The sequence below is a fragment of the Arctopsyche grandis genome, chromosome 13 (genome assembly GCF_051622035.1).
Source record: "Arctopsyche grandis isolate Sample6627 chromosome 13, ASM5162203v2, whole genome shotgun sequence".
In the NCBI taxonomy this organism is placed as follows: Eukaryota; Metazoa; Arthropoda; class Insecta; order Trichoptera; family Hydropsychidae; genus Arctopsyche; species Arctopsyche grandis.
In genome coordinates, this window is record NC_135367.1 from 13,580,873 (window position 1) to 13,641,820 (window position 60,948).

At 34.5% G+C, this 60,948-nt stretch overlaps 6 protein-coding genes across 8 annotated transcripts; 3 read left to right on the plus strand and 3 right to left on the minus strand.

The window, feature by feature from the left end:
• The first annotated feature begins 14,510 nt into the window (after positions 1-14,510).
• LOC143921609 (uncharacterized) lies at positions 14,511-14,951 on the plus strand. The gene has a single exon (XM_077444960.1). It carries the CDS (start codon positions 14,511-14,513, stop codon positions 14,949-14,951), a length of 441 nt encoding a protein of 146 aa, XP_077301086.1.
• Positions 14,952-17,170: 2,219 nt separating this feature from the next.
• Positions 17,171-26,011, plus strand: LOC143920794 (uncharacterized). Of its 3 annotated transcripts, none has more exons than XM_077443754.1 (4): positions 17,219-17,527; positions 17,695-17,938; positions 19,605-19,965; positions 22,505-23,743. In XM_077443754.1, exons 3-4 carry the CDS (start codon positions 19,627-19,629, stop codon positions 23,060-23,062), a joined length of 897 nt encoding a protein of 298 aa, XP_077299880.1. In that variant the 5' UTR covers positions 17,219-17,527; positions 17,695-17,938; positions 19,605-19,626; the 3' UTR covers positions 23,063-23,743. The 3 variants fall into 3 exon arrangements, with proteins under 3 accessions (XP_077299879.1, XP_077299880.1, XP_077299878.1); XM_077443752.1 differs by lacking the exon at positions 17,695-17,938 and adding an exon at positions 25,802-26,011 and having other exon boundaries at positions 17,233-17,352; positions 22,505-23,024; XM_077443753.1 differs by having other exon boundaries at positions 17,171-17,527; positions 17,695-19,965; positions 22,505-23,744.
• LOC143920793 (uncharacterized) lies at positions 19,962-26,741 on the minus strand. Its single transcript, XM_077443751.1, has 3 exons — positions 26,628-26,741; positions 24,904-25,353; positions 19,962-21,978 (listed from the first exon to the last, which is right to left on the minus strand). Exons 2-3 carry the CDS (start codon positions 25,336-25,338, stop codon positions 21,181-21,183), a joined length of 1,233 nt encoding a protein of 410 aa, XP_077299877.1. The 5' UTR covers positions 25,339-25,353; positions 26,628-26,741; the 3' UTR covers positions 19,962-21,180.
• A 1,179-nt stretch (positions 26,742-27,920) lies between these two features.
• Positions 27,921-33,548, plus strand: LOC143921555 (uncharacterized). Its single transcript, XM_077444902.1, has 3 exons — positions 27,921-28,107; positions 28,420-28,614; positions 28,750-33,548. Exons 1-3 carry the CDS (start codon positions 28,003-28,005, stop codon positions 32,701-32,703), a joined length of 4,254 nt encoding a protein of 1,417 aa, XP_077301028.1. The 5' UTR covers positions 27,921-28,002; the 3' UTR covers positions 32,704-33,548.
• Positions 33,549-37,940: 4,392 nt separating this feature from the next.
• LOC143921556 (uncharacterized) lies at positions 37,941-41,620 on the minus strand. The gene is made up of 3 exons (XM_077444903.1): positions 41,418-41,620; positions 39,462-40,502; positions 37,941-38,830 (listed from the first exon to the last, which is right to left on the minus strand). The coding sequence occupies exons 1-3, from the start codon at positions 41,482-41,484 to the stop codon at positions 38,613-38,615; spliced, it is 1,326 nt and encodes a 441-aa protein (XP_077301029.1). The 5' UTR covers positions 41,485-41,620; the 3' UTR covers positions 37,941-38,612.
• A 3,736-nt stretch (positions 41,621-45,356) lies between these two features.
• On the minus strand, positions 45,357-50,818 carry LOC143921195 (uncharacterized). Its single transcript, XM_077444386.1, has 4 exons — positions 50,680-50,818; positions 48,264-48,349; positions 46,747-46,903; positions 45,357-46,677 (listed from the first exon to the last, which is right to left on the minus strand). Exons 1-4 carry the CDS (start codon positions 50,729-50,731, stop codon positions 46,445-46,447), a joined length of 528 nt encoding a protein of 175 aa, XP_077300512.1. The 5' UTR covers positions 50,732-50,818; the 3' UTR covers positions 45,357-46,444.
• Positions 50,819-60,948: the final 10,130 nt, after the last annotated feature.

A 60,948-nucleotide genomic window follows, 5' to 3' on the forward strand; every position in this document is an offset into this window, starting at 1 on the left:
ATGGTTAGGTTAAGTTGGGCTAGGATTGGTGAGGTTTGCGAGTTTTGTGGATACTATGGCAATGTCGATTTCTTTAAATCCGGTGATGGTTAGGTTAGGTTTGTTTTTTTGGTGAGGTTTGCGAGTTTTGTGGATATTATTGCATTGTCGAATTCTTTAAATTCGGTGATGGTAAGGATAGGTTGGGTTAGGATAGCGAGTTTTGTTTATATTATTGCAATGTCAAATTCGTTAAATCCGGTGATGGTTAGGTTAGGTTGGTTTGTTTGGTGAGGTTTGCGAGTTTTGTGGATATTATTGCATTGTCGACTTCCTTAAATTCGGTGATGGTAAGGTTAGGTTGGGGTAGGATTGGTTAGGTTTGCGAGTTTTGTGGATATTATTGCAATGTCGAATTCTTTAAATCCGGTGATGGTTAGGTTAGGTGAGTTTACGTTTGGTGAGGTTTGCGAGTTCTGTGGATATTATAGCAATTTGGAATTCTTTAAATCAGGTGATGGTTAGGTTAGGTTGGGTTAGGTTAGCGAGTTTTGTGTATATTATTGAAATGTCGAATTCTTAAAATCCGGTGATGGTTAGGTTAAGTTGGGCTAGGATTGGTGAGGTTTGCGAGTTTTGTGGATACTATGGCAATGTCGATTTCTTTAAATCCGGTGATGGTTAGGTTAGGTTTGTTTTTTTGGTGAGGTTTGCGAGTTTTGTGGATATTATTGCATTGTCGAATTCTTTAAATTCGGTGATGGTAAGGATAGGTTGGGTTAGGATAGCGAGTTTTGTTTATATTATTGCAATGTCGAATTCTTTAAATCCGGTGATGGTTAGGTTAGGTTGGGCTACGTTTGGTGAGGTTTGCGAGTTTTGTGGATATTATTGCACTGTCGAATTCTTTTTATCCGGTGATGGTTAGGTTAGGTTGGGTAAGGTTAGCGAGTTTTGTGTATATTATTGAAATGTCGAATTCTTTAAATCCGGTGATGGTTAGGTTAGGTTGGGTTAGGTTAGCGAGTTTTGTGTATATTTTTGCAATGTTGAATTCTTAAAATCTGGTGGTGGTTAGGTTAGATTGGGATAGGTTTGGTGAGGTTAGCGAGTTTTGTGTATATTATTGCACTGTTGAATTCTTTAAATCCGGTGATGGTTAGGTTAGGTTGGGTTAGGTTTGGTGAGGTTAGCGATTTTTATGTATATTATTGCAATGTCGAATTCTTTGAATCCGGAGATGGTTAGGTTAGGTTGGGTTAGGTTAGCGAGATTTGTGTATATTATTGCAATGTCAAATTCGTTCAATCCGGTGATGGTTAGGTTAGGTTGGGTTAGGTAAGCGAGTTTTGTGTATATTTTTGCAATGTCGAATTCTTAAAATCCGGTGGTGGTTAGGTTAAGATGGTAAGGTTAGGTTGGGTAACGTTTGGTGAGGTAAGCGAGATTTGTGCATATTTTTGCAATGTCGAATTCCTTAAATCCGATGATGGATAGGTTAGGTTGGGTTACGTTTGGTGAGGTAAGCGAGTTTTGTGTATATTATTGCACTGTTGAATTCTTTAAATCTTGTGATGGTTAGGTTAGGTTGGGTTACGTTTGGTGAGGTATGCGAGTTTTGTGTATATTACTGCAATTTCGAATTCGTTAAATCAGGTGATGGTTAGGTTAGGTTAGGTTAGGATAGCGAGTTTTGTGTATATTATTGCAATGTCGAATTCTTTAAATTCGGTAATGGTTAAGTTAGGTTGGGTTACATTTGGTGAGGTTTGCGTGTTTTGTGTATATTTTTGTAATGCCAAATTATTTAAATCCGGTAATGGTTAGGTTAGGTTGGGTTACGTTTAGTGAAGTAAGCGAGTTTTGTATATATTATTTCACTGTTGAATTCTTTAAATCTGGTGATTGTTAGGTTAGGTTGCGTTACGTTTGGTGAGGTAAGCGTGTTTTGTGGATATTATTGCAATGTCGAATTCATTAAATCCGGTGATGGTTACGTTAGGTTGGGTTAGGTAAGCGAGTTTTGTGTATATTATTGCAATGTCGAATTCTTTAAATCCGGTGATGGTTAGGTTAGGTTGGGTTACGTTTGGTGAGGTAAGCGAGTTTTGTGTATATTAATGCACTGTTGAATTCTTTAAATCCGGTGATGGTTAGGTTTGGTTGGGTTACGTTTGGTGAGGTATGCGAGTTTTGTGTATATTATTGCACTGTCGAATTCTTTAAATCCAGTGATGGTTAGGTTAGGTTGGGTTACGTTTGGTGAGGTAAGCGAGTTTTGTGTATATTATTGCAATAATAAATTCCTTTAATCCGGTGATGGTTAGGTTAGGTTGGGTTACGTTTGGTGAGGTTTGCGAGATTTGTGCATATTTTTGCAATGTCGAATTCCTTAAATCCGGTAATGGATAGGTTAGGTTGGGTTACGTTTGGTGAGGTAAGCGAGTTTTGTGTATATTATTGCACTGTTGAATTCTTTAAATCTTGTGATGGTTAGGTTAGGTTGGGTTACGTTTGGTGAGGTATGCGAGTTTTGTGTATATTATTGCAATTTCGAATTCTTTAAATCAGGTGATGGTTAGGTTAGGTTGGGTTAGGTTAGCGAGTTTTGTGTTTATTATTGAAATGTCGAATTCTTAAAATCCGGTGTTGGTTAGGTTAGGTTGGGTTAGGATTGGTGAGGTTTGCAAGTTTTGTGGATACTATTGCAATGTCGAATTCTTTAAAACCGGTGATGGTTAGGTTAGGTTGGGTTACGTTTGGTGAGGTTTGCGAGTTTTGTGGATATTTTTGCACTGTGTAATTCTTTTCATCCGGTGATGGTTAGGTTAGGTTGGGTAAGGTTAACGAGTTTTGTGTATATTATTGAAATGTCGAATTCTTTAAATCCGGTGATGGTTAGGTTAGGTTGGGTTAGGTTAGCGAGTTTTGTGTATATTTTTGCAATGTCGAATTCTTAAAATCCGGTGGTGGTTAGGTTAGATTGGTATAGGTTTGGTGAGGTTTGCTAGTTTTTGGATATTATTGCAATGTCGAATTCTTTAAATCCGGTGATGGTTAGGTTAGGTTGGGTTAGGTTTGGTGAGGTAAGCGATTTTTATGTATATAATTGCAATGTCGAATTCTTTGAATCCGGAGATGGTTAGGTTAGGTTGGGTTAAGTAAGCGAGTTTTGTGTATATTATTGCAATGTCGAATTCTTAAAATCCGGTGATGGTAAGGTTAGATTGGGATAGGTTTGGTGAGGTTTGCTAGTTTTGTGGATATTATTGCAATGTCGAATTTTTTAAATCCGGTGATGGTTAGGTTAGGTTGGGTTAAGTTTGGTGAGGTTTGCGAGTTTTGTGGATATTATAGCAATTTGGAATTCTTTAAATCAGGTGATGGTTAGGTTAGGTTGGGTTAGGTTAGCGAGTTTTGTGTATATTATTGAAATGTCGAATTCTTAAAATCCGGTGATGGTTAGGTTAAGTTGGGTTAGGATTGGTGACGTTTGCGAGTTTTGTGGATACTATTGCATTGTCGAATTCTTTAAATTCGGTGATGGTAAGGTTAGGTTGGGTTACGTTTGGTGAGGTTTGCGAGTTTTGTGGATATTATTGCAATGTCAAATTTTGTTTATATTATTGCAATGTCGAATTCTTTAAATCCGGTGATGGTTAGGTTAGGTTGGGTTACGTTTGGTGAGGTTTGCGAGTTTTGTGGATATTATTGCCCTGTCGAATTCTTTTAATCCGGTGATGGTTAGGTTAGGTTGGGTAAGGTGAGCGAGTTTTGTGTATATTATTGAAATGTCGAATTCTTTAAATCCGGTGATGGTTAGGTTAGGTTGGGTTAGGTTAGCGAGTTTTGTGTATATTTTTGCAATGTTGAATTCTTAAAATTTGGTGCTGGTTAGGTAAGATTGGGATGGGTTTGGTGAGGTTAGCGAGTTTTGTGTATATTATTGCACTGTTGAATTCTTTAAATCCGGTGATGGTTAGGTTAGGTTGGGTTAGGTTTGGTGAGGTTAGCGATTTTTATGTATATTATTGCAATGTCGAATTCTTTGAATCCGGAGATGGTTAGGTTAGGTTGGGTTAGGTTAGCGAGTTTTGTGTATATTATTGCAATGTCAAATTCGTTCAATCCGGTGATGGTTAAGTTAGGTTGGGTTAGGTTAGCGAGTTTTGTGTATATTATTGCAATGTCAAATTCGTTAAATCCGGTGATGGTTAGGTTAGGTTGGGTTAGGTTAGCGAGTTTTGTGTATATTATTGCAATGTCGAATTCTTAAAATCCGGTGATGGTTAGGTTAGATTGGCATAGGTTTGGTGAGGTTTGTTAGTTTCGTAGATATTATTGCAATGTCGAATTCTTTAAATCCGGTGATGGTTAGGTTAGGTTGGGTTAGGTAAGCGAGTTTTGTGTATATTATTGCAATGACGAATTCTTTTAATCCGGTGATGGTTAGGTTAGGTTGGGTTACGTTTGGAGAGGTTTGCGAGTTTTGTGGATATTATAGCAATTTCGAATTCTTTAAATCAGGTGATGGTTAGGTTTGGTTGGGTTAGGTTAGCGAGTTTTGTGTATATTATTGAAATGTCGAATTCTTAAAATCCGGTGATGGTTAGGTTAGGTTGGGTTAGGATTGGTGAGGTTTGCGAGTTTTGTGGATACTATTGCAATGTCGAATTCTTTAAATCCGGTGATGATTAGGTTAGGTTTGTTTGTTTGGTGAGGTTTGCGAGTTTTATGGACATTATTGCATTGTCGAATTCTTTAAATTCGGTGATGGTAAGGTTAGGTTGGGTTAGGATAACGAGTTTTGTTTATATTATTGCAATGTCGAATTCTTTAAATCCGGTGATGGTAAGGTTAGGTTGGGTTACGTTTGGTGAGGTTTGCGAGTTTTGTGGATATTATTGCACTGTCGAATTATTTTAATCCGGTGATGGTTAGGTTAGGTTGGGTTACGTTTGGTGAGGTTTGCGAGTTTTGTGGATATTATTGCAATGTCGAATTCTTTAAATCCGGTGATGGTTAGGTTAGGTTAGGTTACGTTTGGTGAGGTTTGCGAGTTCTGTGGATATTAAAGCAATTTGGAATTCTTTAAATCAGGTGATGGTTAGGTTAGGTTGGGTTAGGTTAGCGAGTTTTGTGTATATTATTGAAATGTCGAATTCTTAAAATCCGGTGATGGTTAGGTTAAGTTGGGCTAGGATTGGTGAGGTTTGCGAGTTTTGTGGATACTATGGCAATGTCGATTTCTTTAAATCTGGTGATGGTTAGGTTAGGTTTGTTTTTTTGGTGAGGTTTGCGAGTTTTGTGGATATTATTGCAATGTCGAATTCATTAAATCCGGTGATGGTTAGGTTAGGTTGGGTTAGGTTAGCGAGTTTTGTGTATATTATTGCAATGTCGAATTCTTAAAATCCGGTGATGGTTAGGTTAGATTGGCATAGGTTTGGTGAGGTTTGTTAGTTTTGTGTATATTATTGAAATGTCGAATTCTTTAAATTCGGTGATGGTAAGGTTAGGTTGGGTTAGGATAGCGAGTTTTGTTTATATTATTGCAATGTCGAATTCTTTAAATCCGGTGATGGTTAGGTTAGGTTGGGTTACGTTTGGTGAGGTTTGCGAGTTTTGTGGATATTATTGCACTGTCGAATTCTTTTTATCCGGTGATGGTTAGGTTAGGTTGGGTAAGGTTAGCGAGTTTTGTGTATATTATTGAAATGTCGAATTCTTTAAATCCGGTGATGGTTAGGTTAGGTTGGGTTAGGTTAGCGAGTTTTGTGTATATTATTGAAATGTCGAATTCTTTAAATCCGGTGATGGTTAGGTTAGGTTGGGTTAGGATTGGCGAGGTTTGCGAGTTTTGTGGATACTATTGCAATTTCGAATTCTTTAAATCAGGTGATAGTTAGGTTAGGTTGGGTTAGGTTAGCGAGTTTTGTGTATATTATTGAAATGTCGAATTCTTAAAATCCAGTGATGGTTAGGTTAAGTTGGGTTAGGATTGGTGAGGTTTGCGAGTTTTGTGGATACTATTGCAATGTCGATTTCTTTAAATCCGGTGATGGTTAGGTTAGGTTGGTTTGTTTGGTTAGGTTTGCGAGTTTTGTGGATATTATAGCAATTTGGAATTCTTTAAATCAGGTGATGGTTAGGTTAGGTTGGGTAAGGTTAGCGAGTTTTGTGTATATTATTGAAATGTCGAAATCTTTAAATCCGGTGATTGTTAGGTTAGGTTGGGTTAGGTTAGCGAGTTTTGTGTATATTATTGAAATGTCGAATTCTTTAAATCCGGTGATGGTTAGGTAAGGTTGGGTTAGGATTGGTGAGGTTTGCGAGTTTTGTGGATACTATTGCAATGTCGAATTCTTCAAATCCGGTGATGGTTAGGTTAGGTTTGTTTGTTTGGTGAGGTTTGCGAGTTTTGTGGATATTATTGCGTTGTCGAATTCTTTAAATTCGGTGATGGTTAGGTTAGATTGGGTTAGGATAGCGAGTTTTGTTTATATTATTGCAATGTCGAATTCTTTAAATCCGGTGATGGTTAGGTTAGGTTGGGTTAGGTAAGCGAGTTTTGTGTATATTATTGCAATGACGAATTCTTTTAATCCGGTGATGGTTAGGTTAGGTTGGGTTACGTTTGGAGAGGTTTGCGAGTTTTGTGGATATTATAGCAATTTCGAATTCTTTAAATCAGGTGATGGTTAGGTTTGGTTGGGTTAGGTTAGCGAGTTTTGTGTATATTATTGAAATGTCGAATTCTTAAAATCCGGTGATGGTTAGGTTAGGTTGGGTTAGGATTGGTGTGGTTTGCGAGTTTTGTGGATACTATTGCAATGTCGAATTCTTTAAATCCGGTGATGATTAGGTTAGGTTTGTTTGTTTGGTGAGGTTTGCGAGTTTTATGGACATTATTGCATTGTCGAATTCTTTAACTTCGGTGATGGTAAGGTTAGGTTGGGTTAGGATAACGAGTTTTGTTTATATTATTGCAATGTCGAATTCTTTAAATCCGGTGATGGTAAGGTTAGGTTGGGTTACGTTTGGTGAGGTTTGCGAGTTTTGTGGATATTATTGCACTGTCGAATTATTTTAATCCGGTGATGGTTAGGTTAGGTTGGGTAACGTTTGGTGAGGTTTGCGAGTTTTGTGGATATTATTGCACTGTCGAATTCTTTTAATCCGGTGATGGTTAGGTTAGGTTGGGTTACGTTTAGTGACGTTTGCGAGTTTTGTGGATATTATAGCAATTTCGAATTCTTTAAATCAGGTGATGGTTAGGTTAGGTTGGGTTAGGTTTGCGAGTTTTGTGTATATTATTGATATGTCGAATTCTTAAAATCCGGTGATGGTTAGGTTAGGTTGGGTTAGGATTGGTGAGGTTTGCGAGTTTTGTGGATACTATTGCAATGTCGAATTCTTTAAATCCGGTGATGGTTAGGTTAGGTTAGGTTACGTTTGGTGAGGTTTGCGAGTTCTGTGGATATTATAGCAATTCGGAATTCTTTAAATCAGGTGATGGTTAGGTTAGGTTGGGTTAGGTTAGCGAGTTTTGTGTATATTATTGAAATGTCGAATTCTTAAAATCCGGTGATGGTTAGGTTAAGTTGGGCTAGGATTGGTGAGGTTTGCGAGTTTTGTGGATACTATGGCAATGTCGATTTCTTTAAATCCGGTGATGGTTAGGTTAGGTTGGGTTACGTTTGGTGAGGTTTGCGAGTTTTGTGGATATTATTGCACTGTTGAATTCTTTTAATCCGGTGATGGTTAGGTTAGGTTGGGTTAGGTTAGCGAGTTTTGTGTATATTTTTGCAATGTCGAATTCTTAAATTCCGGTGGTGGTTAGGTTAGGTTGGGTTACGTTTGGTGAGGTTTGCGAGTTTTGTGGATATTATTGCACTGTCGAATTCTTTTTATCCGGTGATGGTTAGGTTAGGTTGGGTAAGGTTAGCGAGTTTTGTGTATATTTTTGCAATGTTGAATTCTTAAAATCTGGTGGTGGTTAGGTTAGATTGGGATAGGTTTGGTGAGGTTAGCGAGTTTTGTGTATATTATTGCACTGTTGAATTCTTTAAATCCGGTGATGGTTAGGTTAGGTTGGGTTACATTTGGGGAGGTTTGCGAGTTTTGTGGATATTATAGCAATTTGGAATTCTTTAAATCAGGGGATGGTTAGGTTAGGTTGGGTTAGGTTAGCGAGTTTTGTGGATACTATTGCAATGTCGAATTCTTTAAATCCGGTGATGGTTAGGTAAGGTTGGGTTAGGTTTGGTGAGGTTTGCTAGTTTTGTGGATATTATTGCAATGTCGAATTCTTTAAATCCGGTGATGGTTAGGTTAGGTTGGGTTAGGTTAGCGAGTTTTGTGTATATTATTGAAATGTCGAATTCTTTAAATCCGGTGGTGGTTAGGTTAGGTTGGGTTACGTTTGGTGATGTTTGCGAGTTTTGGGGATATTATTGCACTGTCGAATTCTTTAAATCCGGTGATGGTTAGGTTTGCGAGTTTTGTTTATATTATTGCAATGTCGAATTCTTTAAATCCGGTGATGGTTAGGTTAGGTTTGGTTACGTTTGGTGATGTTTGCGAGTTTTGTGGATATTATTGCACTGTCGAATTCATTAAATCCGGTGATGGTTAGGTTAGGTTGGGTTAGGTTTGCGAGTTTTGTTTATATTATTGCAATGTCGAATTCTTTAAATCCGGTGAAGGTTAGGTTAGCGAGTTGTGTGTATATTATTGCAATGTCGAATTCTTTAAATCCGGTGATGGTTAGGTAAGGTTGGGTTAGGTTTGGTGAGGTTTGCTAGTTTTGTGGATATTATTGCAATGTCGAATTCTTTAAATCCGGTGATGGTTAGGTTAGGTTGGGTTAGGTTAGCGAGTTTTGTGTATATTATTGAAATGTCGAATTCTTTAAATCCGGTGGTGGTTAGGTTAGGTTGGGTTAGGATTGGTTAGGTTTGCGAGTTTAGTGGATATTATTGCAATGTCGAATTCTTTAAATCCGGTGATGGTTAGGTTAGGTTGGTTTGTTTGGTGAGGTTTGCGAGTTTTGTGGATATTATTGCAGTGTCTTATTCTTTTATTTCGGTGATGGTTTGGTTAGGTTGGGTTTGGATAGCGAGTTTTGTGGATATTATTGCATTGTCGAATTCTTTAAATTCGGTGATGGTAAGGTTAGGTTGGGTTAGGATAGCGAGTTTTGTTTATATTATTGCAATGTCGAATTCTTTAAATCCGGTGATGGTTAGGTTAGGTTGGGTTACGTTTGGTGATGTTTGCGAGTTTTGGGGATATTATTGCACTGTCGAATTCTTTAAATCCGGTGATGGTTAGGTTTGCGAGTTTTGTTTATATTATTGCAATGTCGAATTCTTTAAATCCGGTGATGGTTAGGTTAGGTTGGGTTACGTTTGGTGAGGTTTGCGAGTTTTGTGGATATTATTGCACTGTCGAATTCTTTTTATCCGGTGATGGTTAGGTTAGGTTGGGTAAGGTTAGCGAGTTTTGTGTATATTATTGAAATGTCGAATTCTTTAAATCCGGTGATGGTTAGGTTAGCGAGTTTTGTGTATATTATTGCAATTTCAAATTCGTTAAATCCGGTGATGGTTAGGTTAGGTTGGGTTAGGTTAGCGAGTTTTGTGTATATTTTGCAATGTCGAATTCTTAAAATCCGGTGGTGGTTAGGTTTAGATTGGGATAGGTTTGGTGAGGTTAGCGAGTTTTGTGTATATAATTGCACTGTGAATTCTTTAAATCCGGTGATGGTTAGGTAAGGTTGGGTTAGGTTTGGTGAGGTTAGCGATTTTAATGAATATTATTGCAATGTCGAATTCTTTGAATCCGGAGATGGTTAGGTTAGGTTGGGTTAGGTTAGCGAGTTTTGTGTATATTATTGCAATGTCAAATTCGTTAAATCCGGTGATGGTTAGGTTAGGTTGGGTTAGGTTAGCGAGTTTTGTGTATATTATTGCAATGTCGAATTCTTAAAATCCGGTGATGGTTAGGTTAGGTTGGTTTGTTTGGTGAGGTTTGCGAGTTTTGTGGATATTATTGCATTGTCGACTTCCTTAAATTCGGTGATGGTTAGGTTAGGTTTGGTTACGTTTGGTGATGTTTGCGAGTTTTGTGGATATTATTGCACTGTCGAATTCATTAAATCCGGTGATGGTTAGGTTAGGTTGGGTTAGGTTTGCGAGTTTTGTTTATATTATTGCAATGTCGAATTCTTTAAATCCGGTGATGGTTAGGTTAGGTTTGGTTACGTTTGGTGATGTTTGCGAGTTTTGTGGATATTATTGCACTGTCGAATTCATTAAATCCGGTGATGGTTAGGTTAGGTTGGGTTAGGTTTGCGAGTTTTGTTTATATTATTGCAATGTCGAATTCTTTAAATCCGGTGATGGTTAGGTTAGCGAGTTGTGTGTATATTATTGCAATGTCGAATTCTTTAAATCCGGTGATGGTTAGGTAAGGTTGGGTTAGGTTTGGTGAGGTTTGCTAGTTTTGTGGATATTATTGCAATGTCGAATTCTTTAAATCCGGTGATGGTTAGGTTAGGTTGGGTTAGGTTAGCGAGTTTTGTGTATATTATTGAAATGTCGAATTCTTTAAATCCGGTGGTGGTTAGGTTAGGTTGGGTTAGGATTGGTTAGGTTTGCGAGTTTAGTGGATATTATTGCAATGTCGAATTCTTTAAATCCGGTGATGGTTAGGTTAGGTTGGTTTGTTTGGTGAGGTTTGCGAGTTTTGTGGATATTATTGTAGTGTCTTATTCTTTTATTTCGGTGATGGTTTGGTTAGGTTGGGTTAGGAGAGCGAGTTTTGTTTATATTATTGCAATGTCGAATTCTTCAAATCCGGAGATGGTTAGGTTAGGTTGTGTTACGTTTGGTGAGGTAAGCGAGTTTTGTGTATATTATTGCAATGTCGTATTCTTTAAATCCGGTGATGGATAGGTTAGGTTGGGTTAGGTTAGCGAGTTTTGTGTATATTGTGTTTTGTGGATATTATTGCAATGTCGAATTCTTTAAATCCGGTGATGGTAAGGTAAGGTTGGGTTAGGAGAGCGAGTTTTGTTTATATTATTGCAATGTCGAATTCTTTAAATCCGGTGATGGTTAGGTTAGGTTGGGTTACGTTTGGTGAGGTTTGCGAGTTTTGTGGATATTATTGCACTGTTGAATTCTTTTAATCCGGTGATGGTTAGGTTAGGTTGGGTTAGGTTAGCGAGTTTTGTGTATATTTTTGCAATGTCGAATTCTTAAATTCCGGTGGTGGTTAGGTTAGATTGGGATAGGTTTGGTGAGGTTAGCGAGTTTTGTGTATATTATTGCACTGTTGAATTCTTTAAATCCGGTGATGGTAAAGTTAGGTTGGGTTAGGTTTGGTGAGGTTAGCGAGTTTTATGTATATTATTGCAATGTCGAATTCTTTAAATCCGGTGATGGTTAGGTTAGGTTGGGTTAGGTTAGCGAGTTTTGTGTATATTATTGCAATTTCAAATTCGTTAAATCCGGTGATGGTTAGGTTAGGTTGGGTTAGGTTAGCGAGTTTTGTGTATATTTTTGCAATGTCGAATTCTCAAAATCCGGTGGTGGTTAGGTTAGATTGGGATAGGTTTGGTTAGGTTAGCGATTTTTATGTATATTATTGCAATGTCGAATTCTTTAAATCCGGTGATGGTTAGGTTAGGTTGGGTTACGTTTGGTGAGGTTTGCGAATTTTGTGGATATTATAGCAATTTCGAATTCTTTAAATCAGGTGATGGTTAGGTTAGGTTGGGTTAGGTTAGCGAGTTTTGTGTATATTATTGAAATGTCGAATTCTTTAAATCCGGTGATGGTTAGGTTAGGTTGGGTTAGGATTGGTGAGGTTTGCGAGTTTTGTGGATACTATTGCAATGTCGAATTCTTTAAATCCGGTGATGGTTAGGTTAGGTTGGGTTACGTTTGGTGAGGTTTGCGAGTTTTGTGGATATTATTGCATTGTCGAATTCTTTAAATTCGGTGATGGTAAGGTTAGGTTGGGTTATGATAGCGAGTTTTGTTTATATTATTGCAATGTCGAATTCTTTAATTCCGGTGATGGTTAGGTTAGGTTGGGTTACGTTTGGTGAGGTTTGCGAGTTTTGTGGATATTATTGCACTGTCGAATTCTTTAAATCCGATGATGGTTAGGTTAGGTTGGGTTAGGTTAGCGAGTTGTGTGTATAATATTGCAATGTCGAATTCTTTAAATCCGGTGATGGTTAGGTAATGTTGGGTTAGGTTTCGTGAGGTTTGCTAGTTTTGTGGATATTATTGCAATGTCGAATTCTTTAAATCCGGTGATGGTTAGGTTAGGTTGGGTAAGGTTTGGTGAGGTTTGCGAGTTTTGTGGATATTATAGCAATTTCGAATTCTTTAAATCAGGTGATGGTTAGGTTAGGTTGGGTTAGGTTAGCGAGTTTTGTGTATATTATTGAAATGTCGAATTCTTTTAATCCGGTGGTGGTTAGGTTAGGTTGGGTTAGGATTGGTTAGGTTTGCGAGTTTTGTGGATATTATTGCAATGTCGAATTCTTTAAATCCGGTGATGGTTAGGTTAGGTTGGTTTGTTTGGTGAGGTTTGCGAGTTTTGTGGATATTATTGCAGTGTCTTATTCTTTTATTTCGGTGATGGTTTGGTTAGGTTGGGTTAGGATAGCGAGTTTTGTGGATATTATTGCATTGTCGAATTCTTTAAATTCGGTGATGGTAAGGTTAGGTTGGGTTAGGATAGCGAGTTTTGTTTATATTATTGCAATGTCGAATTCTTTAAATCCGGTGATGGTTAGGTTTGCGAGTTTTGTTTATATTATTGCAATGTCGAATTCTTTAAATCCGGTGATGGTTAGGTTAGGTTGGGTTACGTTTGGTGAGGTTTGCGAGTTTTGTGGATATTATTGCACTGTCGAATTCTTTAAATCCGGTGATGGTTAGGTTAGGTTGGGTTAGGTTAGCGAGTTATGTGTATATTATTGCAATGTCGAATTCTTTAAATCCGGTGATGGTTAGGTTAGGTTGGGTTACGTTTGGTGAGGTTTGCGAGTTTTGTGGATATTATTGCACTGTCGAATTCTTTAAATCCGGTGATGGTTAGGTTAGGTTGGGTTAGGTTAGCGAGTTATGTGTATATTATTGCAATGTCGAATTCTTTAAATCCGGTGATGGTTAGGTTAGCGAGTTTTGTGTATATTATTGCAATTTCAAATTCGTTAAATCCGGTGATGGTTAGGTTAGGTTGGGTTAGGTTAGCGAGTTTTGTGTATATTTTTGCAATGTCGAATTCTTAAAATCCGGTGGTGGTTAGGTTAGATTGGGATAGGTTTGGTGAGGTTAGCGATTTTTATGTATATTATTGCAATGTCGAATTCTTTAAATCCGGTGATGGTTAGGTTAGGTTGGGTTACGTTTGGTGAGGTTTGCGAGTTTTGTTGATATTATAGCAATTTGGAATTCTTTAAATCAGGTGATGGTTAGGTTAGGTTGGGTTAGGTTAGCGAGTTTTGTGTATATTATTGAAATGTCGAATTCTTTAAATCCGGTGATGGTTAGGTTAGGTTGGGTTAGGATTGGTGAGGTTTGCGAGTTTTGTGGATACTATTGCAATGTCGAATTCTTTAAATCCGGTGATGGTTAGGTTAGGTTGGGTTACGTTTGGTGAGGTTTGCGAGTTTTGTGGATATTATAGCAATTTGGAATTCTTTAAATCAGGTGATGGTTAGGTTAGGTTGGGTTAGGCTAGCGAGTTTTGTGTATATTATTGAAATGTCGAATTCTTTAAATCCGGTGATGGTTAGGTTAGGTTGGGTTAGGATTGGTGAGGTTTGCGAGTTTTGTGGATATTATTGCATTGTCGAATTCTTTAAATTCGGTGATGGTTAGGTTAGGTTGGGTTAGGATAGCGAGTTTTGTTTATATTATTGCAATGTCGAATTCTTTAAATCCGGTGATGGTTAGGCTAGGTTGGGTTACGTTTGGTGAGGTTTGCGAGTTTTGTGTATATTATTGCTATGTCGAATTCTTTAAATCCGGTGATGGTTAGGTTAGGTTGGGTTACGTTTGGTGAGGTATGCGAGTTTTGTGTATATTATTTCAACTTCGAATTCGTTAAATCCGATGATGGTTAGGTGAGGTTGGGTTAGGTTTTGTGAGGTTAGCGAGTTTTGTGTATATTATTGCAATGTCGAATTCTTTATATCCGGTGATGGTTAGGTTAGCTTGGGTTAGGTTAGCGAGTTTTGTGTATATTATTGCAATGTCGAATTCTTTAAATCCGGTGATGGTTATGTTAGGTTGGGTTACGTTTGGTGAGGTTAGCGAGTTTTGTGTATATTATTGCAATGTCGAATTCTTTAATTCCAATGATGGTTAGGTTAGGTTGGGTGAGGTTCGGTGAGGTTAGCACGTTTTGTGTATATCTTGCAATGTCGAATTCGTTAAATCCGGTTATGGTTAGGTTAGGTTGGGTTAGGTTGGGTGAGGTTCGAAGCGAGGGATGCCACCATGATACAGTGGCGGCAGCGGTGGGAGTCAGCTACTGGGGGGAGGTGGACGCAAAGGCTTGTCGATGACCTGAAGCAATGGTGCGGAAGGACACACGGCGACCTGAGCTATCACCTCACCCAGTTGTTGACAGGACACGGTTGCTTCGGAACCTATCTGCACAAGATAGGGAAAGAAGCAACACCAAGCTGCCACCACTGTGAGGCAGCTGATGATGACGCGGAGCATACATTGCTTCACTGTCCTGCGTGGGATGCCCCGAGAGAGGCCCTCAAAGCCGCGATCGGGGAGGAAACGCTATGGACGGGGATGGTGATGGGTTCCATGCTCCGCGACAGAGGGAGCTGGTCGGCTTGGGAGGCCTTTGCTGCCTCCGTGATCGGGGAGAAGTTGCAGTCCGAAAGGGAAAGGAGACGCCAGGAGCCTGCTTCTGAGTCGTAGGACTCGATAAGAGCACCGCGACCTGAGGTGGGCCTCTGCCGTCTTCTGTGTGAGCGCATTGTGCAAGGCCAGCTGCTGCCTGGTAATGCTTAAGTGCGGGTCCGGCAGCAGCTGAAAGAGAGAGAGGGGTTTTTAGTGAGTAAGAATCTCTCACTCCCTATGGAATTCGGGCCGGGGGGGCCTATGCAAGGTTTTCCCCTCTCACGGGAAAAAAAAAAAGGTTTGGTGAGGTTAGCGAGTTTTGTGTATATTATTGCAATGCCGAATTCTTTAAATCCGGTGATGGTTAGGTTAGGTTGGGTTAGGTTAGCGAGTTTTGTGTAGATTATTGCAATATTGAATTCTTTAAATCCGGTGATGGTTAGGTTAGGTTGGGTTACGTTTGGTGAGGTTAGCGAGTTTTGTGTATATTATTGCAATGTCGAATTCTTTAAATCCGGTGATGGTTAGGTTAGGTTGGGTGAGGTTTGGTGAGGTTAGCACGTATTGTGTATATCTAGCAATTTCGAATTCTTTAAATCCGGTCATGGTTAGGTTAGCAATTTAAGTGTATATCTTGTATAGTTGAATACTTTGTTTCCGAGGATAGTTAGGTTAGGTTGGGTTAGGTTAGGTAACTATTACGTTGGGTATGTATGGTACGGTGGGGTTTACCTCACGGGCCCGAATGTGAAACGCCCGAAAACGCAAATATCGGAAGGCAAAGATCGAAAATCGAAAGATCTTAAGTCGAAAGATAAAAAAAGGGTGCATGGTACACGGTACATACTCACTTACTTTGCGCGAGCTGGATACAACAGGAACAAGAGGAACAGGCTTTTCCTCCCGTATTCTGCCCGCGCACATTAAACAATGACAAAAAGAGAGATAATTTCACCGCATGCCACTCATAGAAATATAAAGGATTTCAAAAATATGCGCTACCAAAAGAAATATTAAATTATTTCAACTCAATTGTTTTATAAAGAAAACTGTTGCAGAACCTTTGAATAAGTTTACAAACAAATTATCATGTCGTAAGCGAAAACAACGGGTGAGTAAAAAATATTTTGTAGAGTACTTGTAATGACCAGGGAAAATATTACAGTTTTTGACTACACGAGTAGGTTGAATATATGCGGGATAATAAGATGCCAGAAATTCCCAGGGCCCAGCTCCATTTAAGGATCTGTTTCAAAATGGTGAGTGATGTGAGCGAAGCCTGCAAATTCCATCTGCCCAGCAGTAGCGAATTCGTCGACAAAATTCGCCATATATGTACAGTCAAGTACTTATATACTTATTACTAGTCACCGAACCCAGAAGGTGCCGCGTATTGTTCAAAGGTTGTAAATGCATTGTTAAAGGTTTTCCGAACCTTTTTTACAAAGAATTTACAACAATGGAACAATGGATAGCACTGTGACTATCCTACCTCTACTTATTACCAGAGCTTTTTCTGAAAAATAAAGGTGCCGGAAATAATTTATTTTTTATTAGAAAATATTATATTCAAATTATACTATATAGAATATTCGTTTGAAACATAGAAAATGCTGAAACAAAAAGGTGGCGGAACGCCGTTCCACCGCGTTAAATGGTAAAAAAAACCCTGCTAATTACTAATATGTACATATTACTCGCAATTTTTATTTTTACGCTTTTTTGTCACTGAATTAAATTTTTCCAATGAATACATTACATAAATAACAGAGTGAAGCTAATTTTATTTTAATTTATTTTACATAGAAAGAAGGTCTAACAGGTAAACCCAATGCGCCTTCCTAGACAATTAATTACAAACATTACAGCATTTTTTATTTCATAAATCGGTGTATTTCGGGAGGCTGAAGTACTCGAAATTAACAATTAATTAATTAATCCATAGAGACATCTATGGATTTAGTATTACATTGTTTTTGCCAATTTGATGGACGTTCGGAGGAAACGATGGACTTGGAGTCACAAATATTAAAGTCTGACCAGCAGTATTTAGATTAGCACGGGATCAAACCTGGTAACCTCTCGATGCTTAATACAAACGCAACCACCGAGCCATACTATTGGCTAATACAAAATGTATAAAAATACAAAAAGCTTGTAAAAATGTATTTGAGGAGGTTCTTTCCGAGTTGGAATTTGTACAATATTTTGTTAGATATTTCATAAACGCGCTTTTTGTGGCAACGTTTGTTGTGCGCGCGATCGCAATGTGCGAAATAATCCATTTACCATTATATACGTTTTGCTAGTGTTGCCAGCGCAAATCCTACGCGTACATAGTCGTTCTTATGAGAAGTGTCACTAGTGTGTTTACTTAGTGCAGATTCCTCAAGGGCGTAGCCTTGAGAGTGTTATATTTTAGCAATATATATAAATGAATTTTAACGTGAAAAAGTGAGCCGTTGGTATCGATGTTCCGGTTGGTATATTTTATTCATGGAATAATATTTTAGTATCAGAGAAAGCTATCATTTCCATCAAGCGAGATGGAGTGTCGACTTTGCCTCTTCTATACACCGGCAGAGTCGTTAATCTTCATGTATGACGATCCTCATCCGCTGGAACAACGCGTCCGGAATTACTGTCGGCTCAAAGTTGGTTCACCTAATACACGGGTTCTTAACTTATTGTCCACTTTTGTTTGAGTTTTGCTGTTTAAAACTTTGATCTAAATCTATGTATAATGGAGAACCAATGTTAAGAACCCTTGCCTGTTGTAATTTCATTGAAAATTTTCTCTTATGTTGTGTTTCCTTCACAGGTGAAGCGGGATGATGGATTGCCAGATACCGTATTTCTGTAAAATATCTGCTTAGCAAAGTGATGAGTTACAGAGGCTGAAATTAACCGAGAGTTTTAATATCATAACGGAGGAAGTTTTACTGGATGATTTAAATTGGGATAACATGATTGAAACTAGTTCATCAACACATACTAATGATTATGACGATAGCGACTCAAGTCGAATTGGTGTGAAGGAAAATAATTCTGACGATAATTCACCGGTAAAAGTATCTATTATAAATCGAATGACGTTAAAATTTAACACCTCTACAGTGAGGAATTTTTGAAAGATCATATTTGAACTTATATTCACAGTAAAATGCTTTTTGTTGCTGCAAATCGAAATTCAGTGATTTACTCAGGCGACGAGTTTCAATTTTAACTTACATATATAGTATACACATAGAAAATAAGTCATTGTTACATTTTTGTGAAAGATTTTCGCTATTAGTGTTAACCAATTGTACGACACTGAATCCACTTTAAGCAGTAAACTTAAAATGGAAAGTAGCAAAAGTTGAAATTTGACCAAGCTCTAGTTTTGAAATATCATTACAAACAGATTGGTACCATATTGACAAACCAAACAATTAAACTATTCAACGCTTTGTGTCAGCAAAATGTTTTTGATTTTTCATTATATCTTGAAAATTGTTAGTGCCGCTTCATCTGTGATGCGCTTGAAGGAATGAAATGTTTACATATGTACATATAATGGTACATCTATAATTCCATATGTGGACAAGATTTTTCCGTTTTTCCATTTTCCTTTGAGCTTCATTATGAGCCATATTCTAAAAAAAAAAGATTTACATGAGGAATTGCACAATGGCGCTTTCACTCACAACTAAAGCAGTATTTAATTAAATTACAAAGAAATTGAATTAAACTGGCCAATTATTGATAAGATTTATTGAAAGAATATTAGTGTTTAACCGTTTGCCCGCGGCTGTCTTTCATAGTATTTCTGAACTTTGCACGGGATTTTGAGCCTTATATGCGTCTATTTCAACTGTTTTAAGGTTCAAAATTGGTTGAATATATTACTGAGAGTTGAATGCCATCTATTCAATTTGCTTAAAATGAATATATACCAGGCAAAATTAGTTTTTTGTGGAACCATACTGAAACATCGTTTATGTGACGTCACGTCTGTTGAACAATGGCGACGATACGTCTCAATTGTATGAAGAATGATTATTTGACAATTAAGCCAAAACTACGAGATATATTATGTATTTAATTGTTTAAAATAATACTTTATGTGTTAATTAACATATCTGGTTACTTGAATAAATATTAAAATCTGTATTTAAGGTCGAAAACTCGATTACCAAATTTGCGAAAAAGTTGCCGCGTACAGGGCTTGTTCGCTATATTTATTGCCGCGGGCAAAGGGTTAAAGAACACCACTTATAGTTATACTCTTTTTGAAGTCTTCACAAATTAGTAAACGAGACAATACGTCTAGATGGAATAAGAATGCTACTGGCATGCAGTAAGTATGTACTTAACAACTAGTTTTATGTTTCTTGATACTAGTATACATACGAGACAACTTTATTGTCAGTCCACGTTTGGTGTTTGTAGTATGTATGTAATAACAGATAGGAAAAACTTAATCAACAGTCAGACTGAAGATAAAACGAATTGTGCAGCATTGTGGAAGCTAAGCAAGATGTGATTAATAAATTCCTTTCAAAAAAGCTTTAGTCGGTAGTGGCAGGAGTACTAGTAATAACAGTACTTTGGAGAAGATTTAAATCGTCATCTTTCAAGCAGTTTCTTTGAGTTAGCCAATACTCTGACGAAACAGTGTGTGTGACATTTTTCATTTGTTTATTTGTGTCGTATAGTTCTGATTCTTTCTTGTGTTGTCTAATCTAGGCCTGTGTTCATAAATTTGACTATGGATCATTGGACGAATGATAAAATAATTAGAATGTTGAAGTTATACAAAGAGGCGGAGTGTTTATGGGATGTTAAAAACGACCAGCATAAATGTAGGAATTCTGTGCGCGAGGCTTGGAAAGAAATTTCCTTGGCTATTGGGAGTAATATACCGGAAGTTAAACGTAAAGTAAAAAATTTATGCTCACAATTCTATAGAGAGCGAAGGAAGTACCAACAAATCCAAGCTGGGGGCGGAGGGAGATTTATGTCAAAATGGTTCGCGTACGACCATATGATGTTCCTTAAAGATAAACACAGAGGCGAATCTTTCGAAGAAATTGAACAACAAAGTGAGGTAAGACTTGGTATAATTAAAAATACGTAATTCGTACTTCATACATAATTTTTTTCATATATGTATTAATGAATATAAAGACATTTTTAATAATTATCATTCTTTCGCACCTAGTATAATATACAAGTATAAGTTTTAATTTAGATAACATAAAGTATTAAACTCACTACGGGCTGTAAACACATACACTGTGTTTTTAATGAGACTTCATTCAAAGGCCGTCAACACAGCATATGTTATTTAATCCTCCAAACTGTATACAAAAATAAAAAGTATTATTTAAAAAAATTATTTTCAAACTTCCATTTATAGATATCATACCAGCATATCTTTATCCAAAATATCGAAAAACAAATTTAAAAAAAGTTATTTCTATGATTTAAAGCTTGACTTTTTTTCCAAGGAATTGATCGACAATATTCAGAGAAGATTTTAAATCCCGAGATATTGAAATCGATTGGTTTTTTGTCGCGTAGCATTCATACATATTTCTCAAATTGAATCTTTCATTCAAAAGAATAATACAATGATCTATATGATAGATATCGTTTATTACGTGAAAATCAGTGGGCCTGGTTTCACCAATTCTCGTTAAATCAACTCTCCGTTTCTATACTTGAATAATTTTTAATTTGGCATCAATTTTGGATAGGATTGATAACTTTATGTATGTACATATGTATTTATCAGTGGCGTGCGTTGAAATTCTCTCTCTTTTTGTCGTACAGCCTTACTTAATGTGCACGAACGGGATACAAGAGGAACAGGCTGTTCCTCTTGTATCCCGTTCGTGCACATTAAGTAAGGCTGTACGACAAAAAGAAAGAGAATTTCAGCGCACGCCACTGGTATTTATGTAATTCATTTCAATTAATTAAACATTTTTCATATACTGCTTGTACAAAGTCGACGAGACAAGTATAGAAACAGAGTTCATTTAACGAGAATTTATGTTTCAAATGTATATAAATGTTGTACACAATTGAATTCAGCAATCAACACAGTTTGAGAAATACTGATCTGATAATTCACAAGGTCGAAGATAAATGTGAAAAATATATTATATATTCCCATTTTTAATTTAATTGATAGAAAGGTTTAGGAGCTAGATATGTTTAATTTACAAAACCTATTACTTTTCCAGTTACTGCGAAAAATACGCAGGCTTTTTATAGTTTTCAGAAAACTCCAGCAGTACATAAGGGGTTAATAACTTCATTGCCAAGTGATTGATCCCTCCGCTGTTTGAAAAAATTCTGTAAACTCTTGCCTTGTGTTTGAAACTTCCGTATACGATTCTGGTGCAGTTTCTTTTAATGAAATATTTAATTTACTGAACCCCTTCCTCCAAGAGCCGAGTATGACTTCACCGGTTTTTTTATCTTCAGAGTCAAAGCTACCCTCCGGTGTGTAGTACCGTCTTGAGTTAGGACTTCCTCTAAGATAGTTGTGCAGGTAGATACAGGCACACACGATTTTTTTGATCTTCTCATGCTCTAAAAGTAATGTCTTCTGAAAGACGCCAAACTTGGCCGATATTATACCGAATACATTCTCGGAAACTCTCTGCACTCTACTGAGACGGTAGTTAAATACACTTTTCGGCGATCCTTTTTCTTGAGCGCCAAAATATGGTTTGAGTAAATTTGGAATTCGAGTAAACGCACTGTTGCCTAAGAACACGTACGGAACTAGTTTTTCACGTCCAATAAGAGTTGTTGGATCTGGCAAGTTTAATGTACGGTCCATTAAATTTTTATTAAAATTGGTGCTATTGAACGCCTCATCTTCCGATATCCTACTTTGAAATTCGACATTGAAATACATAAACTGGTAATTTGCGTTCACTAAACCGAAAATAACTATTTTTTTATCAAAATTTTCACTGACACAGTGTCTCGAAGTTTGTAATGTGATATGTCTTCCATCTACAACTCCTGCACAGTGCGGAAACTTCCAACGGGAATAAAATTCACTTGCTATATCTTGCCATTGTTCTTCTTTTGTAGGTAACTGAAAGCAGAATTAATATTATGATATTTCATATAACTCGATTTTTTTTCTTTTCTTTTTAAATTGTATATTTTACCATGATACCTATGGTATTTAACTTTTACATTTATAAATTACATAATAATATTCAAAGAATGGTGACAAATAGTAGGTAATATGGTTTTGCCTATTTATGAGGAACCGTTTCAACAATGAAATCAGATAAATTGGCGAACTGTGATAGGAAACGTTAGACTTCGGTCACAAATATCCAAGTCTGGTCAGCAGTACTACAGATAATACTCGGAAGAAATTCTTTTCAATCGCGATCAACCCAGGGCTTGAACCTGGGAACCTCTCCGTGGTTACCATTAACGTAACCACCGAGCTATACTTCTGGTTAATAGATACATGTGTAAGATTTGGGCCATACTATACGATAAATATTACGTCATTAGGTCTAACATTTCTATCAAATGTTCTAATGCGACCCAAGCTTACGTTAACATCATGTGTATGCTACAAAATAATTTGTTATTTTTTTCAGGAGGGGACCTCAGATTATTCAAGTGATAAAATCAAAGTTGAAATTACTAATATCAAGAGTGAGCATCACGAAAGTGAGGAAGAGATTGCGAATGAAACATTTCCTCAATATGATCACCAAAGTGAAGACTCACTGACTCCTTCGACCCCCCCTTTAATCACATCCGTACCCTTGGTTAGACAGAAGAAAAGAACGGCTGCTTTTCGCAGTCCTAGAGCAGTTAAAATGAAGAAGACCGACGAGAAGCTAGATCAAGCGTACGCCATAATGAAAAGTATATACAATAATGGAAAGAGGAGAGATGACTGTGATGTTTTCGGAGAGTACGTCGCTTCCAGACTGAGAAACCTGAGAACTGATAAAGCCAAACTAGTAGTCGAACACAAAATATCGAATATATTATTGGAGGCGGGTATGGGAAGATATGACTATACTGGACTACCTATTTCTTCGACGCCATCAAATATGAATGGATCCCAGCAGCAGCAGTTGATGCCCGAGGCAAATAATTTCGACAGTGGTGACGATACTACTCTTCAGAGTTATTTGAATACCTAATTCTATTAAATTTTAAACATTATAACACCTTGCACTGGAATAAGCTTTTACTCGGTGTATCCAATGGCAATAATGTAAAATTTTGATGACTGAATGTATCATTGAAGAATTTAATAATTCAACACTTCATATATTACATTTTTTTATACAAAAATAGGCTTCTCGATTGTTCAAGGTGATAAGAAAAACATTAATCTATGGGTAAAATGCATAGAAACAGTTTATTATTAATTGAATATTTTATATATACACCTGGTTAATGTGATTCTGGATGATCGAGATTTATTGCCTTTATAATATTTACTTACTTTCATTGGCAACTATTCAATTACATTATATGTACATAATATTAATTTAATAATCTATATTGCAGTGCAAGGGGTTACTGAAATTGAAAAAATATATATGATATTAAATACAATATTTTGTTATGTACGTTCGATCTTTGTACTCTCCATATTCTCATTTTTTACTTAATTAATATATTTTACAAAGTATTAATATAATTATGTTCATTTTAACCAAATCGCAATATAAAAATTGGCTTTTCTGTACATATTCTATTCCTTTAACATAGATTTTATTACATTCGATTTTGTTTGACATTACATTTTATGTTGTTAAATTAGAGCGATTATTTGTTAACATTGCGTCAATGTCAATAAATTTTTATTCAGGTTCACTTTTAAGTTTTATTTCTACAATGATAAAAAATCAGTGTTTATAAAAAATATATACAAACTGTGAAACCTTAATTCCAGACCACTAGGGGGATGGTTTTTCTGTTAAATATGCATAAAATAACATATGTGTGTATGTTATAGTCCAAGTGTTCACCCCAGTTCGTTCATGACCATACTAGTTGGTTCATACACGAATTATTGGTTTTAATTAAAGTGCTAGTCTTCAAATAGACTCCTACCAGGTGTCGCATGAAACTTTTATCTGTCAAAACTTTTTGAGATGTTAAAACGCCAAATATTTTAAATGGGATATCTTATGGAAACCACATTACAACTTTGCCATAATTCCCATTTCCGCTAATATTAAAAATATTGCAACCCGGGGTAAGCTTTCATACATAGAGGATGGGATAAACGATTGAAAATACTTTAGCTTAAACATATGTATACCTATGTGAAACCAAGATCTATTACAATTACAATTAGTATTCTTCTTGTGGTATGTAGGATATCAAGTGGCTGATAAATTGCAATCATGTACTGTATGAAATTTATGAGAATGACCTGGCTATGACTACTCATGCGAGCTGACCGCGAGAAGAACCAGAGGGATGACCAAGGTTTCTGAAGGACGGCAATCTATGTTGGGTTTACATAAAGCGAAAGATAAACAGCAAAATATAACAATTCGGTAGATCAAAGTCTGAAGTATCATATGATATAAATATATTCAGCATTTTTTTGAGAACATACTGATATTAGTTTGTTAAATCGAGGTTTTATTGTATTGGCAAATAAATTAAATTTCAATATATTTTTTTCTAGTTTGAAGGCAATATTCTTAATTATTATTAATTGAATTATATTATATTAATATTCTTAATAATTAATATTGAATTATAATTCATTAAATTAAAATAAATAAAACATATATACTTTAATTTTCACATGATTTTAAACGTAATTGGTCCATCTATAGTATTATATAGGTATATGGTCAATTGGATGTAAAGTTAAAAATAACACTAGTGGAAACCTCATGTGCTCATAATAGTGTTCTAGCTCACTACTAATTAATGGCAGTGTATGACATTACTTCTAATTTTAAAATTCAATTGACCAATATACCATACATTGGTTAATCATTGTTTCAAATACCTTTATTTCGTGTTGAAGTTTCATAGCAAGGGCGGCGCATACTTCCGGTATCATAGCGGAAATAGCTTGTTTTGATATATTGAACAGCTGCATCATGGAGTTGTAAGAATCTCCAGTAGCCAAGAACCTCAATGTGACTAGCAAGCGCTCTTTAACAGATATGGCAAGCCTCAATATTGTGTCTTGTCTAGAGATAATCGGCCCGATTTTATTTACCAAGTCATCGAAATCGAGGCTTGACATTCCGAGAGCGCTTTGAAGGTGAGCGATCGCTAAGTGATGATCAAGACGAGGATCGGCCTCTGCTCGAGTCTCTTCTCGATCATTCCTCTTTTTCAAGGAAGGTCGCATCCAGCAGCTCCGCTTGCGTTTTTTTCTTTCGTTAATGATAATATAAGCTGCAGCAGCTATTATCACATCTTCTTCGTACCACATGATGACAAAATTCAACTAGAAAACAATTAACAAACAATAAGATACATATAAAAATGTAAGTTTATTAGTAGCAATTTCATTTAAGATACTTTTTACAAGTGTAAATGCTGGGACTCATCATTTGAATGTTTAACTAGTGATAGATGCCATTTTATTGGTCCTATGTGGATGCCGTGTGTGTTAAATCGTGAAACAACTGTACAGCCTTGTGTTATTGACATATTTCTACTTTGTGGATACTTCTTTTTTCTCGTCACATGCTTTGGTTTAGGAATATTGATTATGACTGATATCCATGAGTTGTTATTAGATGTAGATTGAATAGTAGTATGAATAGATTTTGTGTCACTCAGACTATGTATGTAATTCACGAATTTCAACGTTACATACATATGCTATATTTTCAGAAACTATTGTGAATATATATTGCTTTTAAAGTTTTAACTATTGCTTTATTTTTCAGATGGATGGAGAAAGTTTTTCCAAATCATCATAATGAAAAAACGATTAGGAAAAGTTCTGATCTAACATCACACAAGTGTGACGTTTGTTCAAAGTCATTCACATACATTAACCACAAATTATATCGGCAAATGAAAATTCACACTGGACCTACGATTTTTTAAATTTAAACCCTACATAAATGTGAGATATTAAATTTAAAAAATTCTGTTTTCTTTGAGTTTTATTTACACGAATACACAAATAGTTCAAGCATAATATCACATAAAATTTAATAATGAACTTACGTTAATTTTCGAATTTGTATACATAAATGCCGAAATATTTCAAATAACGTATGGGAGGAAACTACATGACTATAATGTGTTACTAAAGGTGATCAGATAATTTTCGTTGCAATTGTAATATATAAATGATCTATATTAACATACGCAGTATGTATTTCGTGGTCGGAAATGGTTACACGTTCGATCCGGGATGTTTTATCACTGCATACTAATTATATGGATATAAACTGATGGTTTTCACTATTTTAGATGGTGCTACAGCGGTATGTACATAGATGATATTTTTATAGTAAAATATTAATATGCAGTTATAACGGTAACCTACGGTGATATCGGGTCAGTTTTAATAAATTTTTATTTTTTTAGAAAAATAAAATCGGGTCAACGTTATAATAAATTATAATGTTTTTTAGAAAAATTTTATTTTTCGTAAAATATATTTGAATATCTTTTTATTACTTCAACGGATGTTGAAAGTTATCAATAGCGTATTACAATTGGTCATCTAAAAATCCCGATGCAATAATTATAATTGTTCACCTGCAGTTATCGGTCAACCAAGATAATGATTAGTAGACAAAACCGCTTCCAGACTATTTCATACAATACGAGCCATGTTTGGATGGTCTATTTGTCATTATGAAATGTCAAATCAGCATTAATATTAAAGTAACCAATCACAGACCGGTATTGGGACCCAATAGTCCCTTGTAGGCGGTCTTTCATCAGTGCTGTCAACTTATATTTGATCAACATACAAAACATTAAACAAGTCTAGCATATATTAAATGTAAGAAAGTATAATCGGATTATAAGTTCATTATAATAAAATTATAATCGGAGACAAGTATAAAGGTATGTTCATACCTAGTCAGCACGTACCGACTTCAGCAGATATCCGGCCGTACGAAAAGTATTCTTTGGTACATTTTGTATGGGTATATTCATACCAACCGTCACGTTTACGCCACGGCAGGCTTACAGCAGTACCCTGTTCATACCTTACAGCAACGTATCGTATCCGTTTTTTTGGCCATCGTGGAAATATACACTCGAATTACGTGCCATGAGTCTGACGCTTTGCTGTTTTGGACCAATTATCGATAGTGATAGTTGACAGCTGTTCAATCTTTCGACATGGTTTTGGCGCAAATATTTAAAAAAAATAATAATTTTTTACGGAAATATTTAAAAAAAATTTGTCCATCATCCACAAGCTCCTTATACAGTGTCCAAAACTCTCTTTCGGTTTTTCTATTTTTTAACATGGGATGCACATCAAAACGCCTCCATGCTTTTTTATTGCCTTCTTGAGCTTCTTCTTCCAACAACAGCGCGATTATACATAATTTTTCGTTCGATAAACGTCGAAACATTTTTGCTGACTTGTATTCTGACGCGTAGCTACGAATGCACGTGTATGCATTCATATTGCAAGTACTCGACAATACGACGTAAGCAATATTGCGCCGTATCGTCATGGCCTCTAATGTATAAGTAAGCCGATTTTGCCTTGCACTCAGCCAAATTGCTGTAAACGTGACGTGACCGCGACGTGTAGGTAGATATGAATAGAAATGTAATAAAATGACATATTTGAAACGGAGTCGTGCAGTGCTGAAGCCGTGCAGTGCTGTTAAGTATGAACAGACTTTAACACGTGAGGGCGGATCTAGTATATTCTAGATCTATGATTGTATCTGTTTAAATGCACTCGTCGCATTGGAGCGATCTTTAAAGGTGAGCATTCGTGTTATATGAAATAAAAAAATAATAAAACATTTTTCGTGTCACTGTAAGTAAATTTTTATAACATAATATAATGTCATTGGTACTAGTGGTTGTCATATTTTGTAGGTTAGAATACTGCTTAGTTTGCTGTAAGTGAAAGCTGAGAAGTGAGAAGTGTTAGGAGATGGAGTGTCGGCTATGTCTTTCATTTCAACCAGCTGAGTCGTCCATTTCCATCTATGACAATCAGTCATTAGTACAACAAATCAAAGGCTGCTGTCAGCTACAGGTCAGTTCATTTTCGATTTGCGGAAGCAATATAACTCTAGAATTGCATGGCTACGGGTATGTTTGTTTAATATTTATGTTAAAGATTTATATTAACTGTTATATATTTTATATTAAACTCGACTTAAATAAGGTGACTATTCGTATTGGTTTTTTTTTTTTTGGGTATCTGTCCTGGTAAGTCATGAGATAAAACCAGTACACTTATTTATCTAATAGTATGTAATAGATGGATTGAAATTGAAAAGTGATCGTATACAAATATTGGCAAAGTTGTCGAAAATTGTCTAATTTGTATTTTATAAACTTACAGATGAAGGAAGATGAAACATTTCCAAATGAAATATGCCTATTGTGTGAGTCCAACCTAAAATCATTCGCATGTTTTAAAACTATGTGTATTAAGAGTGATGTTACGCGAAGAGCAATGAATATCAAAACAGAAGAAATTATATTAGACGACTTAAATTGGGAGGAAGAAAATAGCAGTAAATTCGATGCATATGAGGTAAATAAAGAAATTTCTATGTGCAATAGTGAAGAAAGTATGTTGGTGAAATTTAAATTTATTAATTCGCAATTTTGAATATGGAATTAATTGAAAATTGAAACAAGTGTTCTTAATAATCTTTTGATTTTACAGACTGGTAGGGAAACTGGCTGTCATGAAACTGAAGAAATCATTCAAAATATTCCACTCACAGAATTTGATGTAAGGAAAGGTTCAAATAAGGACTCGCTTACGTGTAAAATCTGTTCAAAATATTGTGCACGAAAATCAAGCTTCGATGACCATATGAATATCCACACTGGGGAAAAGCCGTATGTATGCAATATATGCTCAAAATCCTTTGCATATAATTCCTCCTTAAAGGTTCATATGCGTATTCATGCAACGGACCAACAAAACAAATGTGAGATATGTCACAAATTATTCGTATCCAGTTCCCACTTGATAATGCACATGAACAGCCATACTGGGGAAAAGCCGTACACGTGTGATGTGTGCGTAAAATCGTTTGGATCTAAATCTTATTTAGTCGCACATATGAATACTCACACTGGGAAAAAGCCACACAAATGTGACAGTTGTTTAAAATCATTTACATTGAAGTCGGATTTAGCGAGGCATTTGAATATACACACGGGAGAAAAACCATACAAATGTGATATATGTCTGAAACCGTTCACAACTGAACACAATTTATCGGTTCACAAAAAAAATCATACAGAGGAAAAAGCATACAGTTGTGATGTATGTTTGAAGTTATTCACATATAAATCATTTTTATTGGAGCATATGAAACTTCATGTTGAAGAGAAATCACACAAGTGTGATATCTGTTCAAAATCATTTACAAAAAAGTCTTCTTTAGAAGTACATTTATATACTCACATAGGAGAAAAACCATTCAAATGTGTCGACTGCTCGAAATCATTTGCAACTGAATACTATCTATCAATTCATAGGAAAACTCATTCCAATAAAAAGCCATACAAATGTGACCGATGTTTGAAAACATTCTGTTATAAAACTTCTTTAAATTGTCACATGAAAAAACACGACGGACTAAAACCCCATAAATGTGAAATCTGCTCGAAATCATTCCCATTTAAATGTCACTTGATGACACATATGATAACTCACAGAGATCTTAAACAAAACAAATGCGACGTGTGCTTAAAGTCGTTCACCACTTCACAATACTTGGTGATGCATATGAAAAATCACACAATGGAAAAATCTCTGTCGTCCGATGCATTATTGACACATACGAAAATTGATGATCCGAATAATCACAGTGTAGATAAAATTTTCGGCTGTGATATGTGTCCAAGATTTTTTGTAACTTATCGTAGGTTATTGAATCATAAAAAAACCCACTCTGAAGATAATCCTCTCATGTGTAATATATGTTTGAAAACATTTACAACGAAGCTTTACTTAGAAGCGCATATGAAGACTCATTCTGGGGAAAAACCATTCAAATGTGACAACTGCGAAAAATCTTTTGCAAAAAAAGTATCTTTAAAATTCCATGCATATACCCACTCTGGGAAAAAACCATTTGAATGTAATATCTGTTCGAAATCCTTCACAAATGATTACATCTTTAAAATTCATATGCAAGTCCATTCTAAAGGAAAACAGTATAAATGCGAAAAGTGTTCAAAATCATTCGGATATAAAAGCTCTTTAAATAATCACATGAAATACCACGCAGGACTAAAACCCCACAAGTGTGACATCTGCTTGAAGTCTTTTACTTTTAAATCTCACTTAGCGGCACATGTGATAACCCACAGAGGGCTTAAACAATACAAATGTGAAATTTGCTTAAAATCATTCACCACTTCACACTACTTGGTAACTCATTTGAAAACTCACACAGTTGAAAAACTGTTCTCTTGCAATATATGTTCCAAATCGTTTGCAACGAAATCATCACTGTTACTGCATAATCATATACATACCGGGGAAGCACTGAATAAATGTGAAGTATGTTCTAAATCATTTGCATATAAATCGCAATTGGTAATGCATATGCATAGCCATACTGGAGAAAAGCCGTATACCTGTGACATATGTTCGAAATCATTTGGAACAAAGTCGTATTTAATGCTACATATAAACGCTCACACTGGAAGAACACCTTTTAAATGCAACATCTGTTTCAAAAAGTTCATGTCGGATTATGAACTAAAGATACATTCGAATATTCACATTGCAGGCCAAACTTACAACTGCGATATGTGCCCAAAATTTTTTATATCCCATCAAAGGCTATTGTCACATAAAAAAACGCATTCTGAAAATAAACCATGTGTCTGTGATATATGTTTCAAAACATTTACACTGAAACGTCACTTAGCAGCACATATTAAGACTCATTCTATGGAAAAACCATACAAATGTGATATTTGCCAAAAATCGTTTAGAAAAAAGGCATCTTTAAAAATACACGCATATTCTCACATAGGGAAGAAACCACACGAGTGCAGTATCTGCTTCAAATCCTTCTCAAATGGATCTAACCTAAACGTTCATATAAAAGTCCATAGTGAGGAAAAACATTACAAATGCGACAAGTGTTCGAAATTATTTATATATAAAACCTCTTTAAATAATCACATGAAATATCACGCAGAATTAAAACCCCATAATTGTGACATCTGCTTGCAGTCTTTCACTTTTAAATCTCACCTGATGGCACATGTGGCAACTCATGGAGAGCTTGAGCAATATAAATGCGATATGTGCTTAAAATCATTCACCACTTCACACCACTTGATAATGCATGTGAAAACACACACAATGGAAACATTGTTCCCTTGCGATATGTGTTCCAAATCGTTCGCAACGGAATCATCACTGCTATTGCATAATCATATCCATACCGAGGAAGCACCAAAAAAATGTGAAGTATGTTTTAAATCATTTTCATTCGACTCGCAATTGACATCACATATGCTTACCCATACTGGGGAAGAGAAGTATACTTGTGACATATGCTCGAAATCATTTGGAACAAAGTCGTATTTAATGCTACATATAAACGCCCATACTGGAAGAACACCTTTTAAATGTGATATCTGTTTGAAAAAGTTTATGTCAGATTATGAACTAAAGATACATTCGAATATTCACATTGCAGATGAAACTTACAACTGTGACATGTGCCCGAAAGTTTTTACATCTCAGCACAGTTTATTGACGCATAAAAAAACGCACTCTGAAGCTAAACCCCATATGTGTAGTATATGTTTGAAAAAATTCACATTGAAGCCTCTCTTGGCAGCACACATCAAGACTCATTCTGGGGAAAAGCCGTATAAATGTGACATGTGCCAAAAATCGTTCAAAAAAAAGTCATCTTTAAAAACACATGTATATCTTCACACTGGGAGAAAACTATGCAAATGTACCATTTGCCCAAAATCCTTCACAAATGAATACATATTAAAAAATCATATCAAAATGCATTCTGAAGGAAATCAGTACAAATGCGACAAGTGTTCAAAATCATTTGGATATAAATCCTCATTAAATAATCACATGAAGTATCACACAGGATTAAAACCGCATAACTGTGATATCTGCTTCAAGTCTTTTACTTTTAAATCTCACTTGGCGGCACACAGCAAGATTCACAGCGGTCTGAAACCTTACAAATGCGAAGTCTGTCTGAAGTCGTTTACGACTTCAACATTCTTAGTATTGCATATGAAGAGCCATAACGAGAATAAGCCATACAAATGTGACGTATGTTTGAAATCGTTTGCATTTAAATCTTCCTTGGTGTCACATATGCATATTCATTCGGGAAAAACGTCACACAAATGTGAAATATGTTCCAAATTATTTCTATCTAACTCACACTTGGTTGCCCATATGAACACCCATACTGGGGAAAAGCCGTACACATGTGACATGTGTTTGAAGGGATATGGATCTAAATCTTACTTGGTAACGCATATGAAAATTCACACTGGAAATAAACCGCATAAATGTGTTTTATGTTCAAAATCTTTTTCATACAAATCATCTTTGGTTACACATTCCAAAATTCATAATCAAGAAAAACATATATTGTAACCATATACCTGATTGCTATTAATGCAAATCACCAGAGCATAAGTAAATACCTTACTTATTAAAGCCTATGTAAATTTTGAAACTACATATGAAACTGTTATTGATAGTTTGAGAACATCATTTGTCAGTGAAAACCGATCTCAATGATATTTAACCTTTTACCCCATAATTCTAATTATATTATGCTAGTTCTTTTACCCAGCTTCGCTCAGTATTTGTAATATAAACAGCTTAAACACGGTGAATCTAATAGTAAATATTCATTTGTTTTTATATTAAATTTATTTGAATCGAAAAAAAAATTGAATCGTCATAGAAAGGATGTTCCCAACCAAAAATACAAAGTCTCTTTCGAAATTATATATTAGATAGATTACTGGGACCTATGAAGTTTATTTGTTGTGTGCAAAAGTTATTTTTTAAAGCCACTGCATATTGCACTGGTAGAGTTATTGCATACCAGTAGAGTGGTCGTAGGTTCAAGTACCAGCCAAATACGCTGCTGGCGAGATTTTGTCGTTATTAAAACACAGATCTACCGTCTCTTGTTGGAATTTTTCTTTTTTTTGTAACTTAATTGTTTTGAAGGATCCAATAAATCGGTATCCTCCCCGTCAGTTTCTCGCAAATTCGATCTATTAGCATATCAAATTTTGTGTGTATCAAAAAATTGTTGATTGTCCATAGATGTCTCTATTGTATCTCTATGTTCTGTTATGTTTGAAGAATTGTTAGTATTTATGTACAAAAATAATCTAACCATATGTGTCGCCTTGAGGGTAATTTCTGTCATGGCACATATGATGTATATATGTATAATAATAATAAAAAAAATCCATTAATGTAACAATTTTCTTTTATTTTGCGTACATGTATTTTTTTTGCCCCATATATCACCCCAATACGATAAAATATAACATTTTAACGTGTTATATGTAAATTAGTAAATTTTCTCGGAATTTTTTGTATTCAAAACAAAGATGGGAGAATAATGGTCGACAAGTTTCTCCTACATTTCTTCAAATATTTGAATCACCAATATCAATCACTGTCAATACAAGAATAAAATATTACCGAAAACACCCAAGAGATGAGGTTTGCGAAGGGACGCGACGGTGCAGGTTTGACGTGCCGCGTTCCTCTCTCTGTGTTTTCACCTTAAATAGAAGTCCACAATAATTTTTAAAATCAAAATAACAATATTTTCTTTAGAGACTGCTTCCATCATACAAATATTCGTTGAGTCGTTAATCATTCAAAATTTATCAAAATCGTCTCATTCAAACTTCAATATGTGACAGTTGATTGATTATTTTTTAATATCAGAAAATTTGAACTTCTAAAAAAAAGAAATGTGAAAAATATTCACTTTTCGGGGGCACTGGGGGCAAAGCCCCTAGGGCGTCGGTGATGCACAAAATGTATCACTTCGTAATTCGTAATTTCTAATTTGTGCATCAATTTATTTCCGAAACCAGCCGTTTCGATTTCGATTCTGGATTCTGGAAGTGCACACACACACATTCATTCATCATTTCAAACGGGTTAGATTGCTAAGTGTATAATGTGCCACTTTTTATTACGATTAGTATTACGTGCACGTGCGCCTATAAAATACCTTACATTATACTTATATAACATATAACTTTATTTTTATTCGTGTTTCAACGGGCACAACACTAGTTTGTAATATAAACCGCTTAAACATGGCTAATTTAATAGTAAGCATTCATTTGTATTTTTATTATTTATTAAATTTATTTGAATCGAAAAAAATAATATTCAACGATATCGATATCGTCGTCAGAGAAACTTTAATTTATTTTGGATGCTCTTACCGAAACCTCACATAGTTACAAAGTCTCTCTCGAAATCATATATTAGATAATATCAGAAATAAAATATTATTCTTATTCAATATGTTCAATTTAAAAATCGCCACAGGAGAAATTTTTTTTCAGATATTTGAGAAAGCTTGGTGAAGAATATGAGCCACTCAATATGACCCAATCAATGGGCCACTGTTCGAAGAAGAGTATCTTCAAAAGTCTTCATATGTACATATATGTATGTATTCATAATAGATTGACATATTTGTGTTTGATCTGATGTCTGAAGAGTCAGGGATTCTCAAAATAATCATTACTGATTGATACGTTGGCTAACTTTAAGTTTTTTCATCAGAAGGACTGCAACAGTTTTAATATTTTGGTTTCTTAGTATTTAGTTCAAATAATAAATATGACAATCTAAAAGAAAATAAATGAATTCCGTGACAAGTTTGTTACAAGGTCATAGAATTGTCGATTGTGGGCCCCAAAACTGAAAATTTTTGCTCAAAGCCGACATGAAATCATAAAACCTTCGAATTGAATAGAATGTGGATAAGTTCAGGACCGATGAGAGGGGGGGGGGGGGAGAGCCGATGTATAAAGGGACGTTCAACTGGCCGACATTGATATATTTTATATTATTCTATATAAAAATACGTGTATTTATTTAATGATAAATGTTTATTATTTTTCGTTCCACGCATCTTTTGTTTCCATGTGAAATTGTACGTGTTATATCATGTTTTCTTATTCAATTATTATTAAAAAAAAAAATAGCAACCAGCATATGTATAGGCAGTGGCGGCTCGTCCATACGCACTGCGGTACTGCAGCACCCCCAAGGAAATTGACTAATATTATTATATACATAAATGTATGTATATTATATGAAAATATCAATATTATTTAAGCATGTATTAAGCTCGCCCGCACACCGATACATCCAATAATGATCATACATCGCGGTACTAATATCAGAAAGTGAAGCATCGTTTATGATTTTGTGCAGTACGGTTTTCGTTGGAATATACCGAGTGGGCGAAGGAGGGGCGCGGGGGCAGCTAGAAGCTTGGTTGGTACTGCACTCCCAACAGTATTATACACATTTCTTGTTGCGTTCGTGTGCGCTCGACACGCTCCTCACTTTTCCTCATTTCTTCTGCACCTTTTCTCTTTCCTTCTACACCTCTTACACTTTCTACGTTTCTACACTTCCTTCTACACGTCACTTTAAGTATTTAAGTTGGTATCAAAATCAAGAGAAGCTGAGCCAATGTTTTCAAGAACTTAAATATTCTTCCGAAAATACTGATAAAACAATAACAGATTCTACCAATTTACTGAATACAATTTTTTATTTTAGTCAGAACTTTTTCACAAGTTAATGCCGCATTTAGAAATTATTTATAACCAAATGAAATCTAGTAATAACGATGCAATTAAAGAAAACTTAGAAAGTTTTACTTATGTCATTATACAAATATGAGATTCTTATAGCGAATAGAAGCCAAAAATATGTGATATATTATATGCATATATTATCGCACATATTATAGAAGCCAAAAATATGTGCGATGTTATTATTAAGGATATAAAAGAAAGATATACTTTGTCTAAGCTGTGAAATTATTTAATAAAGAAAATTTTGAAAAGTACTGAAAGAAAATGCCAATGGAAGATCTACTACTAACCATTGAATCATATCCAATGCTAGATAAAGAAAAACTTCAAACTGAATTAGAAGTGTTTTACTCAAGGAAAGAAATGCATAGTATTAATGATTTATTAATATTTTTAAAACTTATTTTTGCAATTAATTTATGCAAAGTTCGTGTGGAAATAACAAAACTTTTTCAAATTCTGCTTACAACTTCAACTACCTCTGAGCTTGAACGGTGTTTTTCATCAATAAATAGAATAAAGACATACATGTATGTATATAAGAAACACAATGGTTCAGGAAAGATTGACGGCTTTTTCTATGCTGTCAATTGAAAAAAAAATGATTATGAACAGTGAAAATTTTAACGAAAAGGTGATAGACCTTTCTTCAGGGAAAAAAGACAGAAGTATGTTTAATTTTGATCATTTTGATGTTAATAGTAAAATATAATCCAAATAAACATTTTTTTTATTTTTAATCAACCGCAGCACCCCCAGATATCTTATCCACGAGCTGCCACTGTGTATAGGTATTTTTCTAATAGTTCTGATATTTCGCATATTAAAAATATGTCTATAGAATACTATTTTTAATTTGTCTAGGGCCGAGAACGAAATTTCAGATAAGTGCACCCAGCTTGTTAAAAACACAATAATGGTTTAAATGGTTTTCGGCTACAGATTCTGCCAAAGGCGGAATCGAAATGTAAAGCATTTTACTTTCAGTTAAATAGTTCAATACTGATTTACGACTCATAAATAATGTAAATAACTCATAATTAATGGACGTGCGGTGGTCGGTTTCTATTTGGACAAAAAAATGGGTTCGCCATTGTCAATTTCTATTGCCAACCTTTTTTTTTTGCTCTCTAGCTTTGTAGGACAATAGTCAACCCTCTTTCCTGGGAAATAGAAACGCACCGCCGATCTCCACTTATAATGTAAAAAATGGGTGCACCTCACGGGATCGAATGTGAAATGCACGAAAAACCAAATATCGAAAATCGAAAGATCAAAAAAAAGGGTTCATGGTAAACGGTACATACTCACTTAATTTGCGCGAGCAGGATACAACAGGAACAAGGGGAACAAGCTTTTCCTCCCGTATTAATGTGCGCGCGCAGAATACGGGAGGAAAAGCCTGTTCCTCTTATTCCTGTTGTATCCTGCTCGCGCAAATTAAGTGAGTATGTACCGTTTACCATGCACCCTTTTTTTTTGATCTTTCGACTTAAGATCTTTCGATTTTTTGATCTTTGCCTTCCGATATTTGGTTTTTCGTGCATTTCACATTCGATCCCGTCGGGTAGACCCGTAAAAAATATATAACCATCTTCTTCTAACATTCAATATTGACAATATTGGCATATATTATTTTCGATAATAATTATTGAGTTGAGAAAACGCTTCTGGATTTCACAATTTAACGTTTCTGGATTTCACGAAAGGGAGTGGAGCTCCCATGCGCTACCGTCCATTTCGAAATTAGATTCGAAATAAATTGCTATATTCAACACTTCGTCCAAAAAAAAAAATATTTTCGGAAAGAAACTGTAAATCGCATTCACATTCTATCATGTTGTTATCTCATCTATCTGGATTTAGTCACATGACTTTTATTAATGCGACTGCTATTTTTTACGTCAAATTAATGAATTTTATCTTACTTAGATATAAAAAAAAATCAATTGTTTTGAAAGGCGACAGCGTGAAAGATAAACAAATGCAAAACAAAGGCGAATTACGTGCCTATGTGCGAAAAATTTAATTTACTACTTTTATTGAAAGGCTAATTCGACAACAACGAGATATTTTATCATACTAAATTAAAAATAAATCCCTGACGTCATCCGTATTAATGTAATTTATCCACAATCTATTTATCAATTCATTTTTATCTTTTTTTTTTTTTTTTTTGGTTGGTTTGCTTCTTAATTAATTGTATATGAAACTATTTGATGGATTGTGACTAAAATAACGACACGATGATATATAAGATCAAATCAAATCATCAAAATGTATTGTGTAATTGGTTTCATTAAAATTTGATATATTTTTTTCGTATGCGTATTATTTATGGATAAATAAATAGGCATAATTTAAATTTTAACAATTCGTTTATTTAAAAAGGTACTTAATCATTTATTTCATAAATAAATTAAAAATATATTTACAAAAATTGACGTGTTGGATTTGTTGGTAAACTTGCACGGAAAAACGTCAACGAAACTCTGTGCGGCAAAATACTGGAAAGTTGAATTACATATGTACACACTTGTACATATGTAATTCAAAACAATGTATCATTTGAGCTTAAACTAATAGTTCAATAGCTTAGATTAATAGTTCAACCTTTCAGCAGTATGTACACAGAGTTGATTGTGCATTTTTGGTACTAGACTTAACTGCTAAAATCTATTGTAACAGCACTGCAGCCAGCAACGGTAGGAGCAATGCCATCACTCCTGAAGCAACTGCTCTTCCTGCTGGATTGCATAAATCTTCTGTGCAAATCCTACATTCTTCCGGTTCCATGTCGCCAGCGAGTGCTTTGCATTTTATGTTTTTGGCTTCTTGAGTATCTTCTTCCTCATATAAGGTGCATCCTCTCTTTACCTTTACCTTGTCATCGACTAAAATTTAAAACAAATAGATGGTTGCTTTAAAATGTAAAAAAAAATTAAACGAAATCTTGTTATACATTATATATTGTATACGAGTACGTATGTACAATACACGGGTCTGCATATACGGTGTTTATTGAACTAAAGTATTTAGATTTAAATTAAGTATTTAGAAATTTTATTTTATATTTAGATTCAGATCGTAGAAATTGACCTTACGCATAGTGTCAATGACGTGTATTTAAGTTTATTATAGTAATACCCACATCTGTACATTTATTTGTTTTGGATGATTTAAAAATGAAATATTATTTAAATTTACACGTATGTAGATGCAAATAAACCGTGTAAAAAAACAATCGCCGGCGATCCTTTGTAATATACGTATGTTTGTATTATGCATAGCTCTATAATATTAAATCCAGTATAGAAAAAATAAACAGATCGCAGAATAAAGGTTGATCATAATACAGCATATATAATAGATACGTATGCATCTAGTGATAGTATAGAGTTATAGACTATAGATTATAAAGAGATTCTAAATGATTATTTTTGATACGTATTTTACTTATTCTATTGGACAAAATAACAAAAAGTATTATAATCCAAATAAAAAATAACAAATTAAGTATCATACCTGTATACTTAATTTTGTAGCAATGCGTTTTTTTGGGGAGAGAAGTTATCTCTGTTGTGGTGTTTTCGTCGGTGACGGTGGTTTCCTCAGTGACGGTGGTTTCCTCGGTGACAGTGGTGTCCTCAGTGACGGTGGTTTCCTCGGTGACGGTGGTTTCCTCAGTGACGGTGGTTTCCTCGGTGACGGTGGTTTCCTCAGTGACGGTGGTTTCCTCGGTGACGGTGGTTTCCTCGGTGACGGTGGTTTCCTCGGTGACGGTGGTTTCCTCGGTGGCGGTGTTTTCCTCAGTGACGGTGGTTTCCTCGGTGGCGGTGTTTTCCTCAGTGACGGTGGTTTCCTCGGTGGCGGTGTTTTCCTCAGTGACGGTGGTTTCCTCGGTGGCGGTGTTTTCCTCAGTGACGGTGGTTTCCTCGGTGGCGGTGTTTTCCTCAGTGACGGTGGCTTCCTCGGTGGCGGTGTTTTCCTCAGTGACGGTGGCTTCCTCGGTGGCGGTGTTTTCCTCAGTGACGGTGGCTTCCTCGGTGGTGGTGTTTTCCTCAGTGACGGTGGCTTCCTCGGTGGCGGTGTTTTCCTCAGTGACGGTGGCTTCCTCGGTGGCGGTGTTTTCCTCAGTGACGGTGGCTTCCTCGGTGGTGGTGTTTTCGTCAGTGACGGTGGCTTCCTCGGTGGCGGTGTTTTCCTCAGTGACGGTGGCTTCCTCGGTGGCGGTGTTTTCCTCAGTGACGGTGGCTTCCTCGGTGGTGGTGTTTTCGTCAGTGACGGTGGCTTCCTCGGTGGCGGTGTTTTCCTCAGTGACGGTGGCTTCCTCGGTGGCGGTGTTTTCCTCAGTGACGGTGGCTTCCTCGGTGGCGGTGTTTTCCTCAGTGACGGTGGCTTCCTCGGTGGCAGTGACGGGGTCAACATAAACTTGTACAATTCGAATATCTCGTCTCAGTCTCAGATGTGCAAATGCTACATATTTTTCAGAACTTAGCTCGCATGTGGGAGAATTTTCAAGAATTTCTTCACAATCTTCACAATCGTAACAATTATTCGCATTACCTGAAATACATGACTTTCATTTAATCACATGTCAGTTATAATTGTCGAAATTTGATACATACATATTGTATATGAAAGGGTGCTATGTTATATTTGTTATCTTTAGAGATCATCCCAAATAAAATGAGTAAATAAATATTTGAAATTTTGTTTAATGCATAGATTGTTTCACTTTGTGTTCACTACATCGCTAATAAATAAACAATTAAGTGAAGAAAATGAAAATCGGAATGAGACCTTTTATGATACATACATATGTGTGCATATGTATTTATCAATTTAATCTTAAAAACAAACCTGAAGATTTTGAAAAAATGTGATGAATCTATCCTTTTCGGGGATGAGAAAGCGATTTAACTACATATATGTATTTCGACCATGGGAAAACTAATTTATGGTGTTAGATTACTACGACTTGTAATGAAATAAATCAAACTTAATATAATAAACTAATACAGATAAAATTTAAAAAATAAATTAAACTAAACGGCTGTGATGTAACCCCTCGCGTCCGGTAGAGGATGGTTTTATTTTATAATATGTAATTACTATGAGAAACTTGCTGGCCAAAAAACATATATGTATATCCAACTAACTCTATGTAACGTTTGACTGTTTCCAAAATCAAAAGCTACGCTGCAAAATTAAGAGGGTCAAAGATTTTTTAACATAACTTATATCCAATTGAATCCTCCAGACCAGTTTCCAGAAGTTTTAAAGTCAGTGAATGTGTATGACGATGCACAAGGATAATAATTTGAAGATGACAATAGTCACTAGCATGTTATTAAACATTTGATTTTTTTTCATATGAATTTTGAAATTCAACAAAATTCAACATTAAAAATCGGAAATATTATACATATTTTGCATAATTATGCATTATTACTTATTTTATTCAAATTATGTACTTACCATTTGGAAGTAAGCTAGTAAAAACTAACGCCACCAGAAATGGCGCCAGAACCATTGTCGACTTCATTTTTGGTAACCGATGAAAATAATGCCACGAACGTCAGTTGAAGACACTTGTCAAAGGCACAGTTCACAACCGTCTGCGAATACCACTTTGTGTCGGCAGAATTTATTGATTTGGTTGCTGAATATTGTAAAATTTTATCTGTATTTATCTCTTTATCTGTATTTATCTGATAAAATAACTTCGAATCTCGTCCGCACAATTTTTAGTCTTTGTTATTGTTTAATATGTGGAAATGACTCATATAAAATTGCACTATATGTACATACATATGAATTACATTAAATTATCAAAGAAATACTTTTCAGAATTTTCTTGTCTAATCATAAGGTTTGGTGATTATTGCCATTTTAATTATTTTTTAATAAAAGAGAATTGATGAAAAGATAAATCTAACGCAAAATTCAAAGTTCAATAGCATCTTTACACTTTGATCAATTGGTGAGTAATTTTGCCAAGTTGCATGCATAAACGAATTTTCAACAAAATCCATATCGATTAAAAAAATTCTGATGTGACTAACCCATTACTTTACGTACATATGTACATATACCTCTGAGGAATATGAGTAGTATCAAAAACTTAATTCGTCAATAATTGTAAATAAATTTTTGTACTTTATTCCTATTATGTTGTACACTAATATTGAAATAAGATAACACTATAAATAATAATAAAAAAATAAAAAAAATAGAAAATGATCAGTAGATCAGTAACTATTAAAATAGATATAAGATGTATTGGGGACATAATTTATTAGCAATAAAAAGCATTTCAAAAAAAACTACCAACTATGAAAGCGTTTTCGTTTACACACTTGAGCGCAGAGAAACTTACAGATTCTGGATTTGCAGTAAAACGAAAGCTCGACTTCCGGTCATCGGATTTTATTTATATTTTTTATAACTAACAATAATATCACTATAAACATTAACCATAAAATATCAATAAAACATAAAAAAAATTAAAAGAAATATTAATTTAAAGAAAATAACAACTTCCGGTTATCAGATTCTAGCCAAAGCCTTATAAATTCTAAACAAAACATTTTATGTAGTATATAATACTAGTGTTGTGCCCGTTGTTTTCAACGTGTGACTTCGCAAAAAAATTGATATATGAATTAAAGTAAAGTTATATGTTATATATAAATATCACAGGGTAATTTATTGCCGCGTGCCCGTATTACATAATGCGCCGTTCGCCCGCGACGGAATGAAGAAATCAAATTTATTACTTAATATTAAACTGGAACTTACATATATACATATGTACATATATTAAATTTCAATTTGATACATTGAACGCTTTCGAATAAAAGCCTCTAAGTTTACGAGTAAAGGCACTAACGGTTGAGAAGAAAATATTTAAAAATAAATAAATTTCTAAAATTCGTCATACCTAATATATTGTAACGTGGGAACGTGAGAGAGAGTGTATCCGCTGTCTAAGTGTATTCGTGGGTGAACAATAGAGACCCCTGGATTACCCAGTAAGTGCCTGAATAAAGGATGAGCTAGAGTTCTCAGAACCGGGGTGGTTGCGTTCGACTTGCTAGGGAAAATCCACATGCCTATAGACACGCCAATGGATCGGGGATGCTATGCGGAGATGCTCGGGGATGCTAAGCTAACTTGTCCTTTATAAGGAGGTACACACGGTAGACCAAGTGATTACGTGTGGACCTCATGAATCGTTGAATAATATATGTATATATATATATATATATATATATATATATATATATATATATATATATATATATATATATATGTATATACATATACATATATATATATATATATATATATATATATATATATATATATATATATATATATATATATATATATATATATATATACATATATATATATATATATATATATATATATATATATATATATATATATATATATATATAGTCTCTTTTGAAATTATATTTTAGATAACATGTGCATATGTATGTATATGTCACAGTGAAATTATATTTCAAGTGAAAATAAATTTTCACTGACGTTTCAGTGAAATCATAACCAGTTACATTATCAGAGTTTTTTTTCTTTAAGTTCTTTAAGATTAGATTGTTAGGGTTGGTATTATTTAAAGGTTAGGATAGGTCAGGTTAAGTAAGGGTTGGCCCTATTCATTTAAAATTGGGTTGTTAGGGTTAAATTTATAGAGTTAAACGTTGTAAATTCATTGTTTGATACATTTTCACTGCTTGAAATATGCTTTCGTGAAAATATATTTTCACTTGAAATATGCTTTCACTGTAACATATACACTACATTAAAAGTAAAAATTTAAATTTTTCACTGTATATTATTGACATTAGAAAATTGAACAGCTTGTCATTAAACAATAAATAAATATAATATTGTACATAACTTTTATATACTACAAACAACATACCTTGCACTTTGTGTGTGTATTGTCAGTTCTGATGCAGTAGAAAGTACGAATAATGAAAATAAAGGCACACATGTATTTTAAGACATTTTATTCGAAGTGAAGCAAAACACGATACATCTTAAACGCACATATTCATTGCTACGCAATATATATTGTGAATATTATATCTAATTTACACATTCATTATTAAAAGAAGACATTCAATTTATACCTATTCCGATTGACATACCATCACAATTTACATACATAAATACATATACATACATATTATTAGTAGATATATTGAAATATATTCAACATTCTACAAAACATATAATATATTCGAAGATTCGAAATAAATTTCTATTTAAATTTAATCTTACATAATTGGACATTTTTATTGATTTAAATTTAATGCACGATATTATCTGCCAACATAAGAAATAGATAATTTTTATCAGGTCATACATAAAAGTATGAACGCATTTCATCATGCATTTATTTTTAATCTGATGCGTATCTCTTGGAATTAATTAATTATTCTTGATTTATTGATATATGTTTTTCTTAATTTATAAGTCTAAGCACAAACCACTGCTTAAGGACAAAATTTAAAACAGGGTTTTAATTATTCGGTTATTTTTTACTATATAAAAGGATCATTAATAACTTGGTATTTTACTAAAAAATTTTAATCTGTCGATTTTTGTTTAGTATGAATAATAAACACCAATTAACGGGAAACATTTCTTATCACTATTCATGTATAAATATCGGTGATTAATCATACTATCGAATAAAATTCTAAAGCAAAGTATATTTTCAGTCAAATACATATCCAGAATTAATATTTTAATAAGCACATACAATATGATATTTAAAAAAACACGCTATATGTATTTATACATATATGTATATATATATATATATATATATATATATATATATATATATATATATATATATATATATATATATTGCATAATATTTACATTAAAGTTATTCATATTGAATGCACTACGGTACACCATTTTTAAAATTTCGAAAATTTTATTTATAAATAATAAGAGTAAAATCTTATTTGAAGACGAATCATCAATGCGACGAAATGCTACATTTCTTTTTATTTCCATATTTTCCGTTATGCAATGAAATCCACTAAGTGTTCTTCGAAGTTTAAGAATATATTTACAAAAAAATCAAATACGAAGCCATATAAGAAAACTTGTATTGAATTTCACATGCTTACGACGAAATCAATACACGCACGTTTTCAAATATTTAAAATTATATATAATTACTATTATTAAGTATCAATGTATCTTATACAATTACGCATTCTATCATATATTATGAAACAAATATAATAAATATTCAATATTTTGCAGATAGACTTTTTATAAAAAAGATTATACTCGTACGTATAAAATTCCACTTTAAAAAATGAAGAGTTGAGAAAATGAAAAACGGAAATTTATTTTCAATTAAATGATATTTTTAATGTTCTTCCAATAAAATATATTTTTGAGATTAAATGCATACAGTAAAGCGCGTGACGTCATATTGTAAAGATCAATACGGTATAGATAAAGTATTTAATCAGTAACTTAATCATTGCAATCTAAAATGAAATTAAACCATGGTCATATAATAATGCAAACTTTATTATTATTTATCATTCTTGTAAATGATTTTAGAAAATTTTTCCCCTTTTCATGTTTAATACATACATAAACTTGTAGATGTAAAATGAAAGTAAAAATTTGAATAGCTGTAGGCAATTTTTTTCACTCTAAGGTTTTTCCAAAAAATATTAAAAATTTTATCAAGAAATAAGAATGATAATTTCCATTAGATTTACTTTTTTACAATTGTTTTTAACAGTCATTTTGCTGGGGCGAAGATATCATTGGGTAATTTGCAATATTAATAACAATATTTAAAACGTGTTCCAAAATAAAATGAGACAATTAAATTTAAAAAAAAAACACTGTTTCATTGCGAATTGTACCAAAAGTTAAAATTACGCCATTTTGAATAACTTAACCAAAGTTTTTCATTAAAATAATATAATAGTGTTTGTGTACATAAGTACATATGTATATCACTTCTGTAAAGCACAATGGTGATAATGCAATGTTATTCCTACTATTCAGAAACTACAGTATATCGATAACTTTTCAAATTATGTAAGTTTTGTACGTAAAATTATAATTTTAACATTAATTTCGAATCATGTATCAAATTCCTTTCCAAATCCACCCATTGAATTGTGGATTTAGAAAGGAATGCAAAAAATAAAATTGAAAATAAGTCAGCTGCAGTACAACTGCCATTTTTAAATTGTCTATGCGCGTAGTATCAAGGGGTTTATTTATTTATTACTGTAATGATAAGAGCAATCTTTAAACCCCAGTCTTTAAGTTTATGAATTCAGATGCAATGACCAAGCTTTATACATAGACATATGTATTCGAATGTGTATTTCGTATGGATTTGGCTAAATACATCGATGTTTACAAAATGGCGTCGACGTTCGTTGAAGTTATGTTAATGACGGTGGCGCTGTCTATCGGATCAACACGGCAACTACAACGGTAAGTAGCATCAGCCATGCAGAAGTCGAACTGCTTCCTGGTGCAGCGTTACATCCGTCTTCATTGCACGTGTTGCAATAATTAATGTAAGTTTCGTGTTGCTGAAGTGCTTTCTGCTCCAGTTTACGACAAAGATCGCTCTGGGTTCCCGACCATCGATTGCCGACGGCCTGACATCCCCTTATCACCACTCGCTCTTCACCGACTGTAATAAAAGCATACACAGTCAATGCGATTTCTGGACACGATGCTTTTGAAAAGTAACGTTACTTACAGTTGAAGTTGATCTTCTGGCATTTCATCGGCTCAAATTCACTAGGCGGATTTCCAATGATCAGATCGGTGGCTTCTTGGTTATTCAATCCAGAGAATCCGTTCAGTCCGTGGGCCAGCTCTCTACTAGAGAGGGTCAACACTTCAGGTGTACATTCCTGAACAGAGAAAAATCGTGTATTAAAATGAGTTGATTTTGAAAATTCAAATAGATATCTCAAAGAGCGTTCAAATTTTGAGAATGGATCAAAGTGTACATCTGATATATAATTATGAAAGAGACTTTGTATGTAACTATTGTTGGTTCGTAAAAAAACAAATGAATATTCAAATAAATTAAAAAAAAAAAAGAAACTATTCAAATAAATTCAATACAATGTTTACTATTAGATTGACCATGTGTTTCGATATGAGCAACTTTGAGTTATTTTTTATTATTTATACAGGTATACACCAGTGGCGGCTCGTCCATATGGGCTGCGGGGCTGCAGCCTCCCAGTACAGTACAAATGCATGCTATTTTTGTCATCCACATGGGCTGCGGGGCTGCAGACCATATGCATATGCATGTTTTTTTTTGTTTTCATTTGATCACCAGTTTGGTTAACGAGCTACTACAGCCTGATTAATCCCCGCAGCCCCCACAATATGAATTCTCACGAGCCGCTACTGGTATACACCCATTTTATTATACGATAGCTATGCAGTAGCATCGCTAAGCCTGTGCGGGGAGTGCAGTCTGCACCGGGTGACACCATTTGTGGAGTGACACCAAATTGTTCAAATTGAAAAACGCTCATTCGACATATTCGTTATACGACGGTCCTCGAGCGGCTACACGCCTCATTGCAATTTCTGTATATATACAGCTTTCTGTATTTATACAGCTACCGTGAAATCCGTCTGGTGCAGCTATATATAGCATCAAGTATGAGCCATATTTGGCTTTTGTTCGAATTCCTAAGAAATCAGTGTATGTACCTAAAGGTAAGAAGGTTAACTAATCCAGTCAGATGGAGACGCAATCCAGAAACAACGTGTGAACTTAGCTTCTCTTTTGACGCTTCTCTCTCGGAAGTCAAAACAATTAACAAATATTAAAAATTAATAAAAATATTTTTAGGTGATACCACCTCTAGCGATGCCACTGCATCTATGTTCAAACATTGAATAGAAGTATTGTATGCATTATTTAAGGCCAATTACAAAAATCGATTAACAATCATAGACATACATACATATATGCACAAATTTTCAGCATTTTATAAATCAGCAAATTTAAAATGCTGTAAACTCAAATTTCGCGAGAAAAATAGGACAAGGTTGCCAATTGTTTTGGACCGTTTCAATGAAATCAGATAAATTGCCAAATTCTGATAGGAAATGATCGACCTTGGAGTCACATATCCAAAGTCTGGCCAGCAGCACAAAGTCAGGGATTGAAAGTTTTACCCACTAATGAATGTTTCTGAGATACAAATACATACATACATACATATATACATAAAATATTCTCACCGTCAATTCTAATTTAAATTGTTTGATCGGATCCGAACAAGCTGGATTGGAACGGGATTGGCAGATGTAGCAGCTGATGGCAGCGCCTGAAAAAGTTGCAAGTTAAAAAATACTCCGTGTTATATTATAAAGACAAACAAGTTTTAAGAACACAAGTTTATAGATATGCATACAAACATACAAGTTTTATAGATAAACATGTATGAACAATTTGATAGATAGATAATCATTCGAGGTCGTTTCTAGTAATGAGAACTATCGTGTTTTCAATTAGTTCTTTAAAACTGCACATTCTTATCAGCAGCACGATAATATTTCAAAAATTAAAAATAAATGGAACACGCTGAAAGGTTACTTCGGCCATTTTGCTCAAACGCGGGGCATTTGGCCAAAATGTCAGTGCGATCGATAGCATAATATTATTGTGACATTTTCAAATTTCCGCATTATGAAATAGACTGACACATTTTTATTATTAACGCTCTCCCGGCTAAATTGAGGAAGTTCAGGAACCAATCTTCACACTATTACCCATGTATCATCTCTCTGTTGATGGTTACCCCTCTGATAAAATCAGCATCATGTTTCTATTTATAAGTTTATACGCATTAATACTATCTTAAAATCGTGTACATTTTTATTTTTCAATTTTGTTTATAACTGTAGCTTAATAAAAGCATACAATTACGTTGCGGTCTTCTTTAATAAAACCAACCCTTCGTGGTATTGTGCTATTTAAGGCACCGTATGCATCGCCTCATCTATGTAAAATACCTTTTCTTTTTAAATGTTTTATTTGTATTCGTGGCGATATCATCATATTCTCTTCGGGCAAATCACTATGATCTTTCGTCCACCGTGATTTTTGTTTTTAATTTTCAAGCTTTTTATTTTGATTCAAGAGAGCAGTGGCTTTTTTCTTCAACCGCGTAATTCAGACGTCTTCTGGCGGTTCAAGAAGGAAATTCTGGACTTCACTCCCTTTTCACTTCTGCAGCTGGCTCAGAAGTTTTCTTTTTGGAATTTTTAAAAGCTTTTATTTAGCTTGACATCCAGATTTTGTCGGATCTTAAAATAATATTTTCTTCTTCTTCTCATTTTTGTTCGATTTTTTTATAAAACTATCTATGTATGTATCTCAATTCGTGAAAATCTTATAAAATAATCTGATCCATATCCCTCTCAATTTCCATGTTTTTGGCATTTTTAACAAAAGAAAATGAATGCACTTGATTAAATAAAAAGAAAATAAAAACAGGAACGGAAAAACGCGACACTGATTTACTAATTTAAAATGGACAATTTTGTATTATTACTTTATCTATGTTTTTTTAATATTAAGCAACCAAAAAGGATTCAGTAAATGTCTGTTTCAAATACTCGAGTATTTTCAGTCAAAAACCTTCTTTTAAGTGGCCTAATACATTTGTCCACGACTGTACATACCTACATATATATATATATATGTATGTAATACATATACATTTTATTCTTTGTCTTCTAAAAACACATCTCAGGAATTTGTCACATACTTTTATATTAATTTTGTTGTAATTGAATATACAACTATATAATTTTGTTGGTTGGGCGCTAGCCACCAACCGTAAATTCAAAAAAATAATACATATAAGAAACAAACACATAAAATCATGAAATCAAATTTTTATTTTTATTCCACGGATATTTAAGTGCCGCAAGAATTATTTTTTTCGAAAAACAGCATTTATAATTAATTTGATAATTTGGTCCGAAAAAGTTATAATAATAATGGAAAGTAGATTATTCCATTCAACTTGATATTCTAGTGGTTAAATTCTGAATTCTGATATGAAATTCTGAATTCAGTGGATAAATATATATTATATTGTGCCGAGGAATATGTACCAAATATTTATATACACTAGCTCTAATTTTTGGCAAATTCTAGAATCGAAAAAAGCTGATAAAAGCTTTTGTATTTTTGAATAAACGCTTGGGGTGGGTTGTTTCATCCCCCTCATATAAAATCCTGGCTACGGCCGTGATATACATACTTACATACAATGAATAATTAATTAAATCCCCCTTTTTTGCTATTACTATATGTACACACATATGACATACATATACGTCATTTAGCTTCAGTATACGTGAAATTCATAGTCTCTTATCAGAAAAAAATTAATCCCATTTAAATTTAACCAATCATTCAAAAAAATTGTAGTACCATTGAAATGTGACTGTTAATTATGATAAATGCAATTTTTAACAATACGAACAATATGCCTGACTGATTATTGCATTATACAATAATTTATAATTCTTTGATGTATGTATTAACATTTCATAAATTTGGGTTTAAATCGTCACTATCATGAAATGGAATCCGGCTTTTGACAATCTAGAATCTAAAAATAATAAAATAAAGTGTACTTACATGACTGTATATAACTGACAATGAAAGCCACGCACAAAATCGAAATCTTCATAGTGTTTATATATTAATAAATCTTCACTTTAAATTAATCACACTCTTGTTATTGATTTTTTTAAAACATATTAAATATTTTCCAGCTCTGAAATATACACATACATATTTTTACGCTATTGACTCATTATCATACCTAGAAATGCACGTAGATGACGTACACACACATGGCCTTATATGTATTAGTTATATCAAAGATAAAATAGTGCGAAAATCTATTCACTGATAAAAATAAATTAATAAGTGATATTATTTAAAATTTACTTCAATTCTATTCATTAAATCAACAAGACATTATGAATCGAAAATGGAGTTATAAATTTAGACGTTTATTCCATATATAGTAATACTTATTTAATCGGTTCGTATGATTGATGAGTCTTTAATAGCACTAATATGTAGATGTAATTTATTTGCATACATATATTTTAAATATTTAAAAGGAAATTTTTATTCTTTATTTTTATATTATGATCTTTATTTGAATTACTGCTTTAATTAATTTAAATAAAGAATTGTTTAATAAATATTTTTGTTTACTGTGTTAGAATATTGTTTTATCAACAATATAAGTGGAAAATCTTGTCTTCTTTGTATGCAGAATGAAAATGGTCCAGTGCGAATGAAAGCTTGCAGAATACTGCAGAAGACAGTAGTCCGACAGACTGGCGCCCTTTCCCGACAGACACCATTATTTAGAACGCACATTTCCAAACATTTCACCCCAAAGATACTCAACTTTTTCAATACTAAGGCCCAATCATGAAATCAGAGAATGTAAGCCTTCAACTATTAAAATCAACAAAACCACCCCTTCCCCCCAACTTTGAATTATTCCATAACTAAAATACTGTAGGTTAAATTCAATAGATTAATTTAATTCCAAATTAATTTATTTATTACTTCTATAAAATATAATTGAACCATTTAAAAATACACATCATATAATATACAATGGGTCTACTTGACGAGCCAGAATTTTAAATTACAGAAAACACAAATATCGGAAGGCAAAGATCGAAAATCGAAAGATCTTAAGTCGAAAGATCAAAAAAAAGGGTGCATGGTAAACAGTACATACTCACGTACATACTCACTTAATTTGCGCGAGCAGGATACAACAGCAACAAGAGGAACAGGCTTTTCCTCCCGTATTAATGTGCGCGCGCAGAATACGGGAGGAAAAGCCTGTTCCTCTTGTTCCTGTTGTACCCTGCTCGCGCAAATTAAGTGAGTATGTACGTGAGTATGTACCGTTTACCATGCACCCTTTTTTTTGATCTTTCGATTTTCGATCTTTGCCTTCCGATATTTGCGTTTGCTGTAATTTAACATTCTGGTTCGTCACGGAGACCGAATATACAATATATCAACATTAGCCCCTGCTCAAATGACGCGAAATACAGAGAATGCGAAATTTTATTTAAATGATAAAGTCATAAATGAGTACATACTTGTATTTTTATGTTCATATCATACAATGATTCAATTCATTTTCAATCAATGTAAATCATCTGAAATCGATATTATTATCGTACCTACACGTGATAAATATATCAAAAAAAATGTTACGTAACATTCTATCAATCTGCGACCTACTTAAAGCTGATTATAAATACGTAAAAGAAAATAATAAAAAATAAGCCAGTATGCATGTATGTCTAATTAATCTTGACATCACTCAACCCTTGGCTAATTGAGTTGAATGACGCCCATGTTTATTTTAAAATGCCACACGTTTTCAATTTGAACCCAGGTGCGGTCAAAATAAACATGTCGTTGTAAGTCAAACTATACATATGTATGTATATACATATGTATGTATGTACATATGCACCCTGCACATACAAGCAAAAAATAATAAAGATTGGACCATTAGGCATTCCTCAATTTGATCGATTAAATTGAAATGTTGTAAATATCACTAGCTACGTGCATATAACTGATAATGCGTTGATTAGAATGACAGTCGCTTTCAATAAAAATGTCTCATACATATGTTTGTAGGTATATTGAATGACACATCCCATCGTTATATTGTCATTAAGATTGGCAGATAAACCAAAGCCGTTACAGAAAATCTATGTGAAATTTTAATTTTGGCTCGTAGTGATTTTAGTCAAGATTTTGGTTGAAATTCAGTTTTAATGAATGTGTGTGTCTTCGCGGATTTGGGTACGTATGTACGCTCCCACGCATCTGATGCTGACGTCACCCGTTGCAACGCTTGCTCGGGGTTCAGTATCAGGAGCACATGTTAGACGATCCACACCCTCTCCAAATTCTCGCTACCCCCCTTCCCCGCATCTCTTCGACATACTAATTTGTTCCTATGTGGACAAATCGACAAGCTATGTATGTAGTTAGTAACTATTAGACATAGATTTAAGTTTCTCAATCGTTTGTCCCATTCTCTATGTATGTATGCTAACCCGGGGTTTAGCTGGTCGATTTGTTATTTTGTGTACACTAAAACTAGCCAGATTGGTCCGCGTATAAACAAATTAATATGTTCATGAATTAATGAAATGTACACTTGAATTGTAACATAGGTAGGTATGTGCATACATTCTTATCGATATGATGCATCATAATCGAAATATTTCCTATACATAGAAATTATCAATCATAACAAATAATTCGACTACTTACTTAATCACATCCGATAGCAGTAGTCAATCGATCGATATCGTCCATTCGCAAAACTTTTTTCCTATGGCTACTTACATACGTATATCATATCATCTAATCTATAATTTGGAAAGAGACTTTGTATGTATGTAAGTATCCTTGGTCGTCGTCGTCGTCGTCCGTAGATCGGTGACGTCATCGAACACGTGATTCGATTTTTTTTTTTTCGATCCATGGGCGCCGATTTGTTTTTTTCGATTATATGGTTTCACCCCCGCGGGGGCGCAAGGCGAGTAGTTTCATGGGGCCCCGCCAGGGGCGCCACAAGGGGCGCAGCCCCGTGGGGCCCCGAAGGAGGCCCGGGGGGGCGCAGCCTCATGGGGCGCAGCCCCATGGGGCCCCAAAGGGGGCGCAGCTTTCATGGGGCGCAGCCTTATGGGGCGCTGCCTTCTGGGGCGCAGTCTTATGGGGCGCAGCCTTATGGGGCGCCGCCTTATGGGGCGCTGCCTTATGGAGCTCAGCCGCATGGGGCCCCGAAGGGTGCGCAGCCCCACTGGGGCCCCAGAGGGGGCGCAGCCCCATGGGGGCCCCGAAGGGGGCGCAGCCCCATTGGGGCCCCAGAGGGGGCGCAGCCCCATGGGGGCCCCAGAGGGGGCGCAGACCCATGAGGCCCCGAAGGGGGCGCAGCCTCATTGGGGCCCCAGAGGGGGTGCAGCCTTATGGGGCGCAGCCCCATGGGGCCCCAAAGGGGCTGCATGGGGGCGCAGCCTCATGAGGCGCAGCCCCATTGGGGCCCCAAAGGGGGCACAGCCCCATGGGGCCCCGAAGGGGGCGCAGGAGGGCGCAGCCTAATGGGGCGAAGCCCCATTGGGCGCAGCTTTTTGGGGCGAAGCCCTAGACGGTAATTTATCATGGGAGCGCGGAGGGGCGAAGCCCTAAAAGGCATAAACTAAGGGGGGCGAAGCCCTAGACGGCAATTAATCATGGGGGCGTGGAGGGGCGAAGCCCTAAAAGGCAACTGATCATGGGGGCGAAGCCTTAGACGGCATTTAATCATGGGGACGCGGAGGGGCGAAGCCCTAAAAGGCATTAACTAAGGGGGGCGAAGCCCTAGACGGCATTTAATCATGGGGGCGCGGAGGGGCGAAGCCCTAAAAGGCATTAACTAAGGGAGGCGAAGCCCAAAACGGCATTTAATCATGGGGGCGCGGAGGGGCGAAGCCCTAATAGGCATTTACTAAGGGGGGCGAAGCTCTAGACGGCAATTAACCATGGGGACGTGGAGGGGCGAAGCCCTAGACGGCAATTAACCATGGGGACGTGGAGGGGCGAAGCCCTAAAAGGCATTAACTAAGGGGGCCAAACCCTAGACGGCATTTAATCATGGGGGCGCGGAGGGGCGAAGCCCTAAAAGGCAACTGATCATGGGGGCGAAGCCCTAAACGGCAATTGCTCATGGGGGCGTGGAGGGGCGAAGCCCTAGAAGACAAAGGCTCAGGGGGGCGCCGAGGGCGAAGCCCTGGAAAGCAAAAAAAAAATTTGATTTTTTTTTTTTAATTTTTGATTTTTTTTTTTTTTTTTGATTTTTTTTTTAATTTTTAAAATTTTTTAAAATTTTTTTTTTTTTAATTAAATGTTTACTATTAACTTAGTCATGTTTAAGCGGTTTATATTATAAACACTGAGCGAAGCCGGGTAATACAGCTAGTACTAAATATATTGTTCCTCGTCTGTTTGTGCTTCATTCTGTTGTAATAAAGTAATAACATCATTTAAAATTGAAGGCAGATTGAATATTCACAGCAGGTTGGTGTTTAAGATTCGAATGAGGTAAACGAACTATTTACAATATCGATTAAATGAAATTTTAATGACGTGAAAATAATGTAAAATGATACTGAAGACATACGAATGTGGAAAATAGCTTAAAATTGATCAACTACTCAGTTTGTCAAGTTCGACTGAAAAATCCTAAAGTTTTTTTTACATATTTGAATCTTCTGTATGTCAAAATATTGTTTGAGATTGAAATTTAATAATAACCTTTGATCGTGATCCTAGTTGCCTAGATTTCAAAATAAAAAAATGTCAACAACTAGTTGGAGATGTTATAAACCCAAGAGTATAGTTCAGTGTTAAATGCCTCAAACATCTCCACCATAATATATACATATATAGCTGACCAAATTCTAAAATTAAATAAAGAACATAACTCATAAGCTATTATTAAGATATCATAAGCATTTAATACGGCTATCATAAGCCAACATAAGTAATCAATACAACCTCATTATCTGTTATAGTTGATTCATCCATCTGTATTGAGAATTTTCTTTTTCTCAACTTTTCAATAGGTTGTATCTCTACATTCCTGGCCATGTCATTTATTCTATTACATTATTATCTTTGATATATTTTTCATCTATTTCCTGCATCATGTCACCGATGGTAGGTTCAGTTAATTTATTTTTCTGCCCGATATCTTGTTTGCTTTTGTCTTCTTGGGACTTAGCTGCTTCACTATATGTTTTGTCCGCAGTTGTTTGTTTATCAACAACTTCAATTTGATTTTGTTGTACGTGTTGCGTTACTGTTAAATTTTTGGATGATAATAATTTTGGGAAGATAATACTTTATCTAATTTTTTTTACTACTTTTCTCTGCATTATGGCTAAGTTAATTTTCAAGTTCTTCTTCATCTGTGTAGTAGTCTTTATTCATATTGTCAAGACTTTTGCTCCTATTTAGAATAGACGTAGAAGGCCTGGATTTTTTTTCCATTATTTCAATTCTTTTCTTTAAATCGGTTATAGTTTTCTCATATTATTTGCATCTGATTTCATATTGTTGGCATAGATGTGCGCCGCGCCGGTGAAGTAGATTATATGATCATTTTTTCCAGATTTGGCTATGAGAAGAGAAATATCGTAACCAGAGGTATGGAGACGTTTATTCGATGCTTTTCAAATAACAATAGACCTCTCCGTCAGTGTTCAAAGCAAGATAACAAAACAGCATAGTTTGGAAAAAATTGACAAAAGTGAACCATTTTTTGGTGCGAAAAGCATCGAGCCAACGCCTACCTCTGATCATAAATACATATGTATGCAACTTCATGAGTATGACTTTTGCTAGCATTTCGTGCAGACAAAAATGAATTTATTGTTTGTATTTTTGCTCAATTGCAATATCAAAAATTTATTTCGGCTAATGATTCCTCCCCCAAAATTGTCCTCCGGTGGGGTGTGCGCCCCCCTTTGGGAAACACTGGTCTAGTTTATCATTAAATTCCTCAAATATCAATCATATTTTAACGAGCTGAAATTTCTTTATCTGAAGTGCCGGTATTTAAAAACTCGATAACAACGATTAATCATTTCGAACGGGTGAACGGAGCATTAATATGCGCGTGCGCCTATTAATTACCTTACACTATATTTATATAACATATGTAATAGTGTTGTACCCGATGACATATCATCGCATGGGTGTTGGCATATTAAGTTATTAAATAAAAAATAATTAAAATAAATGTGTCGATTCGATCCACATGCGGTTGAATTTTTTTCAAATACCTTTTAAATATATTTAATTTAATATTTATATTTTATTGTTTAATATGAAAAAAAGGTAAAAACTACCTACCTACCTAACCAAATGTAAACAATATAAAAATAAATTAATTAAATAAATTTTCAATACATGACGGTAAATTCTCTGCCAAGAGGAAACATTGGTAGCAAATAGTAAATATATAGAAGTTTTTTTCTTTTGTTATTGTATTCGTATAAACGTTTTGGCAGTGGCTTAGCTGTGACGTACATATGTATGTATGTCGAATCAAAAAGATTATTATATTACGGCGAGCGTTATTTCAGACAGACGGAATAGCGGTATTATATAAATTATAACTTTATTTTAATTCGTGTTTCAATTCCATTCAGAAGCCACCCGTTGAAATCAACGAACATAACACTAGTGTTTAATAATAGCAGAAACGGGAATTATTGCAACGTTGTAATGTGGTTTTCATAGAATTTCCGTTTTAAATATTTGGCGTATTAAGGTTTTGACAGCTCAAAAGATTTGAAAGCTAAAATTTTCATGCGATATCTGGAGAATATAATTGAATATATGTAGCTTTTGTAAGCACTTCCCTTAAAACGATAGTTTGTGAATGAATAAACTAGTGTGTTCACCAACAAATCGCAGTAAACATTTGGACTATAACATATATAAACCATAAAAAATGAAAAAGGAAATTTGGCACAGTATTCTTTGGATGAAAATATTTAACAGATATTCTCTAGAAAGATCCATAGTGCAACATTTATTAAATCAAATTATGTATTACAACTAGAGAACTATAATGAGTAACCTTGTCGATATCTGAAGGCCTATGTAAAAAGATATATTTTAATTAAAAAAAAGATAAAAACCCTCGATGATTTGTTGAGGCAAAAATATTGCTCAACGAAATGGAATTTGCCGTTAATTGTACACGTTTATCAATTAAATAGATAAATGTGTCTGTTTATCTCGAGTACCTTCGATACGCATACAGCTCGTATTTTTTACAATCCAAAGTACGCACTGTTCGAACATCAACAAATTCCACTAAAATCTAGAAAAGATAAGACACACATAATTTATAATTAACTAAAAATTTAATACGTTGTAAATTTTATCGTGGAATCATAATGACGCGTGTGTATCAGGAGTGACGAACTTTTCCAAAGGTATATGAGCTTAAAAAGGTTCGCTATCACCAGTATATATATATATATATATATGTATGTATGTAGATCTACCGTACATACAAGTAGGTTTCTGTATTGGGTATCGTTCAACATATGTACATATGTATTGTATTTATATGCACATATGTGCTTATATAATATTTCCACAATGTATCTGCTAGAGTCCAAGAGTTAACGTCGGTTAGTTCATCAACATATGTATGAGAAATTATATTTGAAAGAAGTGGAAGTCCAATTTTCAGTTCCAAAAACACTTACTGTTTGAGTTAATTCACAAATTGTTATCAATTATATTTAATGTTTTGCAAGTAATTTCTCGAAATGGAGAAAAAGTGGACTTATGCCATATTGAAATATAAAAGGCTCATATGTATGTACTAGTTTTTTAATACACGAACCAATCGGGACAGTTATAGTGTATACAAAAGAACAAATTGGCAAACGAACTAGTTTGTTATTGTGTGTTTCAATCTTCTCTATCGTCTCTGTGTGTTTATGCCTACCCTGAGTTGAAATATTATTGAAATTAACGGAAATAAGAATTATAGCAGTTTAATGTGGTTTTCATAGGATTTTCTATTTAAATACTTGGCATTTTGACATCCCAAAGGCTTCGACAGCTAAAAGTTTCGTGTGAGTCTATTTGAAAATAGCTTTTGATTGTTTGCACAGTTATGTAACTAGAACCAATAGTTTGTGTATGAACAAACCAGTATGTTCATGAACGAATCGGAGTTAATACTTGGACTTTGACATATCTATGTACTTCGCAAAAGTAAAGAAAAAACTATTTATCTCTTTTGCATTGCTGTAAATTACATCTAGATTTTTTGTATCAAATTTCTTTGACAACTAGAGAATCAAAACTTCCACCTTTCACCACTTTTTTTAGATACGTATAAACGTATATACATATTATATTATGAATCATAACCGTTTGATGTGTTTAATGGGATTAATAAGGAACTAAGATAGGCTAAGTGTTAGCTTAGATGATTATGTCAAGTTTAAAAAATGATGTCAGATTTATTACATTGAACGTAACACATTTTATTTAATTTATATTTATTTTTACCAATCTGTCAGTACGGGATTGCCCCAATGCAATAACTATAGCCAACTTTATCCTTACGTTCTATAAGGATCTACGTGACGAGCCAGAATGTTAAATTACAGAAAACACAAATATCGGAAGGCAAAGATCGAAAATCGAAAGATCTTAAGTCGAAAGCACAAAAAAAAGGGTGCATGGTAAGTGGTACATACTCACTTAATTTGCGCGAGCAGGATACAACAGGAACAAGAGGAACAGACTTTTCCTCCCGCATTCTGCGCGCGCACATTAATACGGGAGGAAAAGCCTGTTCCCCTTGTTCCCGTTGTATCCTGCTCGCGCAAATTAAGTGAGTATGTACGTGAGTATGTACCGTTTACCATGCACCCTTTTTTATCTTTCGACTTAAGATCTTTCGATTTTCGATCTTTACCTTCCAATATTTGTGTTTTCTGTAATTTAACATTCTGGCTCGTCACGGAGACCGGTACTATACATATATAAAAATTTATAAGATTATTATACGTTTTAAATTAAATTCACATAATGGTGACAAATTAGGGTAGGTCGCCAATTTGGTAAGAACCGTTATAACAATGAAATCAGATAATTTGACAAACTCTACTAGGAAACGATCGACCTGAAGTCACATATCAATAAGTCACCCAGCAGCACCAGATCAGGACTCAAACGCGTGACCCGGCAGTTGTTAGCATTATACGCTAACCACTGAACTGTTTTGTTGGTTATATATGTACGTACATATATAACCAGGCTTACGTGTGTGCAAGCAGGATACAATGGGACTAAGTGAAATTATACCGAGCCCTTTGTAGCATGCTCGCGCACACGTAAGTAAGGCTGTGCGATAAAAACAGGAAGATTTCCACGGCACGCCACTGATTTACATATATGTACATATGTATATCAGTGGCAGGTAATTAGGTAATTTTCAAGTTTTTAAAAAGTCATCGAAATTTTACCAAATTTACAAATTTCTACATCGTATTCGTGTTGGATTAGTTCGAATTTAAGCAAATGGTTGCTGAAGTAAAAATCAATTATAATTAAATGTTACATTTATCATTTTTTAACAGATATAAATTTCAATAGCCAAAATGATTATCTTTAGCATTGTTTTTTAAAACCTACTGTATTGATTTTTTGATTTTTAAATGCTTTTTATTATTACGAAATTATGTTCACAATACATCTAATATCTATTTTAATAGCTACTGATCTACTGATAATTTTCTATTTTACAATTTAATTTAATTTGGTTAGTAATCATAGTATTATATTATTCTAATGTTAATCTACAGCATAATAGGAAAAAGAGCTCAAAAACCTATTTACAATCCAACCTACTGTATGAATGTACGTACATATAGTACAAAATACCAGGTAGTTATATTTTTAGATCAAATTATTTATTTTAGAGTAAAACTTTACTTCTGTTTAAAAAAATACATATAATACATATGCAGAAGGACAATGAATCACTCAAATAATTAATTACTAAATATTTACATGTTTTTTGTCATAATTACTAAATATTTACATGTCATTGATTGTATAGGTATAATATTATAGTACTAAATTTCGCATTGAATTCAGTATTTGTGGAGATCGATACTTGAAAAATATATCCATATAATGATCTTAATAAACCATTTGTGATCAGATTAGATTACACATCTTCTACGTATTGTAATGCAATTTATTTATCTCGAAGATATTATCTTCAATAATGAAAAAGTTGCGGCAACATCT

What these genes read in the sequence shown, in the direction of transcription:
- LOC143920794 (XM_077443752.1), top strand. An exon ending in AAATTGAACAACAAAGTGAG is followed by an intron (nt 19,966 to 22,504) that starts GTAAGACTTGGT and finishes TATTTTTTTCAG; the next exon opens with GAGGGGACCTCAGATTATTC. An exon ending in GGCAAATAATTTCGACAGTG is followed by an intron (nt 23,025 to 25,801) that starts GTGACGATACTA and finishes TTTATTTTTCAG; the next exon opens with ATGGATGGAGAAAGTTTTTC.
- LOC143921556 (XM_077444903.1), bottom strand. Translation starts at nt 41,484, where the DNA reads ATGAAGTCGACAATGGTTCTGGCGCCATTTCTGGTGGCGTTAGTTTTT. An exon ending in TACTAGCTTACTTCCAAATG is followed by an intron (nt 40,503 to 41,417) that starts GTAAGTACATAA and finishes CATGTATTTCAG; the next exon opens with GTAATGCGAATAATTGTTAC. An exon ending in CTACAAAATTAAGTATACAG is followed by an intron (nt 38,831 to 39,461) that starts GTATGATACTTA and finishes TTTAAATTTTAG; the next exon opens with TCGATGACAAGGTAAAGGTA.
- LOC143921195 (XM_077444386.1), bottom strand. Translation starts at nt 50,731, where the DNA reads ATGAAGATTTCGATTTTGTGCGTGGCTTTCATTGTCAGTTATATACAG. An exon ending in TGTCAGTTATATACAGTCAT is followed by an intron (nt 48,350 to 50,679) that starts GTAAGTACACTT and finishes CAACTTTTTCAG; the next exon opens with GCGCTGCCATCAGCTGCTAC. An exon ending in CCAGAAGATCAACTTCAACT is followed by an intron (nt 46,678 to 46,746) that starts GTAAGTAACGTT and finishes CTTTTATTACAG; the next exon opens with TCGGTGAAGAGCGAGTGGTG.
- LOC143920793 (XM_077443751.1), bottom strand. Translation starts at nt 25,338, where the DNA reads ATGTGGTACGAAGAAGATGTGATAATAGCTGCTGCAGCTTATATTATC. An exon ending in AACTTCAACACGAAATAAAG is followed by an intron (nt 21,979 to 24,903) that starts GTATTTGAAACA and finishes TTCTGCTTTCAG; the next exon opens with TTACCTACAAAAGAAGAACA.
- LOC143921555 (XM_077444902.1), top strand. Translation starts at nt 28,003, where the DNA reads ATGGAGTGTCGGCTATGTCTTTCATTTCAACCAGCTGAGTCGTCCATT. An exon ending in AAGGCTGCTGTCAGCTACAG is followed by an intron (nt 28,108 to 28,419) that starts GTCAGTTCATTT and finishes ATAAACTTACAG; the next exon opens with ATGAAGGAAGATGAAACATT. An exon ending in GTAAATTCGATGCATATGAG is followed by an intron (nt 28,615 to 28,749) that starts GTAAATAAAGAA and finishes TTGATTTTACAG; the next exon opens with ACTGGTAGGGAAACTGGCTG.
- LOC143921609 (XM_077444960.1), top strand. Translation starts at nt 14,511, where the DNA reads ATGATACAGTGGCGGCAGCGGTGGGAGTCAGCTACTGGGGGGAGGTGG.